The following is a 60,983-nucleotide window of genomic DNA, read 5'->3' as shown; positions in this document are numbered from 1 at the left end:
ATATAAATATATTTTTCCATATATATGTGTGTGTGTGTGTGTGAGAGAGTGTACCAAGTCAGATCACACCATACACTGTAAAACATTGATGGCTTTCTTACATTTTGTAGTTTGTTCCACATAAATAATCCTCTTTTCTTATCAGAATCCAACAAACTAATCAAAACAGGTGTAGCATGTGTACTTTGTGGTAGTGCAATCTGAAGCACAGGATGTACTTTACTGATAATATCACCTATACTGCACACTTTAGATTTTGTCCCTGTAATCCTCTAACGTCTATTTTACCTCATTGTTTTAATGTACAAAGCTTTGGAGAGGTTTTTTTCATGGATCTGCAAACGTTTTTGCAACATCAGTGATGTGAACAAATTCTTGCAACACCATGTCTGGCCTCACTCTGAATTGGTCTATCATCACTGTACAACATATATAAATCGAAATTACAAGTAGGATTTGGTTCGGTGAAATAGCTGAAATAGCTTGCATTGCGAAGCCTATGTACTGTATATCATTTAGAGTAAAGTATCTGAAATCTGCCAACTATACAGAACAGACAGTTCCTAAAATGTAGTCACTGAGGTTTTGCATATTTGCATAAAGGTTATCTGGAGTTCAGTGTTCATGCATGACATTAAATGTGAAATTGAATCATTACAAATGGATGAAATATACAAAACATTTCTTAAAGCTTCTTTTGTGTTTCTAACGAGATAAATTCAGACAGAGTGATCCGAATCGATGAAAAATTAAGTAGTCAGACGTACGTATATACTGTAAGCTTCAGGCTTTAAAAATGTATGAGGTTGCACAGTATGAAAGTGCTGACACAATCAGGATGTCTGGTACTTATACAGCAAAGTCTTTATTATCCAAACATATGCTGGCCTCTTATCATTAGTCGCAGTATGATATGTATCGTTGAGGAAAAAGCACATCATAAAGCTTTTTCAAACACAGTTGTGGCAGTGCAGATACCAGCTGGATAATACTTGTGCCTGTGGCTCAGGAATGGCAGTCACCTAAATAAGGTCAATATCTGTAAAGTGATTGAACAGTCTTGAACAACCTTATATTACTATATTACCCTGTTGCCAATTCAAAGATATTCATCCCACCCCCAGTATCAGATAGTAGGCTGTTCACAAAGGCACAAAGCATGTTAATAAATATGTTGTACATAATGGGACAAAAACTGAATAATATTCATTCAATTTGTACAGTGCCAATATAAAATGATATGAATATAGACATAATAACTGTATCAACCTTCATATAAGACTGAATGCTCATAGCTCTGTGAGCAACACCAGTAGGCTACATTCAGTGTAAACAAAACAAATAAAATCTTACAGTACATTACTTACAAAATATCTATACAGAGCATCAAATTATTTACACCCTACAGCAAGCAACATTTTATTTTCATTAATATTGCTACGTTAAAACATAGGCTGAAAACCTTCATAAGACCTTTTACACCACCAACCAGACTCAAACATATGAGATAGTGTTAGAACTAATATGCATATGAGTCATGAATGGTGATTCCGAAAAACATAACTCACAATAAAAATAAGAGTAAAGACAAGTGAGTTTAAAGGATTCGTTCAACATTTTAGGGATCACGCTTCTTTGATTTCTTTAGAGGAAAGGATCAATACCACTGACTACGGTAAATATGTGACTGCACTTAGCTTAGCTTTTACCACAGAAACACAGAACTGTACAGTCATGATGTACAGATTAGCTTAATGCTAAGATAACTGCATCTACATATTGTTTAGCTGAGCATAAAGACTGGAAACTTGTATCAAAATGAATCTACCAGCACGTGTAAAAGTGTAACAATGTCAATTTTCCATTTGATGGGTGTTTCTGGACCGGACTATTTCTTGACTCAAGTCTCCACAGTCGCTCCCATAACCCCTGTAAAATGGAGAATTGGCGACGCACTTCAGTTACCCTTCCGCACCAGCTTTAGGAAGTAGGACCGTCAGTTTTTTTCAAAAAGTCAAGTTTGAGCCACTTCGTGTATTCGTGTATCGTGTAATGCATCCCCACTATGTGTCTTGTGAGACTTGGAACTTCAGCTCTGTCATTATTCTGACAATCTTGACCCGAAACAATGCCATTGGGTTGCATATCCTTGTATGAAACCGTGCTTTCTTATCTGTCTTTTTACGAGCTTCTGACGAGGGTTCTGAGGATGTGTGGTGAAAAGTAGTGAAAAGTGAACAAGGTTGCACTGCAGATCCACTCATTCCTGATGCCTCCACGGCCACTTGGGTTGCAGCTAGCATGTGAGTTCTCAGATTTGTTGACATTGAAGAGCAGCAAGCTGCTTTTTATAATGTCACCAAACCCTTATCTTTCCAGACAAAACGGTTTAGGACCCAAAAATACGTCAACAAGCTGCTTCTTAGATGCTTCGATGCAATAGGTCAGACTGATAGTGAATTTCACTTTGTTACTTTTGAACAACACCTGCAGGCTAGCTCTTTCCTCCTGTTTTCAGTCTTTATGCTAAGCTAAGCTAACCAGCTGCTGGCTGTAGTTTTGCAGTTACATTCCAAAATGTTAGTGGTATCAGCCTTCTTATTCAACTCTTTGCAAGAAAGTGAATAATTTAATTTCCCAAAATGTCGAACTATTACTTCAAGATCACTCTATGTTTATCTTTTCCGTTATTTCCAGAAGTTTCATGAACGGTGTATCAACTTGAGGGGTTCTTGATCTTGGTCGAGAAGAGAGCAGAGAAGAAGAGGATTCCTCAGGACTTGGTCGTGTGTCTGTGTTTGTTTCTGCGTCGACCTCATCTCTGCCTGATTGGACTGGACTCACAGGAGGCTCAGACTCAGACGGACGGGTGTCGGGGAACATCCCACTCGATACTGAGGGGTTGTGCTGCAGGAAACGGCTGTACTGGCCAGGAGTGTACATCAGTAAACTGGACTCCAGCCTGCTTGGTGGAGGGTAATTAGCCGTGAACGTCCTTGGTCGGGTGGACGTTGTTAGGTAGTGGACTGGATATTGAAGGGGAGATGTAGGGGATGAAGGTTGTGTTGGGAACTGAGGTTGTACTGGGGATGGAGGTAGAGTGGGTGATAGAGGTTGTGTTGGGGATGAAGGTAGAGTGGGTAATACAGGTAGGGGTGATAGAGGTTGTGTTGGGGATGAAGGTAGAGTGGGTAATACAGGTAGGGGTGATAGAGGTTGTGTTGGGGGTGAAGGTAGAGTGGGTAATACAGGTAGGGGTGATAGAGGTTGTGTTTGGGATGAAGGTAGAGTGGGTAATACAGGTAGAGTGGGTGATAGAGGTTGTGTTGGGGATGAAGGTAGAGTGGGTATTACAGGTAGAGTAGGTGATAGAGGTTGAGTCGTTGATGAAGGTAGAGCAGGTGATGGAGGTTTCACTGTTGGTGGTGGTTGAACAGGTGGAGAGTGTTGAATGGGATGGAGATGAGTTGGTTCATATGAAACAGGAGGTTCAACATCATGCCTTTTTGCTTCACGTCTGCAGAAGTCAGAGATCAGAGTAATAAACCACCTCTAAATGAAGCACCAAATATGACCTGATACTACTGAATATGTTTCTCTGACTTTGCTTCTTACCTGGGGAGCAGATCGCAGCCTACTGCAATCTCCCTGGTTTCCAAAACCTCTCGTGGTCTATTCTGTGTGGACATAAAATACTTCAGCTTGTCTTCTAATTCATTATTCTAGGAAAGAAGAAACAGGAAACAACACTGTCAGGTCAGGTACATGCAAAGAACTGCAGTCACTTAACATGTGCAAGTGATTAGATAGGTGCAGTGACACGAGGAAACAGAAAAGTTCAGGTGATCGATTGCTCAGCAGCCCAGACAGATTACCACACCACACCAAAATAAAAAACACACAGTGAACACACGGATTTGTCTTACCTCACACTCCACTATTGCGATTCTGTCCAGAAGCTCTGAGATGAACATGTCCTTCTGAGCAACTTGACCTCGCAGTGTTTGAACCTTCACAAATTAAAGATTGAAAACAATTATCATGTGTTTTCAGTCAGACCTTTTCTCTGCTCTGCAATATAGATTGTTGGATTTCCTAATCATTTTCTTTCAGGAAATAACTATGTGATTTGGTTCTAATTATAGGGAAAATAGTAATGGAAAGGAAAGCTGCATTTAAACCACTTAGTATTCATTAATTATTCATTTATCAATGGAAACTTGTACGCTCGCCTGTAGACAAATTTGACATAGTTGTATGTCTGACTGACTTTCTAAGTTGCATTAGCAGTTCATTAGAATGTATTGAAAAATGTACTAATTGAACACTGTCTTTATTTTACTCAATATATATTAAAAACAAATCACAGTTATTTCCAGGAATGTTCTTGGAAATGATTCAGAAAATAAAGACCCATAAAATAAACCGTTACCGTTGAAAAAACAGTGCAACCCTTCAAGAATATTCCTGCTAGCTACAGTATAATGGATACTGAATACAAGGATGAACTTTTTGAAAAACCAAACTGTCTTATGAACTCATGAGGGGCCAGTAAAGACCTTTATCTTTAGATAATCTAAAACCAATAGGCCAGCACAACGCTCCACCCTTTATTGACTGTGGTTCAGATTATGTGTTATATTTCTTGTGTGCATTGACGTCATCCATACACTGGTTGGTAAACATACTTCCTCTACTTCAGTTGACGTTGCATCGCATCCACACCCATTACGAAAACACAAGAAGAACAGAGGTGCCGCGGATAAATAACCTCTCCTCACCTCCTCGATCATTCCTTTGACTTTTCTCTGCTGGCAGAACACCATGTCGTTCAAGTGTTTGATTCTTTCACGGAGATCCGCAGATTCAGATTGCAGCTCTTTGGACCTAAGTAGAACGAGAAACCAGGTAAACCCACATATAAATCTATCATGCTGGTGAAAATGGGTTTTATCTCTTCTAGAAATGTGCAGCCGCTTCAGCGATTCTCCGATCGAGGATAACAAACTTCAGAAGGAAAAAAAGGACTGCAGCATACTGATTGATTTGCAGTCTTTAAATGAACAATGTGTAACATTTAGGGGGATTAATTGGCAGAAATGCAATATAATAAGCAAAACTACGTTTTCATAAGTGTATAATGACCTGAAACTAAGAATCCGCCATGTTGCACCGCCATGTTTCTACAACATTACATTTGACATTATCTGGAGGAAGGCTACCGAAACTCAGTATTAAACTTCCCTGGATTATTAAAGATTGAAGTATTAATCAGCTCCAACGTTGCTGGTGTTTTTTTATTCGTTTTGGTGTCATTTAATATCACGCTGAAGCAGCATTTCCACAGCTCTCTCTGTCGGGCTGAGCTCCTCCAACAGGACTGTGTCATACAGTGTAAATTCTCAGAAAAAAGCTAGTAAGTTGACCTCGAGTTGGGATTCGTCATACTGGTTTATGTGGGAATTATTTTTGTACCTTTTGACAACAGTTGAATCAGTTGTGTCTGTCAGCTCCATCAAGCGGAGACGCTGTTCACATTCCTGCAGCTTCTTGCTGAGTTGACTCTTTTCCTGTGAAAATATGTTTTCATTGTCAATTTTGAATATCTGCAAGAAGTGTAGTATCTTTGTCATGTTAAAATTTTGCCTTACGTTTCCCATACAGTCCAGTAGGCGCTCCACTTCAAGGATCCTCTGGTCTCTCTCAGCAATCTTGGCCTCTGCAATTCTAATGTTTCTCTCTGCTTCCTCCAGTCGCCTGATGTACTCATCGAGTTGAGCCTGTGTGAGCAGACATACACTTGGGGATTAGATGTAAAACGGCTCATCATACGTCAGTGTTGTGGCATTGTAGTGTTGTGGCATTGTAGTGTTGTAGACTTCCTGAACCGAGACCAAGTTATGACCAAAACTAGACCAGTGCAAGTCCCTCAATGTATGACACACTTATGATGAAAAAAACAGACGCGCAAACCATATGGGTACTCTTCAAATTGATCCGAAAGATCCACATTCCCATAAAAACACCAACAGAATACAAATACTATTCCTCTTGAATTACCTCTTGTATCGCCACTTATACTCTATATGTGCGTATGTATAAGTGAACCATTAGAAATGTCTTGATAAAGCAGCTCTGCAGAGGTGAATTTTATGTGTGGGAATTTCCCTTCGTTTTTTTATGAGCAATCACAATAAATCTGCACAGGCAGTTTAGTGATGAAATAAAATGCAAGCGTCTTCTTTGTCTGAGACTGAATGAAGAGGTGGTTGATTTGAGGACAAGAACAAGGCCTTCAAAAAGTGGTCTTGAGACCAAGACCGATCTCCACTACTACAACACTGAATGTAGCATCTACATTTTTGTCAGTTAGAATACATTTTCTCTCGAGATAAATTTTCACTGTAATCCAAACTTTGTGAAACGTGTCAAGTAATCATCACACGTTCATCCTGTTCTTATGAAACATAAAGGCTGGTATTTATTGGCACTGAAACTTTATATGTTTAGTAAATGAATAAGGAGTAAAGAATGCAGACCTGTAGGCCTTCAACCTCCTCCCTGTGTTTCCGCTGCTCCTCCTGCAGCTTCTCCTCGTACTCCTGCTGTAGCTTTGCTGAGAGCTCCTGCAGCGCCTGACTGTTGGCCTCCCGTGCAGACTCCACCTGGAAAATTCACAGCACAGCAAAAATTGATTATTCCATACTGACAGTAGAATAGAAGATGCAGCTGATGTGTTAGTGTGCTGCAGTGAGCTGATCTGTTGTCAAATCTGCTGGATCAAAGCGTACTACTTTATCTGCTGATTCTCATACGTCTTAAATCTTTGAAATTGGGGTTGTTTGCTGTCTAATGCAAGCGAGCGCACATCTTGACCCTCTCTAATGTTACTAACTCATCAGACCATTTTGGAACAGGCCACTTGTAACACCTGCTGGGTGGATTACATCTCAATAAATGTGCCAGTGCAGGTTTTTTTTGTGTCATGTATTGAGTTGTGTGGATGCATCAGGGTATGTGTGAATGAGGATGAAGAGATGTAATTACCTGCAGTCTCAGAGTCTGGTTTTCAATCTGCGTGGCTGCCAGCTCTTTCTCCTTGTCTCTGAGTTTTTCTTTTGTTTTGTCACAGGTGCTCTGCAAACTTTTCACCTCGTCTCTCGTGTCTACTCTTTGCTGACAGTTCTCTAGAAGAGATTTCTGCAAAGGAAACTTATTTTAGTCATCAAGCGAGTCCTCTCCTTGACGGCATGCAGCTGTCATGGAGCAGGTCTTTACAGACTCAGTGACATTGATTTGTTACCTGCAGGCCGATGTTAGCAGTTATAAGGGAGCTGTTCATCTGATCGAAGCTCTCCATGGCTGTCGTCCGGACCCTCACCTCTGACTCCAGACTCCTCTGATGTGAATTGGCAGCCTGCATACACACATGGCACATTGCATTTTCACATTTATTCACAGCTTGAAAGACTGAAGTTCGATGAGGGAGTTCGGAGCACGGTGTTACATAATTAATTACCCTGATTTCCTGTGAAAGCTTTTGCATTGATTGCTGCATTCCTCCAAACTGCCCGTACATCCGCTCTCTCACCTTCTCCAACGAATCTCTCACCTGTATACACAAAACTTACAGATATTATCCACACTACATCCCACACAGCCTTGCATAGATGACGTAAAGGCCCGGCTGTTTGTTAGTTTCCACTCACCTCCCTGATGTACTTCATCTCATCCTGAAGGTGAGTGACCGTCCACTCTCGCGCCATCACCTGCTGCTGACTGTCCGAACCCGTCTGCACTACGCCGTACACTTTGGGCCCTTGATTCTCCTGCGCGGTCTCTGGAGCCCCATTGGCCATGTCTCTGAGGTGCTGAGGGAGACAGGATCGCACCGGTCAGGTTTCTGCAGCCACCCTGCACTGAGGCTGACTTCTACCGTCTACCGCGTGTTTGTGTGTTCGCTTATGTGCACAAATGCACACTTTCAAGTGCATCCCATGTTTGTGTGTTTGTGCGTGGAAGCACATGCCTGCGTATGTACACTTGATCAAGTATTTCCAGTACTACTGCTGCTGAGCACTGGAAACAGGCTGGGAACAACCAGCTAAAAAAAAGTGCAGGGTGTATTGAAGGTGTCATGTTTCTGCAACCCAGTAAATGAGCTGCTGCGTGTCTGCCTATTGTACCTCTGGCAGCCAGGCGACTGATGCACACCAGCCGAGAAGAAGTGCAGCATTTTAAACAATGCACTGACTAAATAACAAATGACAGTTATAGTCCTGGGCACCAATACATTACAGAACTGAAACCTAGAGATTACATTTCCATAAATATTTTAGTACCGTCGTGAAAGGGGTTTTGTTTGGAGATTAGAAAGAATTATCTCTATACAGCTACAAAGACAGACTTCAGACGTGGAATTTGTTACAGTCATCGACAAGCACATGCTCATGTTGAATATCCGTGAATACATTATTAATGACAGCCTTAAGGTGCATGCACAGAAAGGTGTTTTTACAGAATGTCAGTGACACACATGCTGAAGCAGTGGCAGTGTCATGCCTATTATTCATGTGTTGGATGCGGCTGTCTACCTGCTGAGGTGACTCCCTGCCAGCCGGCCTCTCTCTCTGGATCAGCCCATTCTTCTTCTTCCACGCCCAATTGACATCCTTCTCTTTCTCAGCCTACAGAAAGAAGGCACAAATAATAATACAATACTCACACAAATGTTCAAAATAAGTGTTATTATTTTGTGTACACATTCTGCGGCACTGAAAGACCTTGTAATTAGCAACGTTTATGTTGCAATAATTCACTCTAGTCTGTCATTGTGTTTGGTCACATCTAGGTGCCAAGAATGAAGGCAAACAAACTGTTTTGGAAATTTTTGCCATTTTATTATCTTTCATATTTAAATAATTTTGCCCTCATTCTGTCTTAATTTGTATATGTTGCATCGTTTTCTACTTGTATGTGTATATTACATTTTTTATAGTGCCTGGAGTCTCTATTATATTTTCGTTTTAGATCATTTCTCCAAATGTTTTTGTGTATGGGTGTGCATCAGAGTAGTGCTTTATGAGCTGAGCTTGTTTATGTGTCAGTGCGACAATGTTGACTTAGTTATCTGGAGATCATACTGTCTAGGAAGGGGACCTTTAGGGAACTGTATCTGTTCCACCAATTAAGGTCTGTTGCAGACTTTGAATTGAAAAGCTTTTTCCAGCCAAAATAGACAGACAGACAGACAGACAGACAGACAGACAGACAGACAGATAGATAGATAGATAGATAGATAGATAGATAGGCGTCAGTCTCCCCATCTCTCAGAGATAAGAGTGAGGAGGAGCTAGAACAAAGACGCCAGTGTTGTCGTGTGGACAGAGCCATGCCTCATATTTCTCTACCTCTTCATCTACAGAGGACATGCTGTTGAGGAATGTTGAAGGCATGCTAATAGGCTGATCCGAATTCCAGCAGATGGAAGATAAGGAAAGCCATGTTTATGTTTTAACAACACTGCAGCAGAATAACAATGCTCTATGTGCTGTCACTTCAGCTCTGACTTTTACAATGCAAATTCTTGACCCCACACTGTGGTGGACAATGTTAACCTGACTGTAACTGAAACTGCAGCCATGTAATATTGGTGGAAGGAAAACACAGGTTTTTGTTTTCTTTTGTTGCTCTGAGGACCATGACCTCCGCACAAGTCACTGACTCCCAGAATCATGTAAACATGTAAAGACGACTCAAAGATATCCCTTTGACATAACTATATGTCGTTGTCAAACATTTTACTATGTCAATTGTTAACTGACTGCTTTGTCTTACGGCAGCATTAAGAAGGACTCGACTGACTAGATTAGCTCTCATGTATCTCTTTGTGCTGAATTGTGTTCACGTTGAAGAGACTTTCATCCGTTGTGGAGATGAAATTCAATGTATGTGTAGAAACTTCTATATGTAGCAACTGTGTCTAAGTCCTCTGTGTGTGCGTCCTGGTGCAGATGTTTTGCATCTCATCTAGGCCATAGTCACTGCTTGGATTGTGTCCATGATGTTTCAGGTTGCAGGACACACCCTTTCTAATTTTATGGTGAATAACCACTTAACCCAGCGTTCCTACTGAAGCATAATATCTTTAGCAGAGGATGTTTCTGTCATATCCTTCCTCCTTGATTAAGTTCACGCCTTCTCTTTTTCCTTTCTCTTCACAAAGTCACAAAAATACACAATCAAAAAGATGCAACTGATCTGCATTTGACCTTCCCTCTCGATTACATCTAAAATTTAAGTTTGAGCAACTTCAGTGGAAATTTGTCAAAGCACATTGGCTAAAAAAGAAAAAAAAGGACGTAAATGCTTCATATGTAAATGAAGGAATTAAAAAAGTTGACTGTAAAATCATTCCTGCTGTGCCACTTTTGAACGTTGTGCTGGTACTCAAACTAAATGCTGTTGCAATAACGACAGCGTTACGTGTCACAGCAATTGCAGCAGCGACTGCACAGAGCCCTAAGCTCAGCGCTGAATACATAATGAGCACATGAAGAGGACACAGAGGTGAGTTTTTAACCTCTTGAACCCTGATTTTCTAGTTTCAGTTTCCCCTGAAGTGGCTTCAAAGTTATGTTTTTCCACACTGTTGTCCAGTTTTAAATGCACATTATAGTATATTAGATGGTGATACGACTTCAGTGAATTTACATTAGGTTATATTGAGTGAGTGGGCATCATCACAATTTTATGTTCGTGGAAACCTTTGGACCTTATACCAGTGGTTTAAATTGTCCTTTTGGGAAATACATTTATTCCCTTTCTTTCTGATTCTTAGAGATTGATATCGCCAGCAGCTGGTTAGCTAAGCTTAGACTGGAAACTGTTTCCTCCTGTTTCCAGTCTTTGTGACACCTCTTGACAGAATATAAGTACCTTTCCCAAGATGTTATTACCCCTCCAAGGCCATTTCTTACTATTGTGTTTTTACTCTCTACATTTATTACCACCAATTTCATTGCACCTCAGTGCCTCAGTTTATTGTCTTAAAAAAAAAGAAAAAAAGTAAAAGTGCCACACTGCTGTTAGAGCTGCAGGTCTGTGCAGAATGAGCTGCACAGTTGCAGTGGTGCAGAGTTTGTATCTTCACTAAACACACACTAAAGTACACATCATCATCGAGCACATGGCTGTTACTCCACTTCGTGCTCACTCTTGACCAGACTGTCCTCTGTCATCAGTTCCAATCGTCATGGTCACACCCTCCCAGAAGGAAGCACATTCAGAGATTGTGGTAGCGTGCTATCAGTGGAGGTGTGGTAACTAGACGAATACCATACTCCCTGCCCAAGGTTCATACAAAACACACCACTAGGGTTCTGTAAGGATTCAGCACGTTAAGGACCAGAAACCCTCTCAATGCCAACAATAAGCAAAGTATCACAATCAGGTCTCACACTCTCCCTGTCAATCTCTGGCCTCTGGGCCGCAAACAAAGGCAGGGGCAGAGCCACCTATAGCAAACACTCACACAGCCTGCAGCGTACTCACAATCAGACAAACAGACATGAAGACTGTGCAGAATGTACTCATGCACTTCAACGTGTTTGTTTAGTTACCAGCGTTTGTCTTCATACTGTGTCTAAGGTGTTTCATGTGGGATATCGAATATATTTTCTGTTCATTTTGAATATTTTTTATTGTATGGAATAGATTACAACACAGAGTTGGACTTTAGCTTTGAAGTAAATGTGAAACAGCTGTGTGTGCATTATCACACACACACACACATACACACACCCATCTGTCATGATTGTGTAACTGGTCCAGATGATGAAATACACATAAATCTCAGTGGCTCCACCATCTTTCTTTTATTTGTATTATATGACGAATTAATGTTGTATTTTCAGTGCTGATCATTCTCCTAGATCCCTATTTTTGAGAGTGCCTTGGTGAGAGTGGCTTAAGTTAACTCTGTTCATTAAACCTTTATCTAAATAGTGGTGTCAAGCAAGGCTTATAGGCAGGATGCAGCATGGTTAATTGTAGAATTTCAATGAGGGATTTACATACGACTTACTGTGTCTGAGTTTGTGGTTGTTGGCTCCTTGAGTCCATTATCTCCTGCTTGTAGAGTTAACCTGAGGATCCTCCTCTGAGAAAAACAAACAGACAAAAAGCAAATAAATGATGTTCTGCACACAAATTGATGTTGGCATTATGTCACCGTGAGAAAATACAGAAGAGTTGACATTGAAACATCACTGAAACTGAGGCAGAGAATGGTGTGTTTATTTATAGTCAATGGAAACAGAGCTGTAAACAAAGTTTATGTAAATGCTCCAAAACTGTGTTTACGGATGCATTTTAAAATTTACACCACAATGAGTCCTTTGTTTGGTTATTCCCCAAAAAACGTAAAAGCAGTGATGAACATATTCATACTCAGTTTACTGAATCAGAATAGGTTCTTTCTTCATTAGAAAACAATGGGAATAAGTTTAAAGGCCTGTTTAGTACAAAGGCCTGTTTTATCAGAGAGCTGTTCAAATAAACATGACAGCCGTGCCTCCTGCACACTCAGCTCACATTACATGCTCCTGCAAGTGAGCACATCCTATAACAAACTGTTAGATGATTAGGGAACAGAAAATGTTTGTTGGGACTGGGAGAATGTAACTCAGTGTATACAGACAAGAAACCAGTGGTTCAAGAGTTAAAAGGAAACGGGAGACAAACAGAAGAGGGAGGGGGGAAAACACTGGACTAGTTGTAAAACACAGAGGAGAAGGAAGAGAGAAAAGGGGGGAGACAGAAGGAGAGTTTCAGTGTCCTGACTCATCTAGGACTTCTTACCTCACTTGAAGGCTTTGGAGAGTCCTCTGTTCTGGTGGTGGTGGAAACAGTTCGTCCTGCACCGTAGCGAAGCATGTCTCCTCTTCTGTCCACTACTCGTTTGTCTTCCTCTCCCTCTCCGGACCTCCTCCCTCCCTTCCTCTCACTTCCTGAGTTCTGCTTAGACTCTCTGTGCGACCATCTGCCCCTGGCTCCAGCCAGGGAAGAGGAGGGAAATTCCACTCTGTCAAGTCTGGTGCTAGTGGGAGTCCACAGGGCAGAGGTTCCCTCTCCGTCTGTGAAATGATCAGGTGAAATCCAGTCCTACACTCAGCAACACAAATACAACTGTGTCATTGTCTTAATTCCAGCCTGACTGCTCCTAACTCCACCTGGTTGACAGGGTGGTCAGTCTATCAGCAACCTGCCTGCCTCTTTCGCTCTGTCTCTCTCTGTCTCTCTCTGTCTCTCTCTCTCTCTCTCTGTGTGTGTGTGCGTCTCTGCATTCCCATCAGACCTGTCGGGCCACATTTCAGTTGCCTCCCTGGTTTGTGCCTTTCTGCCCTGAGAGCATGACTTTCACAGGGAGGGGCCTCTTTCTTGGGCTGGAACAGGTGGAGCCCTTGTATCAACAGGAGTGGCTGATAGGAGGTGTTGGTACTTACTGTTCACGTCACAGTTTGACACCTGTCAGGGCTGTACATGCAAAATCGTATTAATCACACTACAAGTATTGTATTTAAGTACAAATTTAAGGAACTTTTACTTTACTTGAGCTTATACTTTACACATTCAGTCCATCACATTTCAGAGGTGAACTATTCTACAGCTTTAGTTATGGTCACTTTTCAGATTAGGATTTTACAAACAAAACAGATGATAATTGTATAACACATAATGTATTATAAAAGATTAAAGTACCCAACACTGCGTAGTTAAAGTAGTTCAAATGAGCTCCACCCTGACTAATTAAAAGTGTTTACACATTAATACATCAATAATTATGATCCAGTTATACAATAATGTAGAACTGATACTGCAGGGATCATGCCGCATTATGAATACTTTTACTTGTGATCATTTGAGTAAACTTTGCTGCTGCTACTAAGTAAAAATTTGAATACAGGACTTTTACTCATAATGGAGTATTTGTATAGTGTTGTATTGGTACTTTGAATAAGTCTTCCAGCACTGCCGCTGTGAGAATGAAAAGCTCTTCTTCCGATTAAATAGAGGCAGAAATAATAACCTTATACTAAAGGTACAGGAGGTGTCTTGTAATACAGGAGTTGCTTAAGCCAATACATTATTGATACTGTTGATGGTGGATGGTGATGAAAAGTATGACAACACAGCAAACATTATTGTTACCTTCTGCCTCAAAACTACAACTTCACTCAGTTTTACATGATGAATTTACGCTCATCAACATATACTCACTCATTCTGTCAAATATCTTTAAGGAACAGACAGATAATCATCTGAACAGACAGATCACATTCCTTGTATGAATGGACTGCAGTCACTCCCTTTTAATAGAAACTAGAGACGCACTGGAGTCACAGAGGAATGGAGAGTCAAGTTTAAAGGCTGAAAGTTGCCAAGCAAGTGCTTGTTCTTATTTTTCAACAAAGATCAGCTGTTAGCTGATGTCAAAATATATGTCAATAAATATAAAAAAGAAAAATTTCCAGAACAATATAAGAGGTATTTCTACAGGTCTGGCAGGTTAATGAGTAACCAGACGTCAAACAAATGGTATTTCTTTACTTCTGCAATCAGTGAGCCAGGCCTCTGGCCAAGTCCAATGTCATGTGGAAATCCTCTCCCATATACATGTCATGTTTACTTCCAGTTTTGATTGTGCTCTCACTGTTTTGTTTCTTACAACAAGACCAGATTCATGTGGAGAACACATGACTGAAACAGAACAATTATATGTCAGTTTAAATCATGCCAAAAAGTTATCAAGGGCATTTATGAATATTTTAGTAATGAATCGATTGTTGCAGCCCTAAAGAATTGATGAAAATTAGCTCTACCAACTACAATATTACAATTCAGCAAACACACAATGCATCAGTTTTAAAAATCTTATTATATTATAATAGTTCAACACTCACAGGGGACATTTGAGATACTTTAACTAGCAGTACATTTGCGAGTAGTGCTTTTGTGTCTTGTGTTATTTTACTTGTAGTGTTATAATAATGGTAATATTTTACTATTACTGTGGGGTATAGCCACTGAGTGCTTTCTCAACCACTGGAAGATAATGAGTGACAGTACGTAATAAGTGATTACGAGTAAGTTGCGTGTGTTGTTTGTTGCTGCATGCAGGTCAGGTGTTTGATCTTCTCTCCTGTGTGGGAACAGTTTTTCTGTTGAAACCAACGACAATAACTGTTGTCTGTTCTGTTGTCTGTTCAGATTTGTGTTGATTTGTGTCTTTGCTTGACAGAAAAGCACCATTACGGCTGCTGAGAGACAATGTGCTGTCTGTGTTGGAATGGCACAGCTTCACAATGCTGCATTGTTTTCTGGAATGTGTGGAAACCTTAAAAAGCATCTGACTGTAATTTACATTCATTGATTTTAGGGTTGTTCAAAAATAGCTACGTTCTGTTAGCCAGAGAGATGGAATTAGTACAATTTTAAAGGCTGAATATTGTTGCTTACTGCTGTACAGACAAATGCGTGCTCTTTAAAGGTTTATTTTTTTATTTTTTTTGTAATTTGTCTTAAAACAACAACACTAACATCCATGCTGGCTGCAAAGACATTCCTTCTGAAAACAATTCATCATGTTAAGTGATGAGGGACAAACTCCACAGTCCTCATTCTGTGTGAAAATGTCTTCTCAAGTTCAGCTGAAGCTAATATGAAACCTTAGCAAATGGGGATGTTCCAGAGTTACAGTCTTTCCCTCTTTGTCTTTCCACAAACAGACTTTCCTTGTTGAGGGAAAGTAACACAGAGGAATTTTGGTACCAAAAACAGGCACAAAATTAGAACTGTGGATTTTGTTGCCTGACAGTATTAAAATAGACCTGAACCAACCTTGAAAAAACCGCCTTGTGTCTCCAATGGAAAGGAAATGACAACAGCTTTAGATAAATCACTTGTTCAGTGATCTAAGTGACCAAAAGGGGAGGAGCCCATTGGACTGGCTGGTTGCTGATTGTACAGTAGTAGTGACCATAAAGGATAAATTATCTTCTTCTGTTATCTCTTTTATAGCTCAGGCCTGTGATGATTGATACTGCGACAATGTTGTGTGGAACCTTGCAATAACTACAAATATAATCTGACACTAATCTGATCATCTTTCACGTTTTCTAATCAAAATCTATATGTCAATTTGTCAAAATAATTCCTCCACATAATTGATTTAATTCTGAACAAGATCTTCCTCTGTTACTTTTTAAGAAATGGACTCAGCCATGTAAAACACAAAGAGTTGAGATGCATGAGAGTGACTCAAAACACACGAGGCCTGAAAGCAAGTTTGTCCTGCTGTACTGAAGTATTCACTGCCTGAGGTGTCGAGCGGATGTTTACCTTGGTGTCATTGTACAGAGCCTGAGCAGCATTACTTGTATTACTCGACACCAAAACTCAACGCAACTTTGTGGGTGGTGATCTTCAAATAAGATTTGAGAATATGAGGATATATTTAGGCCGGACCACAGCATGTAAAGTTGCTGACAAAGGTCTTATACCTCTTATGAGCACTACATTCTGTAAACGTCATAAATATCATAATAATCACTCACAAAAGTCTTATAGCGAGCTATTCATCATCAAGATGGAAGTATTGGGTGTTACATATTATTTGAGTGGGAGACAGACTCCCCCCTTTATGTCCCTCTGGGTCTGCAGAGGTCTGACAGCTCGGCTCTGTGATAATAACAAGCTTCCACTCCCACTTATGGACCATTTACTGTTCACCACGTCATTATTAATGCTGTATATACCTGTAGAAACATAATTGAACTCAGAGAACCAAAACTATGAAAGCCAGTACCATTGTTACAGCTAGGGGGCAGCATGGCACTGTGACATTTTAACAGGAATGATCACAAGCTGTTTTTAGTATTTCTGTCCACTACACTTAACGCCAGAGTTGTCTCTGGATCCCTGTAAGACTTGTTATACTTGTATGTTTCCTATTTAGAACTGTGAAATAGAGAGCTCCATGTGAAAACGAGAAGCCTCTCAAACCCTGTACATTAGAAAACTCCCACAGTTCCCTCTCTCTCAGCTGCTTACCTCTTTCTTTCTCAGCAGTCTCTCTGGTTGAAGTCACTCAAGCACATAAAGGAATCCCAAGAATGATCACCTTGTTAAGCATACACAACTTTCCCCTCTTAAGCCGTCCAGTCTGCAGCCCCTATTAGTTTACTGCTTGGCTTGACACGAGAGAGAGAGAGAGAGAGAGCGAGATAATACTGTGGCACTCGAAAGGTTGATTTGTTTGTTCCCCATGGAATAGCAACAAATGAAGGTCATGCCCTGCCAACAATAGCCAGTAGGCCAGTGCGAATAAGAAAGCCCCATCTGTTCACCTCCTTGTTCTGCTGTAATCAGCTGTAGGTTGTAAAGAGACTTTTTCGGACTTGGAAGTCTACGCCTCCAGCTTTATCATTTTAAAACACGACATCAAAGTAGATTAATGGGGCTTTTTTGTCACAGAAAAACACTCTTTAATATCAAGGTGTAAAAAGATCTCGACAATGTGACCCACATCAATTACTTTCAACCGCTTGCTCCGACTAGACACCAGGATTTTTTATTTTGTTTTACCCCAAAGCCTGAAGGAGGTCAAAGCTCTGCACTGAAAGGTGATCAGGCCCAAACACAGGATTCATATGCTTCATATGTTCCAGCAGGAAAAACATTGACACACCGAGTACAAAATTAAAGATAAAGAGCCGCTATTGACACAGCTGCTTTGACCCCGCGGAGATTTTATCGCAGGATGAATGAAGTCAGTGTGCAAACCTCACTAGGCTGAGCCAATCGTCTCAGTCGAAACCTACTTTACACCTTTTTTATTCCACTACATTTTCTCTGATTGCTTAAAAAGCTTTGTAGATTTCACATTTTGCAGTAATTGTGTCCAAAATTGAGTCCTAGAAGTTGTATTGTATTGTAAAAAAAAAGTGAATAATTCTAAATTAATTTCTGTCAGAAACAGATTAAAATAATCTACCCAAACAGTCAGATTTTAATCACGTATTTTAGGAATAAAACACAAAATTATCGTCATATAACAGTTAAAATCAGCTCCACATTGAAGTAACTGCACACATTTTAATACAGGTGATGATTATCTATTAAAACACTGAAAAAGGCCATTTAGAAGGAGCTCTTATTTACATTTTGCTGACAATATTTTACTTAAAATGCAGGAATTTTAGGCAGTGTTGATTTTCTTTTCTCAAGTAGGGGATCTGAAAACTGAAACTAATTATAGCCACATATCTTAATTTATTAATATTTTCATATTAATACATTTTTCAATGACGGAAAATAAGTAGATGTATTAAGAAATTGAAAATATGTATTTGGACCTTTTGTGGAAAAAAACCATAACACACACAAATGAGTTAAATTATTCTTCATTCTGTACTCAACACCTCTTAAAACATGTCTGGAAGGGATGTTTAAATGTTAAAATCAGCTGCCAGGAATTATTTAACAGGGAAAAGCATGTGAGTGTAACTGGAAGTAACTTTATTTTAGTCTCAGCAGGATTTATGAACATACAAATGTGTACAGAGAGGTAGTGGCAGCAATTTCTCTCAATCCACTCCACAGTTGTCACACTCGGGCGTATTCAGCACAGAGCCAACAGAGAGTGCAAATCATCAGTGTAGCAAAACATCAACTGTCAGTTTATCTCATCTGAAGAAATTCCCTTATTGACTTCAAGGAAAATTAGAGGTCTGCACATGTACAAGGAATTGCAAGCCTTTATGTGCAGTGTGGCACAATTCAAACACACATGTATGAGTTTAAACAAAAAGTTAAGCCATGTTCAGTATCAACACTGCCCCATTCAGGAGAGAAACCACCAAAGATAGAAGGTAAATCAAAGTGTTTCCAGTATAAAAATGTCTTCAGAGATTAAATGTTTGACATGTGTGGCTTGTTCAGCGCTGTAACAGCTAGAAGTCAGAATCAATAGTCATAGAAAAGACTCGAGAAAGTTAATTTAGGTCACATGATGTTAAATGAAATTAAAGCAATACTGTGATTTCACTAATATTTGGAGTAATGTGTTCGATAAAATTAAAAGAAATGCCTGCTGATAATATTTTCGTGGATCTATTATTTGTATCAAACCATATAAAACTGTATAAAACAGATGTGTACAAAGTCCCTCATTTACTGTTCCCTAAAACCCTCAATGAGCCAGGATATTGTGTATTAAGCCGTGAATAAATAAGAAAATCATCCTGGCACTCATCACTTCATATACTTGGATTTGATCTTAATTCATTAAAAAAAATAAAAAGGTAAATATATTTAATTTGACTGAATGATATAAAAATGAATATCCATATAATGTAGGTAAATTTAACATATTTGATAGGCATAAAAACTGAGGGTTAATAACCTCATATTGTTCACAAAGGCAGTACTGGTTGCGTTGCTTTACAGTGCATTACAAAGAAAAATCCACTCAGAATAAAACTGGCAAATTTACATAAGACTTCATTTGGGAATGTAAAAATACCACATTAAACAGTATATACATTTAAAATCTACGGGACAATCTAAAACATCAAACTTTTACGATTTCATACATTAATCTCAAAGCTGCTCAAATAATACTGAGGGAATTTATGGACATTGAGATTGTATACATAATTAATCACACAGATGTTTCGGTGTAATATCTACAGTTATTCAAAGAGCACATGGCACGAATCTCCAGCTGTTAAGACCAACAGTGACGCATATAAAGCAGCATTATCCTCCACCTCAGGGTTTGTTTACAAAGTGAAGGTGGACAAGATGTTGTCCTGACTCGAGGAGCGCTTGTACCCCAGTGATGAGCTGAAGTACGTCTCCCCGTCAGTGCTGATGTCATCGTCGTCGTCGTCGTCGTCGTCGTCGTCCAGAGTGTTGAGCAGCGGAGCAGATGTGCTCTTACGCCTGGATGACACAAAACAATATAATAACTAAGACACTGAGAATGTCTGTGTATTATATTTAAACCTTTTCCTATTTTAGTCTGTTACGGTTGACAAATTGCTTTTATGCGTTTACCTGATCTCACTTCGCAGAGCTTTGAGTTGGCTCTGGAGCTGCTCGTTGGCCTCCTGTTGCTCGTCCAGGTCTCTCTGCAGCTTTTTCTTGCTGTGATCCAGTCGGTCGATCTCTTCTTCAGCCTCATCCATCTGCCTTTTTAAGGCCTTTAGACGCAGATTCAACTTCAAGAAGAACCAAACACAGATCAACAAATATGTTCACTATGTTAATTTACTACAGACCTTGAATTAGATTGAGTTAAAATGAGTTGGTTACGTACTTGATCCTTTTGATCTTGCATTGAGTTGTTTTCTTCTTCACCTTGCATCATCATTTCTTTTACCTTCCTCTCTAGTCTGCGGTTCACCAGCTGCAGGTTGGCACGCTCCCTGAAACATATACGCCATGCATCAGCATACTGTACATGTAGTGCAGCAAATCATTCACCTAGATGTATTAAGAGCTGGTCAGATTCTCCACAAGGTTTGTTTACCCAGACTTGGACTATTTCTCTCAATAAGAAAATTATTTTAAAGTCACTGTCACAATTCCAATTGATCTACGTCATTGAAATCAATATTCTAGATGTGTTCTCCTATATAAGCTGAATCCATCAGTGTCTAACTTTTATCTGGAAGACACTACCTGGCTTGCATACCCAGCCTAATGAACCTCTTTACTTTTCAGTCAACTTTCCCTCTTCCATCACTTTGACCACAGCACACCTCATCTTTATTCCCCATCGGAGCCTTCATCTCACCTTTCCTCCCCCTCCAGCCTCGCCTCCAAATCCTGTATGTGGTCCTCCAGCTGGGAAAGCTGGCCCTCTTTGTTGGACTTGTGGGAGCTCTCTAAATTAACCACTCTACTCTTCAGGTCTTTGGTCTAGAGAGGTTACAAAGGGAGAAGTAGTGAGTGAGTGTGTTTGTACCATATTATCAATGTATCAAAAATATGAATTAGAAATTGACATGAGAATGGATACAATCAAATGAAAATGATGAAAAGACATGTGAATGAAATGGGTTGGTGCTTTGTTCTGAGTTTGCAGAGCAACACTGTGTGTAGTTGTTTTCCTCCAGACAGGAGAGTGTGTACCTGTTTCTCCAGAGCCATCTTGTCACACTCCAGGTCCTGTCTGCTAGCCCTCTCCTGCAGGAGTTCATTCCTCATCTGCTCCACCTGTCAAGCCGAGTCCAGACACTGTCATCGCTACACTTCCAAACAGTCTGATGACAATTATTATCAGACAATGTCTGTGTCTCAGTCACACCAAAAACCACAGCAGCGCTCAGTGACTCAAAAGGCTTAACAATAGAAGAGTTAATGCTCAAAGGGCTTTGGTTAATTGGTGATCTGGTTTTTCTTGTTTGGCACCATTCTATCATGTCTACTCAGTGACACAGCGTTGTAGTAAAAAAGAAAATATATAATAAATCATTGACCATCATTGTTTTCTGTGCAGAAAATATAGCTGTGGACTTGGCAACACTTTTGTGTCAACATTAAAAGGAATAGTGAAAGATTATGGTTAATGTGGTTATTCGATTTGTGGAAAATATGAAGCTTCCACCTGCAGGCAGTGATCTTAATTGACCAAATCCACCTATCAGCACCTCTGAAGCCCACCGACATGTTATATATTGTTCGTGCACAGTTGTGGTTTTACATGGGGTTATGTTAATACAGTATGATTTTGTCACCAGGCCAGCTGTTTCATCCTGTATCCAGTCTTTATGCTAAGCTGAGCTAAGTTACTGCTGGCCTTATATTTAACAAACAGATAAGAAAGAGGTATACGTAGATCTTCTCGTCCAATTCTCAGCAAGAATGTGAATGAGTGTATTTCCCAAAAAGTCGAAGTATTCCTTTAATACTAATCTGGTGTCATCATATATCCACTCTCTGAACACAACATCAACCCAGAGAGGCCTTGCTGCATGAACATGACTGCTCAGTGATAGCCTGGTTTAAAAGAACGAAGGATGAAAAGAAATCGATACAGCGGTGATGGTTCTTTCTTTGTGAGGGGAGCTTAGAATTGGTGATATTTTATGCCAATTAGTGGGTGACAGTGGGCTGCTCTGATGAACGATGGCCCCTATAACTGGTGCACCCAGCACAGTGCTTGAGGGAGCTGAATCAGCAGACTGGAACATACAGCGAAACTAATCTGCTTTGTGAAAGACGGCAGGAGAGGAGAGGGGAGATTACTCTCATTTAGACAGGAGAGGAGCACCTGGTGTCAGGAGAGACGCAGGTGTTCTTCCTGCTGCCTCTGCTGCAACCTCACCACCCCATAGCCATACATCCCCCCCCCCTCTCCTCCCCACAGACATTAAAGCACACACACCAGCACATACCCGCATGCATGTGTGTGTGTGCGCGCACTGACAAACACACACCACTAGCACTCAACCATACTCCACTCTGAGTGCACAAAGCTCAAGTGTTGCCTTGACAACCGACTTCAGCCTCATGCTGAACCAACGCCACTTTGTCCCGACGCCACTCTTTACTCACTGCCAGGAGTTTTTAAAACAGGGAAAGCATTTAACGAGATTTAAAACACTCTACTCGACCACACTGAGCTACACGACGCACATTAATTCATCTTTTTGGTCACAACTTTTGAATCTGTGTCAGTTCCAGACTGAGACGAACCTGTAGCCAAACCTTACAGGCCTGTGTTTGGATATTTTACATTTCATTTATTTTGCACAATTCAAACAATAAAATTAAAAATTAACAAACATAACAGAGATAAATGAATATCACAGTGCAGGAAGTGGCAGAAAGCCAACTGGGCTTATTTGAATATTAAGGAGATGCAAACTTTGACCACAAGACAAACATTTGCATAAACCGGTAGGGTTGCAAAGAAGCAGCGTTACTGTATTTCAAAAACTCCAGAACCACCAAGATTAGTGATTAGATTAGATTAGATTACTCTGATTAGTAAGCACTCTCCCACAATCAATGAACAATCCTAAAAGCACATGTACATTATATAAATCTTACTTCATAGTGCTTCTGTCAGCAGCTTTCTCAGGGAGAACGGATAAATGGAGCATTTGCTTGCTAGGATATAAAAACTGACTTCAAGCACAAGAACTGTATTTGTTCTCAAGATTACGCACAACCTGAAAACTTGAGACATTTGGCAACTCGCATATTTTGGCTCGAGCGGCGCATTAAGAGGGCTCTTTTGTGACTGATGCATGAAAATTGGATAGGCGCTCTCAGACCACACTGGCAGACCGCCAAACCTGAATGATTATGCAAGATCATCTTACAAAGCAATAACGAGTCCACTTTATCCAGACCAGAAATAAACTGGGAATTTTGCAGTGTGGCTATTATATGGAGAGACACAGACACCTGAGAGTGAGCACGTACACCAAAGCACTGATCGAACCCGCCAACCTGCATTTTAATCATGTAAATTGAATCTTTCGGGATCATTTTTGTTTTGTGGGGATCATATGTTCGTTTTGTTCAGAGGTTAGTGTTTGCGGTCATGATGTTAGCGGTGGAAGACAAAGCAACAGGAGATCTGGATATCATTTACATGTTGAGATGGAACAGAGACACGTCTGTGAGAACTAAAGTGGACATGGACAGCAGCAGCAGGTCACCGTGACAGGCGAGCACTGATAATGAGAATGAGTTTACCTGCTCTCTTCCTCGGTCTATCCTGTTCATCAGCTGGTCTCCAGTCTGACGCTCCTCATCCAGGTCCAACTCCAGCTGAGCGACCCTGTCCTGCAGAACGAAGCAGTTACATCCGTAAAGTCAGTGAGTGTTTCTATCTAATTCAGTTTTCTATTAATAGTCGTCAACAGGGGCTTTATTTGACATCATTATGCACCTCTAAGAGTTTGACGTGTCGAGCTTTTTCGTCTTTAGCTTGGGCCTTTTTGTCGGCCTCCAGCTCCAGATCATGAACCATTTTCTCCAGAGTCGTCTCCCTGAGCACGGCCTCGTCTCGTTCTCTCTGACACTGCCGCAGGTCCTCCTCCCGGAGTGACAACTAAAACGAAATCAATCGATATACTTCACACATACAAATTACTGAAACTTGCTTATTGCAAACACATTTCATTGCCCTGTATAAATACCAAAATCACATCTGTTTACAGAGAATATTTCATTTTGTCCCCGACGGTCAGTGAGTAGAAGGGGTTCAGTGTCTCATTAAAAGGACCCTCAGCATGGTGATAAATACATCTTGAAAGTCCATATCCCTGTTAAATATCTCATCTTGCTTCTTATCTTAGGTAGCCTAAGTATTTTAAGTATCACCACTGTAGCTATGACCAACAATTTAGTTGCTGCCTAGGGGAATTATTATATGGCTCCCTTGAGTGACTGATGAATCCAGTGCAGCTTGTTTCCCCCTGTGTTCATTCAGCAGCTGTGCCCCCCACACCTGGAAAATTGCCCCCATTGCTTAATGCTAAGACAATGAAAAATCATCATCTGCTCTTATGTCTAACCCAGAACAAATATTTGGCCATTAGTGCAGAATAGTTCCATATTTCATCATGTAAATACTTAGACATAATCTCAGCCATGGAGCTAAGCTAAGCATGCAATTACTTAGTAATAAGTGTAATGGGATAATTGTGCATCCTCACTCAGGTCCTGAATATCAATAATCAAGTTAAGAAATGAATCAATTACTGTAATGACCTGATCTAGGGACTGAAACTTGGCAACACAACATACTGCAGTTTTTATTCAGCCTTCCCTCTTGAAAAGAAAGACTTTTAAAGAAAAAGCATTAATGTGCCCTGCACTTGTAATTTTAGTGATAGTCTGCCAAGTTCACATGGGTGGAGACGGACGAGGTATTTGAGAGCAGCTGGAAAAGCGGACTCACTAGGCCCAGTCCAGAGCAATCTGTGTCTCAGGAGAGGTGGAGGAGGAGGATGAGGATTTGAATCCTGCCAGCACAGCTTTAACAACAATGATATCACAACACTGACATCCTCCTCTTCCTGTGCACCAGCTGGATGTAGACAGGAAAAAAGGATGCTGACCATGTCCTTACATACACACTTGCTTAAAGTCCATATCGGGAAGAATTAGATGAGTAAATCAGTCAAATCTAATGGCAGCATGTCAAATATAGGCTGAAAGCGATGACAACAGTTTCCAGTAGATAGTATCTTTCAGAAAAGGAAATGGCAATAATCTTTTTTCTTTGCGATAAAGCCTCATGAGCTTGAGAGCGGGGCATAGCCTGCCAAAACCTCGAATAAAAAGGTGCCCAGTGGAGTTTTCATCATAAACAGACATGACTTTGTTTACAGGGTTAGAGTTACGGTACATTGTGCAACAAACATGCTGAACGCATTTTCTACCTCATAAAACATTTGCAAACCCCTTTTTTTAATGTTTTGAAGTCTGCAGCGTTTGGATCGGCTTGTTTACAATTTTCTTCTCTTCCATTATTGGCACATTGCTTCCTTTTGGAGCACATTATCTCTAACAACTGTGCAATCAACAGAACTTTACTACATTACTGACTGCGCAGTCATGTAACATTACATTACTTTACAGAACCACTAGTGGTTGAAAACTCTTTTTACATGACCACATCCAATCTCAAACACAACTCACTTTGAACTCACTCAAACAGAAAGTGTCAGGCACTGAAACCAGTTTCCTTTGATGTACCTTAATGTGTAATGCTCCTTTGTGTCTATAGCCCTTCTTCTTCCTAAACAGCATTATATCTATTATACATGTCCTGAACAATTTCTGCTTTCACTAAACTATAATAATGTTTCTGTGTGGGTCTAGTTAGATAAATGTTCGATAAATACAACAACATAAGCCATCCTCTTTCCAACATAAATGATTCACCTTTATCTGTTCTTATCTTCAACAAAAACATTCTTCACATTCTTTAGTCCTGACAAGGATGAATTGCTTGAATGGAAACAATGCAGAGTGGTCACAGGTTAAGTTTCACCGTTATGGTGTTGTGGCCACAAATCAAAGGATTATAAAGGATTTCTCCACATTTCCCTTTTAATTCTAACTCTGAGTGTAAACATTAATTTAATAAAGAACAGAGATTTTCAACGGCTTTACTCGGCTCAACTGCTTCACTTTAATACTATGTTTTGGGTTTGAGAGGACAGCAGGGAGCAGAAATACCTAAGTGATGACATCAGGACAGGACGATGTTAGTGGGAGGGGTCAAACAAAACGATGGCTCATCATCTGATGTTCTGCATGGGAGGGCTCAGACAGGCTGACTAATGATGGCCTTGATGTGACCACTCTGACCATGAAAGCTGGGTCAGCATTCAAATCTATGAGTCCTCGCTGAGGGCCCATTACGTTAGATGAGGCTGACGTAGCCCACTGTACCTCTTCTTGCAGGGTTTTGGTAGTCAGTAGGCACTTGTCCAACTCCTGTCCTCGCTCCTTCAGAAGCATCTGCAGATCAGTCAGCTCCCGACGGTTGTTCTCTTTATAAATATCAATCTGTTCCTGGAGCTCCAGAGTGGACGACTGGGACGCCACCACAATATCATTCATCTGCAGGCACAGTGAGGGAGAGCACGGTGAGGGAGAGCACAGGGCGAGAGACAGAAAGAAATATGAGGAAAAAAGCAATGAGTCCACATATCCAAACCTGAATCCTTTAGAATCCCTTAATTAAAAAAAGGAAAGTTAAATACTTCAATGGTACAAGAAAAGAAAATGTTTTTCAGGCATTCTTCCTCCTTCCCCCTGAAAAAGACCCTGTGAGGTCAAAATCAGAGGGCATTTTAAACCAACATGCATGACTAAATTAAACTTTTAATATACTCCTCCTAGCTCTCGAAGAGTGCCCGAAGAACAGTTTATTGTCTTTGACCAGTTTTATTTTTCATCTTCAAGAGCAAAATAAGGTCCTGTGAACTGACTGCATGTGACACTCAAGGAGCACTTGGCCTCTGCATTGTTTTAAATAACTCTTTATTTAAGAGCTAGTCAACTCAACTCTTTGATAAGAGACTCATTAGACTCAAAGATTAATAAACACATTTGACCAAAATGGAGCTTGCCATCTGAGACCACCTCCACTAATGCATCGCCTGCTGGAATGGATGTCCCTGTACTATAGACTCAAGTACACTCACCTCCCTCTGAAGTTTCTCCACTGTGCGGTCCAGCAGCATCCTCTCATCCTCCATGTTGTTCTTCATGTGCTTGAACTGTTCCTTCTGAGTCCTCTCTTCTTGTAACCTCTCCTCCAAGTTCTTGTGTTCAGTGCTCACTTTGGAAAAGTTCCTCTGTAGGACACAATTTTAAAGATGTCAAACCGTCCTTGTGACATTTCTCTACATGCAGTGTAGCACAGTGTCGCTGATCTCACCTGCACATCCTCCAACCGAACGGTCAACGCTCGATTGGCACGCGACATCTCCTCTTCTTGCTCCTTAATTTCATCCAAAGATTCTTCCAATTGCTTTTTCTCTCTCTGTTAAGCAGACATTGTGGCATATAAGACTCTCATAGAGTGTAATATGATGTGTTGGCAGCAGCAGTTCTGTGACTGACCACTCTTTATGCACCTGGACCCCTTACCTCCAGTCGGCCAGCTCTGTCGCCCTGCTTGCTCTCCTGTAGCTTGGCCTCATCGATGATGCGGTTGAGTTTGGCCACCTCATTTTCCAGCTCCTGTGCACGCCTGCGCAGCCGATCGGCCTCTTGGGTCAGGCGTCCTGCTTGGCCCTCCACTGCACCCTTGGCTGCCTCCACTTCAGCCTTCTCACGGGCCACTGCTGCACTGCTCTGCAGATCACAGCAAGACACAAAGCTTCAGTACAAAGGAAGCAGGAGTCTGTGGCACTAAACAACGATGCATGACAGGACATTTGAAAATCTCTCAAACGCCTCATGCAACAAAAGCTATTTGAAGCCCTCAAGGTTCTCACTGAACCTTTGTTGCTATAACAGAGTAAAAATGTCCTCCTGTAATTCTCTCACACTACATAATAAAGCAGAGATGAAGGCAACTAAATCTGAGCATTCATTAGCCTCTGTTGATTGAGGGCCACATGAAGGAGATCTGCTAGTCTCCTGTGTCACTAGATTCATTTTACACCTGACATACTCCTGTGAGAAGTCTTGTGACCAGTGGCTGTACAGTGGCTGGGACAGAGTTAATGGGGAGTCCTGTGAGCTCTCCCCATGCCCAAATTTGTGAATGAAGACTGTGTTTTTGGGTTTGACATTTCGGGATGGAATGCTGTGCAGTAGAGAAAGAGCAGGAGACAGACGGAAACACATTTCTGCGTGACAGAAGACTGAGTCAAAGAGTACTGACGACAATCACACAACTCAATCAGTGCGACAGAGAACAGGTTTCAGTTGTGAAGACACCCTTCCAGTGAACAACAACCGAGATCCAGCACGTGTTTTGGAACGGAGGTGGAATGTTCGGAAAACTGGTTTGCCAATAGTGAGTCAGTACAGTGAGGTACAACACTACACAAGACTACAAAGTGTGTAGTTACTGTTTCACTTTATAACCGAGCTGAAACATTACATTGAATTAACACTGAAGGGGTTAAAATGTGTCAACGGGTAAATAAAGTTCAATGCTGTCTCTCTGCCCAGGCAGGTTACTCTCTCTGACATCCAAGTACGTCACGGCATGTGTGTGTGGCGCAAAAGCACACACACACATACACAGACACACACCATTCTGACTTGAAGTATCAACTAAATTGTAACCCAGCTGGTGAAACACTGATGAAAGGCGGCCCAAAAAAATGCATCAATACAAACAGTAGAACTGAAAACTGTTTTGTATTTCTCGAGCAGTACCTAAATTACATCACAATCAGCAGGTAGAGGAAATCATGAAATATGGGTTCTTTCATCTGACATTTATTTATCACAAAAAATCATCACGTGCCTCTTTTAAAAAGCACAAATAAACAAGTTATAATAGCAGATTATATATGTCATTAATTAATTGCAGCTGGCAAAAGTGTGTAGTTTTGTGAGTTAAAGCACTCTAGTTAGTCCCACTGGGCAGTTGAAGGAGGTTTTGAAGGCGGTTACTTATTTACAAATGCAGAATTGAGTTTCTGCTGAAATCCAAAGTCTACTACTCTTCGCCCCTTTATTCTCTTTGTGACTAAGTTGAAAGGCACTCGTTGATCAAGTCGTCCTGTCGTCACCATGCGTGAATACAGACACATCCTGTACTTGCAGGATGTGAGAGAGTTGACGGGTGCCTCCCTGCTTCAGTGGTAGCAGGCCAGTAAGACCTGTTTCCCCTGTCTCCACAGAGCCGCCCTCATCTCTGCCTGACTGGGTCACTTGTTCAAAGGAGCGAGGAGCCTTGAACAGACACAGTACTGCGAAATACAGAGTTTTTACCTCTCAAGACAAATAAGAGGTCATGTTAGAAAACAAACGATACATTTGTAGTTTTCTGGACTGGAGTATCTGCAGTTTGGGCCCAGACGATCCGGTCTCTTGTGTTATGTTGGGTTACAGCAGCTTCCTCGCGTTGCTTTGAAAACTCACATATCAAAGTGTTGGTTGCCAAATGGGATTTGGGGGGGGATGTCAGGCGAAACAAAGCTTTTACTACAATAACTAGATGAGCACTGCGCAGAACAAGGCCATGCTCTATCCCGCAATGGTAATGAAAGTGAAAAAGAATTCATGTATCTGCCCTGCGATTCTGATAAATTTAAAGGGTTCTCCCTTGATCCATTCTACACCCTTCTAACAAGTTTCATGAAAATCGGGCTAGTAGTTTTTTCATAACCCTGCTGACAAACAAACGAAGAAAACGAACCTCTTCAGTGGAGGTAATAAAGCATTGACAGTGTGTGTCAGTGCTCCGTTTTAACAACATATACAACATGTTCAGCCCTCATACTACCATGCCTGTCCCACTTCCCACACTGGGTCATACCAGTTAAACACATGGACAAAGCCACCCAGCCAGAAAGAGGGAGAACCCGCTACTGCCTACCTCTTTTTCAGTAGACTTTCCATTCTGCAACTCTCATTTATTTGGACTGATTTAAACAGACCTGCATCATGATCTGATATATTTATGCCAGAACATGAGCTTGTGGAAAGATCAACTTTCCTTAAATTGTAAGACATAACAACATAAATGTCAAATTATCATGTGCCTGAGAACCATTAATAATGCCTATTGCCTATTATATTGCCCATTTATATCTCATTAGGCTTCACTAACTTGTATGCTACTAAAAAAAGTAAATCATTCATTTAAAGTGTTAAAGCGTTATTAAAGATTACCTAACAACCACTAAAGGTTTAGTGCCAAGACAACAATCACTTTATCAGCTATTAGACAATGATTTGTTTAATTTGTCAATTTAATACAATTCCTTATCACCTCTTTAAATACAAATGTAACAAAGAGACTAGCAACACAAGCTGGTTCAGAGTATTAGTGCAATATCATAAAAGAATATGAGGTAATATCATACCGCTTGTCTTTTTTCCCTCCTCTACACTAACTCAAAGTTTGACTTGGTCTTGGTCTTGTGTACTCAAACTGTTTGCATAAAGTTGCACATTAACTAACTTTGTGCAGTCTTTGAAGCGCGCCACAAATGCTGAGGTGAATTATGTGTCCCAAGTCTGATGGTCTAAAGACAAACACAGCTGCAAGTAACCTACAGAACAGAAATCTACAACCGGACAGGGTACATCGTTTTCCTAGTTCATTCCATATTTATACAATCTGTATTTTCAATAAATGTCAGCAGGATTAACCCCTTTATCAGATATACAGGTAACACCATTACAACTCACAATACTGCACATAAACTCTCATAGAAACATTTCAATAACAAGTAACCAAAGGCAGAGTTCAAATGCAACTCTGAGAGCCTAAATATCAATCACAATCAGTGTAAACACACAGGTAGTTTGTCCAAATGAAGTCATTTTCCACAAAGCCAGCTGCTTACATGTTATCATTTCTCTCCCCTCCCCATTCCCAACGTTTCTCTGCCTGTGCTTTGTGTTTCTTTTTGAAGACCAACATGTTGGAGTTATTTTTTATCCCATATGACTTCGGCCAGAGCGCCATCTTTGAAAAACAAACTGTGAAAACATTTGTTCCACAAAACCCAACATTGTGGCGCAAAATATAACATGCAGTGCAGTAATACATTTAAAATGCTACAGCAGCTGCAAAAACATGCCAACTGTGATTTGCTTCTGTAAAAGTTTAAGCCTACTGCTATATTATTGAGCCTGCATGCTATGAAGATGTTACGCTGTCATGTTTTAAAAAGGAGTAATCACCAAAATGTGTTTTTTTCTTTTTCTAGTTGTTATCTAATTTAGTCCAAACAAAGAGATTAGAACTTTAAACAGATGACATATGTGTGGCAGGCTATAATGAGCCTTTTAACTCCAGACCAGCAGCACTGTACGTGTTGTAGACATGCATTATATGTTTATTGGCCACTCAGGCGTTTACTCTTTTGATAGCTGGAGATAAAACGTCACCAATCCTGTTTTTCCCTTATTGTGGGTTTGAGTTTTTTGACAGCTGAAGTGATGTAGCCTCGTTGTGTCAAATAAAAATGCCTTTGTTGCCTTTGACCGAAGAGGCTTCAAATCCAAACTTGACCTAATTAAATCAAACTGTCCAAAGTCATTTAGAGTACAGGTCATACCTGTGTGGTATATCACCTTATCTGAACTTAATCCTCTTATCAGGAGAAGAACTTTAAAAAAACATCTTTGGCAGTGTGGAAGCCCTGATTTCCTTTGCCAGCACAAAGTGTGTGTTACATATACAACATCATCCTTCATTAAAGAAGTTACCCAGACCCGAGGTTAACTGGAACAGAAGGCCTGTCACGGACTGACAGGAAGGATTGAAGTAGAAATTAAAATGTGACAGCTGAGAAGCACTGGCATCTCTTTGGTCAAAGGAGGGCCGTAATCAAATCTTGTCCTGTGAGAAATTTAAACAGAAACCAGCTTTTAAAGTCTCTGTGCAAAGCCAAACTGCAAGCTTGCAGGGGTGTTTGGATACAACATGGCATTATTGAGACTAGTGAGACTGTGACCATGCAGATGCTCTGAGTGACTTGATGATTTTGATATTAGATGTATTGAAAGAACAGCTGTTGACATCACACACACTATCGTCTGCAATTGTCAATGAAACAAGCATTGCTGTAAGACGTGGAAATGTTTTGATGTGCCTTCATCACAGTGCACCTAACTTGCAAGATGAAAACAACTAATTCTGAAAGAAAGGGTGAACGCACTATCTGAAGTGAGGTTTTCATGATCTCAGGGCTGCCCTGAAAAACATATTCTCGTCAATTTTACTAGTTTTTTACTCTCTGACCATCAGTACAGTCACTGACAGCTTTCATCCCAAATAATGTAGGGACACTTACTGTAGCCAGTGCAGAATTATATCTAAAATCAATCATATTTTGGGGGTTTACTGGGACCACATTTGATCAAACTGGGTTCTGTGATCTCATGCACACTAATTTGGGGTTTCTGAATATCAAACACTTTAGTATCATCTAATCTATAGCCTTTTTTTCCCTGTAAAATATTACGCATACATTCATTTCTCAAATGTAAAACTGGATCATGCAATGTAACAGCAGAAAATATGGGGTGGAGCACTGCACCAGATGTAGCAACTCATGAAACTAATTACATTAATAAAGAGTATTTATTTAAATCATGAATTTTATTGAAGTGAATGTGACTCAAGACTTTGACTGTTAGGCTCCACAGGGTCAATTATTAAATCATGCACCACCATCCTGGCTAAAATTCAAAGAAAGGCTTAGTCTCAGTAGAAAGACAAACAGGGGGGGGGGGGGGGGGGCCTAAGGCCAAAAAAGACTAGGTTTGAATAAACTTGTGAGCAAGAGAAGGGATGCCCAAAATCCACATCCCCCACAACACTCAAACATGGGAGATCTCAGCCCACACGTTACACAGTTACAGTGAAGTCCAACATTATGTTCTGAAAAGGTCAGCTGGCATAGTTACAAATACAAGATCAAAATGTAATCTAAAATGCCAAGAGGCTGGTTCTGATTCAATATGTCATGGTCATGTGGATCACAAGAAGGCAGAACATAGAACATAAAATGAACAATCCCTGACAAGTTTACAAGAAAACACACCACCTGCCTTTAAAAGCAATGCTTGATGAATGCTAACTCTCAGGTTCTAACCACTAGTCTCACATGTTATTGGTCATCTCTATGGGAGATGTATATTTAACTTGACACCTGCAAGTTGTTTTGGCAGATTAGGCTCCCACCACATCAGCGCTCACAGGCAGCGAGGTAAAGGAACAACAAACACTCAAATCCAGCAACTGCCTGACTTTGCACGGACGTGACCCTCATATGGCCGTGCAGCAACATTTTCTCAACCAAACCTTTTCTGACTGAACTGCTGCTGTATTTAATTCTTCTTTTTAATGTATAAAGTTATCATTAAAGCCATTTGAAGACCAACAAGGATAAATGGCTAATTCCTTGCAGTCTCTGTCAGGATCCAGAAACTCTCCATCATTTCCTTCCTCACTCACTGCCCTGCATCTCCTACCAGCTCCTCAAGCTATACGCTTGGAAATACAGTGCTATCATCAAACACACAGACATATGCGGGAGTGCTTCCTTTCAAAACAAGCCTGAGGGGCAACTCTTCTGTGGGCCACGTAAGTTTGATGATCAGACAGTAAGACTTCAGTTCACACACTGGCAGAGATTACTCAAAAGGCAGGCTGAGATACGAGCGAGAATGGCACAGGCCAGAAAATGAACTGTGGTGAGCGGGAGATCACTGCAGAGTCTTGTGTGGAAACCGTGGAGTTAGGAAATGAAAAAATACGGCATTTGGGATTGAGGTTACAGATGAGAGCGTGATAACAATGTGGCCGTGTTACACACTGTGCCTCGGGGCTGTAGGTTTAACTTAACAAGAGCTGGAAATGGTGTGATAAGCACAAGGCTCTGTCTTTACAGTTAGGAAGGAAGAGTACAGCTGAGAGCTATTAAAGCTTCCAACACTGAGAATCCGGTGTGCTGCGGAGATGGAGATGAAACTGCAGCACCCTGAAGAGGCATAAATGAAAAGGCCCAAGCCTCTCCCGCAGGTCAGAGCAGGTGCACTGTAACAGAGCTGGAGTTGAGTGAAAAAGGAGGTCCGCAGGGTGCACATTCTCCACTTCGACCCCGACATTCCTGGAAACAGACCCTTCTCTCTACTCGCCACACCTCATCTTTCCACGTTTTGCATACCAGCACACGCTGACACACAAGATCAAATCCACTTCCAAAATGTGCCTTTTGCTGCAGAGCATTGAGAACTCAGGTAAGTAAAACTAAAAATAAGCAAATTCATATCTTCTTAAGAAAGTATGACCAAGATTTATCAACCCCGATGAAATTCCACAGATTTCAGCTCATTGTAAACACAATGCAGCTTTCAATTTCAGACACAAAACAGGCCCCCCCGCTCCTTTCAGGGGGTCAGCCACGCATCCCTTTTTCTACAGCATACTGACCCACTTATTCAGCATGTCCCAACCCCCGCTGCTATTATTGTGTGAAACAAACTCATCATTCATCATCGACTGAGGTCCGCAATTACCCCCACTCTTTCGGGGCACAGAAAGTCGAGGGGACACGACGCAACTCGGGAACGGCCGCTCATTAGATTAGTGATGGCTTGCCACTGCAATTAACTAGTATACAGAACAACTCAGTGCTCCAGTTTCCAGCATTCTTCTTCGCATGGGCTGCTCTGGTCAACCCAAACGTTAGGGCCACTCAGAGGGGGTCGGTTTGAGATGGGGGCACAAAAATAAAAGATGCTCAGTTCACTGTGGCTCTCGTTCTCCTCTGTATGACGCCCTCATACAAAGTAGAAGCGTACATGAGATAATAAACAGCTTTCCCTTTTAATGCCAGGCTTTCTCAAAACCTGTAGCTCAGCCGTCTGGCCACAGGCTGTGTTTTGAGCTCCAAAAGGCTTTGGGTTTCATGGTGATGCATGCTTGCTATTTTTTTGGAATGTGCATATCACGCTGTATTCTCATTACACAGAAAACCATAATTTCTAGATTAACAGTATTTATTACCCACATGCTTTCAATATGCTTATTTTGTAGATATGACGACAAAATTATTTAATTGATGTGTCTTTTATGTCCTAACTTGTCCGATCTTATTACCTGTTTTCACATTGCCCCGACATAAACAGCATATATAAACAGCGAAATCATAAAAGTGCAACTGTATAGATGAATATGAGTTCATGGTTCTGCATAATGATTGATAGGCAGAGTTTTCTAATCTCTGAATGCCTCGGTGTAACCTGAGCACAGAACATTAATTCAAGGACATAAATGACTGAGAACTCTTTCATATCTTAAAAGGGAAACAAACAATGACTTCATCTTGTCAAGTGTTTACAAAGCACTGAGGGTAAACCCCTGATGACATACTCCATCAGGGGAGCAGTACCTCTGTTTCAACCAAAGGAAATGTTCTCATAGACTGTTGCTGCAGAGCGCTGCTGTGGACCCCCACTGGGCCTGCAGGAAGCCGAGAACAAGCACAACTTCCACTCTTTGAGACAAACAGGACACACGTGAGTCACACAGCGACCTACTGAAAACAATGTGTCTTCAGTCCTTTCAGTGTGCCGTCTCCTGCCATGCACTGCTGTTCCTCTTATCTTAACTCACCTGCTCTCCATTTTACAAAGGCTCTCTGCTCTACCAAAAATGTACTTCAATCATTCACTCTTAAATGATGGCTGGTTCATCACTAGTTCAAGGAGGTTTGTAGATCTTGATGTTCAGGTTTTCAGAAGTTTATTTCTTGTTAATATAGTAAAAACAGAACTGTGACTGAGTATAACAGGGCCTTTATTTATGACTTGCTACTAAGCTACAATAGTGACATGCCAGCAAGACAACTTGTAAATATGAATCTACAGATAAATGTCTCTAAATGTTATTATTAATCATCCTTCCTGTAAAATGTTCCTCCCTACAGTAACAAGCTGAGATAAGACAACACCTCCACACTCCCATGAACAATGATTACGAGCTACATTAACTGTTACATCGTGTTTCATTTTTATCAGTTTGCTCTGTTGATGCAGCTCAAGTGTGTGAACTCAAGCTGAACTGAATTTCCACTTGCGTCATCTGAAAAAAATCGCACAGCTTCAAACTGCTGTAGGTGAATATGTTATCCTATGCTGATCAGTGTTTAAACTACTTTGTTTATGCACTGCGATTACATCACCATTAAAAAGTAGGATGTTTTTCAGCTCTTTATCATAAACAAAAACAAATCACAGAATCATGATTTATGACTAACGCAGCAGCAGCACAAAGCCATGTGCTTATGAAATTATGAAACTATGCATTTATAAGTATTACTGGAATTTACGGGTCAACTGCAGGTACATGAGGCTACTTTGGTGCTACTGAGGCATGTTAGAAACTATTAGTCACCAAAGTATTATGCTGAGTGCGGGTTTGTGGAATTATGTTGTTGAATGACAATATTTCAGTTTTTGTTGTTTAATATAAAAAATATCTCATCTTACTCATGTTAAACATTTCTTAAATTGCAATAGAGACAAAAAAAAACAAGGCCTCTTTGCCTCCATTGCCTGCTATTTTTGCAAATCCTTTCCACAGAAATAAAGTGATACTGATTTAAAGTGCCATGTTTCTTGAAACAGTATATCCTGCCGCTTATAGAACCAGCGTCTCAGTATTTTGACACTCAGTGCTACAGATAAGCCCCAACCTCTGGTGATGAACATATGGCATAACTTGAAATGCAAAACACACACACACACAGTTACAGCTCCCCCGATGCGCTGCTTATCTTGACTCTCCTCTGTGACAGGGTGTGTTTCTGGAGTGGGGGTGGGCGAAAGCTTAGCGAAAGCTAAGGAAGTGAGGAGGAGGGAACACAAGAAGTCAAACTGGAGGAGAGGGGAGGGAGGAGAAAGAAACGGGAGGCTGATTACCTGCTTGGCCTCCACCAAAGATGTCTGCAGCCTGCTTATTTCCTTCTCATACTGATCCCTCATCTTGTCCACCTCCTGATCATGAGCGGCCACTTCCTCCTTCAAGGCTCCTTTCAGAGCAGTGAGCTCCCTCTCTCTCCTCCTCAGCACCTCCTCCTGCTCCTCCTTGGCTAGGAGAACTTCCTGCATCTCCACCTTCAGTTGCATCATGTCCTGCGGAAAAGGAAGATAGTTTGGAAACATTTTATCAATTCAGAATTTGAAGATTCAGACTGGAGTTCACCGTGGCCCTTAAGTTTGCTCTTGCCTTTGGTTACATAGACATTTCTCACTGAAACCGTTTATATTTAACTGTTCATAGATCAAAAATGTAGAGCTGAAGACAAGACAGAATGTGGGCCTTTTGGAAATATAAATAACAACAAATGAGATAGTTTAGTCTGTAGCGTTTCCAAAGAGAAATCTTTCAGATAAAGCCATCACCATACTGACTTGCTTAGGTATAACAGAAATGTTTTCAGCAAAACTAAAATACATTTGGTGTTATTTCAGTGTGATAATCGCTATCAGCATTGTAGTATAGGATGGTACAAATCATTAGGCCTCTTCCAGACAGGCTGGTCTCTACACTGGCTGCATTACAGTTTAAACTTTAAAATACAGTGTGAAACAGCACCTTAATGTTAACTCACTCCAACACTTCACTTTACATCATGGTTTATGTACATGGTTTTAATATTCAAGAGGCAGAGTACCTTTTATCTTTCACGGTTGTTTTAGTGAGGTAGCCACATGTTCTACAAGCTTAGAGCAGAAAAACTCAACAACGTCTTCTCTAGAACAATGAACAGTGCATTACCACCATAATGATGTCTCTCTCTTCATCGGCGGCTGACTTCTTGGCTGAGTCGAGCTCGTCATGCATCTCTGACAGCTGGTCCTGCAGGTCTCTGATCTCTGTCTGGTGTTGCTCCCTCTCCATCTTCACCTGGAACAGCCTGACAAACCATGTGACATGTCACAACACACAGTACAGGCACTCTACATACTGCGTATGTACATGCACAGACACACCCGCACACCTGCACCTTAATTCACACATAGAAATGGCAGCACCTGTGCTGGGTCTTAATGTGAGGCCTATAGAGCACAGGGGTTAAAACGAATACCTGAACGACGGCAAAGCAATAATGTGTAAACTGCCTCTACACGACGACACAGAGGAAGAGGGTGATAAGTGATGTGAGGAACCTCAAACAAATCACCACAGTAATGTAGACTGAAGCATATTCCTGCTGTAAAAATAAACTAATCGATGTTTGGTATTGGGTCATTCATCCTGAGAAAGAAGCACAGTAAAGCTGAAACTACAGATGATAATCACCTGAGACACAAAACTTCAATTAAAACTTGGATTCGAAAAAAAATAATTAAAAATGAAGGTACGACAGAGAAGGAGGTAGAAAAAAAAAAAAAAAAAAAAAGAGTGTAGCGTTCAATAGTTCAATAATGCTCAAACATATTTTGTTAAGATATTCCAACTATACCCATCCAAAACATTGACAACTGCAAACAAAACCAGCAAGCTATGGATAATGCCAACACTCTAGACATCCAACTGAGCACTCCAATAACATTTGTACAATATGTAAAGGAGCAGAAATGGAGCTGGACAGTTAGTGCTGTCAGAATGAATAGTAAATCAGTCACCAAGCATGCATTAATATGGAGGGTGAAAGATAAACCCAACAAACCAGAGGAGTCACAAAGGGCTGTATAATAAGACAGAGCAACTGACATGGTAACCACCAACTACCAACAGTGAGTGGTTTCATCAACAGACATGCTACACTGCTTTCGGAGTGACAGTACTCCAACAAGTCAAGCTAATTATTCATATTATTCTATATTATTATTATATGGCTTAAGGAAGGTGTTAACAGCAACATGGTTCTTCTGATACACCACTTCTTCATTTCACCTGTCAACAAGGAGCTTCCCAAGGAGGGCATAAAGTCCCTGTTCCCACCAGCCTGCGTGCAAATCCTCAACAAATCATTAGAGATCAGTAGCGCAGCGACAAGATCATGGTTCGTCACCAGCTTCCCACCACACCACACACTGCCAGTTGTGTTTGCTGGAGCATGCAACCAGGATGGAGATACCAGTGAAGGGAGCTTAACTCACTGAACCACCCTGAAGAGTTAAAAATACTGGCACACAACAGAGCTACGCTAGTTGATTAATACCGATCATTAGTGACCTGTCATTCTCCAGAATTGTCACGCTGCACTTACTCTTCCACTGTGGCCTGGAGCTCGAACTCTGTTTTGGCTAGCTTCTCCTTCAGACGCTTGCACTCCTCTACACTCCGCTCCAGCTCCTGCTGCAGCTTCTTCAAACCTGCTACTGTCCTCTTGTCAGCCTGATTCCTCTGTTGGTGAAACACACAAATATTACTGTTGACATTTCAGTTTCAGTACACATATCTAGTCTTTTACATCCACTGCAACAAGCTTTCGGCCTTTGGATTGAATTGATCTGATCTGTTTGATAAAAACATAAAGTCATGGTCATTTTTTATCTGTTTGAGGGAATCTGAGAATGAACTGAAAAGTAAATGCAATACAAACAGTGTTTTGAATTTACATTTACTCTATTAAAGCACCCACTCACTACAATATTACAGGTTATCAAGATGCTGAGCAGGCTGTTTATTCTAAACGGGCCTTTGTGTTAAACTTAGCCAATTCTAGATTAAACTAGTAGCCCCAAAATGCTCTTTAGGATATTCTCAAAGAACAAGTTTAGCTATAAACCGATCGGCAACATAAACAGGCTGGTGTTGGAGGCACAGTTAGACTGTTGTCACCGTGGTTTGGTCCTCAAGTTGTCTCTTCAGTTCGGCCATTTCTTTTCCCAGTTCCTCATTCTGCTCCTGCAGAGCTTTGGTCTGTGCACCAAAGTCCAGAGACTGACAGAAGAAGACAGAAGTTTTAGGGTTGCTTAATTCTTATTAATCCATTATGAATCAAATTACAAGATGAATATTTGGACTCTGGCATTAGCACTCGGTTACTAAGTAAAGGGTAAATATTCAATAGCTGACAGTGTCTGCTCTGCCTCAGAGCATCAGAGATATAATATGTACACAGTCTTAAAAAGTCCCAAAAATCACAGTTTTCTTCACTGGTTTGAATCAAACAGGATGTTAAAGAAGAATTTACTGTCGAAATATATGTTAACACAAATAACTTGGTTGCATTTATCAACTTATCAACCAGTTCAGCTCCACTTTGGGAAGCTGAACCCCAAACACGCATCTCTCACCCATTTACTGGTAGATAACTAAATCACGAAGGTAAAACTGCACTTTTACAACCCCGAGTTTATGATTCGAATACAAACATGTGCAAAAAATTGCAGGGGAGAAGTGGCATACTTTAGTGGTTAGTGGTCCACAATTACGATGACATAACAATGTCTCACCTTGTTATCGATTTGTGCGCTCGCCGTGGCCCGAGACTTCAACGTCTGTATCTTCTCAAAGACAAGGTTGACCTTTCTCTTTGTCGTATCATCATTATCGGTGCTTCTGCAGACACACACGCACAGGTTATTAAAGGTATAAAAAAAACAACTTTTCTCAGTGTTTGGGAGCTCAAGAATTAATTGCAGACTGTTCTGGGAACAGAGTAAGTCATTCCCAGCTTAGAAAGGGTCAGGAAGGATCAAGCTGCTTTGATGTGTCACCTCACATCACAAACAGCTTCATTACACCCGTCCAATAAACTATGAGGCACATGAGGAGAAGAATGAAACGTATGGGCAGTTTAATGGAATTGCTGTATAGTCTCACTTCATCGCCAGGTGAACTAGTAGGAGCCAGAGCTAAAAATGTTTAAAAATGCAGTAATCAATGCATGGGTTAAGAAATAACACCACGTCTAAGGCATCTAATGCTTACTGTAATGTCAAATATATGATGTAGTAAACATTTACAGTCAAATAGTACCTTTGTTCATATTATTAGTTACTGAAACAAAAACAGATGTTTTTTAAGAAGCCTGAATTCACAACATTTGGTCCCAAAACCAGCCACACCCACATAGTTTCTGCCTCGCGCCCATTCTCTCTGGTGGTAACATATTTCCTGTCCTATATCTAAAAGATAACAAAGTGCCAAACATTTACAGTATTCTTTTGCTCAGTCAAAACCTTCCTAAACCTAAACAACAACATTTTCAGAGCTAAGAAAAGCAGCTTTGCCTTTGTCATTAAACACTAAGCATTTCTGAGTTCATCCCCAGCCGTGTGAAAGACCAAAGATCGCAGGATTTTCTCAACCCACAGAAGAACAATGATTCCTCCAGTTAAAGTGAAAACATCAGAATTCACAAAACTGGAGTTATACCACTTTCACATGGCAGCAGTGATTCATTATTTCAATAGATTACATGGCTGACACAGACAGCCAACCCCCCCCCCCCCCCCCCCCCCCCCAAAAAAAAACCCCTCTTTTCTCCTCATACAGATGATTTTCATTAAACCTTTATAACCCCTCTTGGTGAATGTTTGTCTTCTTAGGCCTTGGGAATGTAGCTCAGTTTCAGCCCCACTTCCATCTGTGTTTCCTTTCCTTTGTCCTGTGACTCCTGACCTGTGGCCCGGCACACCCAAGCAGTTTCCTGCTCTCTTTCTACATGATCACAAGTCTGTGGCACGTGTGCAAGAACTGTAAAAACTGGCAAACTCTTTTTAACTGTGAAATGGCGCACAACTGATTCAACTGCTGTAGAGTACAGTTTAACTGGCAACAAGACTTGACAGTGACTACCTACTACAAGTTAAAATACTGTAAAGAATGCATACACCATCATATCTGCCTGCTTTAAAACCTGAACCACATTTAACCTTTTAACCCAACATGCCTTTCCTTGACAGGCAGTGAGTGTCTGATTACAGACGCAAACAGGACGTTTTCGCACTGCAGCAAAGAGAAAGCAGAGAGAGAAAGTGGGGTTCTGTGAAAAAACAAACTCTAGACAGCTGGATGGGAGGGTAAGATGAGCACATTCCTTAACTTTTATCACAAACAGTCCAACTCTGATAAAAACACACAGAACAGTCTCTTCCTTCATGATGCATTACCTTATCGTGCCAACATGATACATTTAGGTATTAGAGTAAACAATATGCTCAGTTCATGATTCAACTAACAGCCAAGGAATTAAGACTAGAAAATGTTCACAACATTCAGTCTTTTTTTATCAATGAGCAAATAAAGCTGAAAAGTATATTTATAAGATACAGCAACAAAAATTCAAGATAACTCACCCATCCTTCAGGTAATTGAACAAAATTTGTTTTGCTGTCTCTTCGTGTGTTTGTTGTGAAAGCTCCTGTTGACCTTTCAAAAGATCAGGTGTCGCCTGGCAATGACAGGAAAGGAGATCTTAATGAAGTTTTTACAAGACAGAACAGACGATCATCTGTTGGAGAATATTCTTATAATTCAAGTAAACTAAGACACATGTTAAAAAAAAAAAAGACATTTCACATTGAATAGGTAAGATCCAATCATAATGCTTCAGCATACATTCCTTTTTACCTGAGCATCTGCCTCTGTATTGGGCTTTTTGTCGGCGGTGGAAGAAGGCTTGGATGGAGATGTTGACGACACCTTTCCAGCTGAGAAGGCGCTGTCCACGCTTTTGAATGGTAGTGAAGAGGTGCGAGTTTGTGGCTTGCTGTAACCCTGTATGGCGCTTACACCTTTAGAGGTGGTGCTCTGAGGGGAGCCAGGCGCACTGGCCACACAAGATGAAGCCCTTGAGTCACCCTTACCATCTACAGCCGTGAGCCAAGAGTCCTGACTGCCGCTTGTTTTCTGCAGCCGTAGCTGTGAGGGCCGCAGGACATGCTCCATTGATGTGCCTCGCTGGCGGCTAAATCCGTCCACGCAGCTAGAGCCATCTCTTAGGCCGAAGGCGCTATCCACACTGCGTGAGCGCTTCCTGTCGTCTGGATTGATCCTGTTCCTGCGGCCCGCCCGGCCCCTGCGGTGGTGGCTGCCATCTTTGCCGTCAAACTTCTCAATGAGTTCATCAACACCAGGAATGGAGCCTGTGTCAATGTCTCTGCCTGAACCTGGAAGGAAAGGGATGTAGCGGCGGTTCTCGTGGCGATTGATGGTGTCTGCGTATAGGGGGTCTATCTGTTCCTCCACCAGAGCTTTAGAGGTGGAAGATGAGGAGGAGTGGCGGGAACGGGATGAGGACTGAAGGACTGGACCGCTGGAGTCAGTCCTGCGTAGAGGAAGGACATCAGGCTCTCGGTGGGTGCGCTCGAGGCTGGAGTTGGTGCTGCTCATCGAAGTGGGGGATCGAGATGATGTCTTGCTCTGCTCACTTGTTCGACGTGACACGGTGGAGGGCTGAGGCTCGGCTGGAAGCACTGGTTGCTGCTGCGTTTTAGAGCCTGGCTTGGACTGAGGTGGATTCAGGTTGGCAAGATGAGGTTTGGACTGCGGCTGAGCTACTTGTGATTGTGGTCTGGTCTGAGACTGAGCCAGCTGGGTAGGAGGCAAAGACTGGGGCTGTGACTTCGGCTTAAAAAGGGCTGTCTCACTCAGGCTCTGGGATGGAAGTTGCCTTTTCTCTTGCTGCGCAGGAGCTTTGCTCCTGTCCAGGCTTGATGACATGGCATTGGACAGCGCAGGTACAGAAGATTTGGAGGAGGAACTCTGGTGTTGGTTCTCAGTCTCATCCAGAGGAAGAGGCCTTGAAGGCAGGCTGTGGAAAGCATCAAGGGTCAGGGAGTTGTTCTCTGGATCATACGGCTGCAGTATCTCAGGGTGCTTCTGAAAGTTCAGAAGAGAGGAGTGTTTCTTTCCCTGTGAATCTGCGATGCCATTTTGAGGACCAGTGTAATGGGTTATCTTCTGAGACCTGTACTCCATAAAGGGGCTGTCGGATCCAGCCTCCTTTCCTCCCCTGAAATCATACTCCTGGTAGTTCTCAATAAAAGAGCCCTCTGTGTCGATGTACCCATTACTGTTCGGGTCCATAAGGGATTGAGAACCCCTGTCCTGGTTGTTGAGAACTACATATGGGTGTCCATCTATACCCTGGACACGGATGCTGAGACCGTATGTACCAGCTCCATTGCTCTGTGGCCTGGAGGGGCGGGACGGCTGAGTGTGGCCCCGCTGTGGTCCACTGTTAGGAATGCCTGTAACTCTGTATGACTCCATCAGGAATGCAGAAGGAAAATAAATCCCACTCCCTGGATCAGGTGGTCCACCTCTACAAGCAAAGATTCAGACGGGTTCATTAGTCAGAGATGAGACACTACATAATTCAGTAATATCAACAAATGTTTCCCAGTTCCACACTCAGCCACTAATGAAACATTAAAGCCTCACTGCATTTAATTATGTTGTCCGCTTTAATTAGTTTTTCTTGTTTTGCATGAGTCTTAATGTTCTGTTTGCTCTCCACTGAGGTCCCTGTGTTGTTTATAACATCTCAGTCAGAACACATCGCATCTCTGGAAATATGAGTCAACATCAGCCACATTTTTTGCAAAAATGACCAGGTAGTGTTTAAAAAAGCATGACAGGTGTGTGACTAACAGGTATGGCATAACAAAATGACTGTTTGCCATGCATGACAAAGAATATAGGTTAAATAGTTAAGAGAAAGGTATTAACAGAAAGAAAATAATTGAATATGAGTCAGTCAGACCTGAGAGAAATGTAAGAGCTCTGCCATCTCTCCACAACTTTGACGGGTGTTAGATTTAGAGTGATTGTGCAGTGTGTGTGTGTGTGTGTGTGTGTGTGTGTGTGTGTGTGTGTGTGTGCATACACAGTGTAATGGATCCTTGTAAATGACAACGTAATTGCAGCCCAGGCTCGTGGGATATGCCATGAAAAGAGAGCAACAAAATCTTATTTGGCTCAATTTTGTCACATTTATAATAAATGCGGGGCTGTTTGACTGATTTGCGGCACGACCGTGAGAACACAGCTGGCAATAAATATTAAACTCTGTACAAACATTAAAACATTACAAGCTACCAAATGTTTTTAGACACATTTATGCCTGGAAAGCCAGTGAAGACAAAGCCATCAGCAGCAAACATGTGTTTCTTTGGACAATGGGCTTTGAACAGGTTCCTGTTTGCCTTGCTGATAGCGTCCCATTCCTCCTGATGTTACAATACAAAGACGGGCGAGATGGGGCTGGAAGAAGGACACTGATAAGACAGGCAACAAAGCCACAAGCAGGATATATCACATTAGCATGAAATAGGTAACGGCAGACAATACTGAGCCCTACTGAGCCTATTTAGTCAAAACATAGCACCATGTAAGGTTTGGAGATATGACAATACGTACTGCGAGAAGATGTACATTGGTTAACTGACGCAGGCTTGCCATGCTGGTCGTGTCGGGTTTCATTATGTCATTGTGGGAAAAGTAGCAAGTACAAATCAATGAGCAGGATGGCTTTACGTCAATATTGGAGTTTTTGTTTTGTTTTTGCTTCAATATGAAAAATATTTGTCATGTATTCAATTGGCTGGATTAGCCAAATGTTCTTCCTCCCATTGTATTTGTCACTGCAAAAGCAGGAATCCTTCACTGAGGCAGTGCTGCCTTCATGACCCTGTGTGCTGCCGAGCAGGGAGGTCAGCGTGAACCACAGGTTGGATGTCAAGGCCCTTGCTTTGATCTGTGCAAAAGGGGGAGACTCTGCAAAGATTTAACAAAAGCAGATTTTGTATCTCCTCGTGTGACCCGATTAGTTTTCTGTGTCAGAGTTCAGACACTGCGTCTTGCGTCTTGTGTCTTGCAGCTGCAGCGGCTCACATGACTACATGAAGAAAACACTTCGGTTAACAGCAGCCGACCTTGAAAGAGCGAATGTAAACGGTGAAGCTAGGATTTACACTGTGGGAAAATATTATTACGTAACAATGAATGGGAGTTCACTAATCTGAAGCGTCAGGTAGATGCAACGGGAGCGTACGGGATCAGCTTTTTAACAAATAAAATAAACTTACAATAACACTAATGTGTTAGTGACAGGCAGTGATTTAGAGGGAAGTCGTTAATTAGTTAGCGTTAGTTGACAGAAGTGAAGAAACGAGTGAGTTGACGCAGTTTCTGGACTCTTTCATCGCTGCTCAGAGCAACAGGTGGCATGAATCACAAGCCAGAGATTTACTTTAAAACTTCTTTCTTTTTTCGTGACTCACTTCAGTAAGTCAAGTTTGTAGCGCGTCAGTGGTCCTCATTGCTGTTAAATGTTCAATTCGTCATCTTTTTTGTTGAGTTGAACGGCTATTAGCGCTCTCACAGCAGACACGGAACCTTACAATGAATATTGTTAGCGGACGTAACGTATAGTTACTCACCAGCGTCGTTCTCTCTGGTGCAGTGATCGCAGGTCTTACGCGTTTGTTTTAAATGATTTTCGAAGAGATGAACGGTTGTGCAAAGTGCCCACGCCACTGCTTGCTAACTTATTAAGTTCTGTGTTGTTTTCTGGGAGAGAGGACAGGACAGTTTCTGCAGGACGTCCGACGCTCCGGGCCGCTCCGCCTCCTGAAACAAGCGCACAAACCCGCCCCCCCCCAAACACAAACAGTCGGCTGGTCCAAGAAAAGAACAGATTTCGAAACCGCAAGTTGTAGACGAGGCCTGACACCTACTTCGTTAATTATCTTCCTTATTAGCTCATTATAAAACATTTTAAAATGAATAAACCAAATCATAAACTTTAAGCTGACAGAGAAAGCAATGCAAAAGTATGCCTGTGCTATATTTGCTTGTACTTGGAAGAAGCTGGGCCAACATAATAATAAAAAAACGTATCACATATAACCAAAGGAGCCTAAATGACGGAGCTCATGCACTTTAAGGTACAAGCATTACAGTCTGTGAGTACAAGTCGCTTTTTGGCTATGTGGGAAAAAAGGACATGGGTGGACCCAGTAGACATAGCTTTGGCGGAAATACTGCACGAATAAGCCAAAGTCACCCTGCTGAAATATTTCAGAAATATTGGGAGATTAAAATTAACAAGTTACACACTTACATGGATATTAATTTATTGCACAAACACAAAGAAGGAGAATTATACACGTATGTGCTCCGCTCAAACTCGATGTTAGTTTAATTATTAGTTACACTCTGCATCAATGCAATTTGCAGCTGCATGTCTTTAAAAACCGAGAGCGTCATCTAGTGGATAGAAAGCTGTCCTGAATGTGGTTAGTTAGTGAGAACCTGTGGTGGTGTTGGTATACTGGTGCATGCATGTTACCCACACAGGGAGAGGGAAGTAAATGCATCACCATAGATATAAGTGAGCATATTGTGTGATGCACAAGGATGGTGGGAGTCCAGGAATACATCGTAAAAGCAAACAAGAGGCAGATATTATGCTGAGTGGGATGAAGAAATGTTGAAAAATGTCCTGCATATACTGGAGAATGGGTATTATTTTGGAAATAAAGTCCCTGCGCTGTGTGTGTGTGTACTTTAAGAGTAAGTGCAAGACTAAGCAAACAACACTGAGCAGTGATAAATGATGGCTTAAAATATGGTGGTAGCAGGAGGAGGGTTTACAGTCAGCTGCACTGAGAGATGTATACTCTATATAAATATCTTATAGAACAATAACAATATGTGATATTAGTTTTCACAGCATCTTAAAAGGACCATACCCCTATACTTTATATAACCTGTTTTATTAAATAAACCATTAAAACAACTTAATTGATAATAATAACCGAATTTGCTTCTGTCAGTATAGGTTTTACTCTTACAAGAAATAGATTACAGTTCAAGCTAAACACTGAGTTACCAGAAAGTCATTAACACCTGTATGACATGTCATGAAATCCCACAGTCCAGTAATACATACTGTATGGTAACATGTTTTATTTATGCTGACAATGTGTCAGAAAGATGTTCATTTAACTCCACAGGGATTTGGGAGGCTGTACTTTGTGGTGTTGTATCTGATTGCATGATATTGTACGGTGTTTCAAAACAAAATATTAGAAACACCTGTCAGGGTGTTGAATTTGAATACTTTTGTAATCCTGTTCCTGCACATTCTTGCATGGCTGCTTGTGTTCAGACAACAATACACTCAGAACATTTTGGCAACAAAATGGTTTTATTTTTTTCTGGCCATTCATGTTAATTTATATTGCATGAAATGACCCAATATAAATACCTTTAATTTCACAGACAACATTTCATACAATCACAGTTTTCCTACTTTCACGATCTCAGCCTGATATTTGTATACAAAGTCCAGTGAAAAGCACTCAGATTACTTGCTTACAAATAGCAGTGATACCACATACAGATAAATAAAAATAGCATGTTTATTCAAAATACTACTCTACACACTGTTGGATAGTTGAATCTGCAGTGATGCATTGTACAGTATTTTATACAGTAAATTAATCAAATGTTTCGAATGAAAAATCCTCAAAGGAACTTCTAACCATAGTTTACATGTAGCGCAATAAAAAGTAAAGTATTTCCCCATGAAGTATAAAGTAGCATAAAATGAAAATACACATGTAAAGTGCATTTACCTACAAATTGTACTGAAGTACAGTACTCTAGTAAAACTTAATTACTTTCAAGATCACAAAAGCAAAAAAAAAATTAATTTGTAATGCTCATTCTGACATTCAGATTTTGAAGCAATGATAAACTGAATGTTTTACAGTAATACACCTCGTCACTGCAGCATACACTTTGTAGCTTTGTTTATATTTGTGTCCGCAGAGAGGCCGCGCAGCACCGCAGCCTTTAATCTGAGCTCTTTGCTACTGTGTATTGTGCTGGGTTACAGCAGCACACAATGAGAGCTCTGTACACCGCTGAGGTGCCACGGCTGGGACCTCTGGGCATGCTCAGTACACAGCTCAGTCTTATCCTGATTATAAGAAGGACTGCAGGCTTTCCAGCGACATGCACCAGAGATGTCATAGAGGCACACGTTTAGCTCATTAGATTTCATCTTTTACGTTGTTGATTTATGACAGGAAAATGTTGGAAAGGTTTATCTAAACTGGCTCTGCACCAGTGTGACAGGCAAAAGCCACCACTGAAGACAATGTGGTGGAGAAACAACTGAATTTCCTTCCCTCAGTCTGTTAAATAGTTTAAGATAATATAAGATAGACTTTATTGTCCCGAAGGGAATTTGTCTTGGAAACATACATACAGTGTACAGTGTCTGCTGTTAAAAAACAATACAAGATTTAAGATTGCAGATGAAACCCATTAGAGGGTCTACATTTTTTTTTGAATGAGGCAGCTAAATAAGGCTTCATCCCTGGTGGACTGGTGTGCAGCCAACAACTTTCCAAAACAATGAACGTGGTCGTGGACCTCCATATGTTTAGGATCAATGGTCAGGAATTTCCTCTTTTTCTTCTTTTCAGCATAGACCTTTTCTTTTTAGGACATCTAGAGATTTTTCCATATTATGGTATAATGCAATTTCATTATGCTGGTACTAAGAGCATCCTCACCGTATATGTGTACAACACCTCAGAACAAAGTGGTGCAAACTGCATCAAAAATCATAGGCAAGGAGCTACTGTCCTACTTGTCCCTGGACAAAAAGGACAAACGAGTCTTAAAGACTCACCCCACTAACCATCGTTTTAACTTCCTCCTTTCTTTTAAAACACTGAAAAATATCAGAACTGGGTTCAGCAGCAGCACTTACCAAGAGGCTGTTTATGTCCTTAACTCCACAACGACCAATACTGTTACTATTCTTGTCCAAAAGACACTGTGATTGTATCATGAGATTATGAGACAATGGGCCCCTGGGTATTGTCATGTAGAAGGCCCCTCCACCAAGACATCAAGGCTGATAGAGACGCGTCTTTTTGTGCCTCGTTAAGTGGACATTTTGCAGGTGAACCAGAACTCTCAGATGCTGATGTTCATTCGGAAAACTGCATCTGATCTCGTATTTAGCTCACGCTGGAGATGGAGCGAGGCGGTGTGGCCAAAGATTCTTGCAACAACAAATCCACACTGACACTCCTCTGCACAGATATTATACAAAATGCAACAGCACAGTTAACAAAACATTAAAGGAAACCATCAGAGAAAGCCTGAGATGCAGGCTCTAAAAACAGAGCTTTACTAATACTTTGCTTTGCTAATTTGACTGTATTTGAATGAAATGTTACTGTAGCCTCTGTTTGCTATGCAGCTGTAAAATAAAGGAAACAGAAAACAAAAACAAAAGGGTAACACTTTCTTTTACCGGTCTGCAATATTCTTATCATTCTGTAGTAGTTTTCAGAAGTTCCCATGAAAAAATAACTTGTACAAAGAAATTTGGGACAAATTATAGAGAAAATAGGAATGTCCTTTGAAGAAAAGCTAATTTTTAACCCGTGTGATTATTCAATCAAGAAATCAAAACAACAAAGTGGAGAGAAGACAAAAAGCATGTTTAGTGCAGCATGCATCCTGAGATTAGCTGAGAGGCGGATGATCTTACTGTTGTGAGCAGGAGGAGCAGCAGGCTCTTTGGTCGAGCTTCAAGGATGTGAGCCAAGGACTCTCTGTCACCTGGCCCAGCAGCCATGACAGGAAGTCAGCCTTCAGACATGGTGGTCCCACTTCTACAGAAAACATGCCCACCCTCCACCACCAGCCCAACATGCTCACACGTTCTGTTTCTTCCTGCAGAGAATATTGAAAAATGACATGCATGATTTATGTTGCATCACTGAGCTCACCATAAGCAGAACAGCAGTCGGCAGAGTGTCACCTCTGTCAGAAAAATGGGCTGGAATCAGACCTCTCAGGATGTAATGAGTGCTCTCATGCTCACATCTGCATGCAAGGATAATTCTGTGCAGATGTAACGGGGGTCTGAGATTTACAGCACAATACTCCTCCAGGTTTAGAGCAGCATTTACACAACACTTTTGGGATTCATTAACTTCAGGCAAAGCACAAGTAGAAGATTGAGAACTGCAGTCGACTGAAAGCTTCTTCCACCAAAAACATACACAAGGCATTAGTTTGTTCTTTTCATAATGGCTGCATCACTGCCATACCTCCACTCTAGTTTCAGTTCATCAATTTGTTATTTATGTTTGTTTATTGCCTCTGTATTAACATGATGTACGTCAAAACAGATGTAAAAAATAAGCAAACTTAAAATTAACACTCTCTAAAAGAAACTTTACTAAACAAACGTATGACGTGTTGTAAACATTCATTTAATTTCCCCTTTTGAATATTGGTGCATTTTTGCTGGAGCTTTCATACAGGACCTGTCCATAGCTGTTCTTCAATCTGCATAAATCTAAATGTTATAAAAGTAGGACCACAGCACATGTACAGTAAGCTGCTGTCACACTTTATTAAAAATAGAAACATATATTCATAGTACTTGTCATACAGATGGTCCACTGATATTATTTTCAAAAATGAGTTACATACTAAAAAACACTAATTTGGCCTAGATCCACTGTAGAAATGTCTTAAAAAAAACAAAAACAATAAGGAAGTCTAAATGAACCCCCTACGTTTCTGAGCTCATTAACCTTCCTGTGCCTTTTAATAAAATAAAACTATGGAGAGGAAAAATGCAAAGATGGAGCAGAAACAGAAAAAAATGTGTTTTGTCAGTGAGAGAAATAAATGGACATACAACTTTAAAAAAGATGGCACATTTATTGCAACATAAATGTTATTTACATTGTTTTTCTGTTGAAAAAGACAGAAAATTCAAAATTTGAAACAAGAACAAATCTTTTATCAATCAACAACGAGAGACTGAACAATAAGATGACGGTCGCCGTTTTAGGAATCCGGAGCTCGTACGAAGCCTTTTGAAGGACTAGACTACGAGCAACAATTCAGCTATGTTCTTGAGATGCCATTTGTATATTTATTGTAATAATGGACAGGCTATTGTAAATAACCCTACGTTTTACTATCTAATATAGTAAAATAAAATAAGAAACTTTTTACTCAAAACTTTTGCTTTCAAAAATCTAGAAAGAGTAATATTTAGAATTCAAGAAATATTCTTACAGTATTATTGTATAAAAGACTAACTACAGTGAAAAATAGGCCAATTTTTTTTCTTTTGATTTTCATTTTTCTTATATGTTATACAAGGGAAAGCATCTTGGAATACAGCAAAGTCTAACTCGGCAAGCAGAGGACCAAAGAAACATCGCAAGAACAGGAAATTAAGAATAAGAGCAGGAAGTGACTATTCCCTCAATCAAAGTCTGCCAACATGAATACAAGCTCATGAATACTGAAATGAAGAACAAGGTCACATTCAGTCAGAAAATACATGAAAATGTTTTTTTTTTTCTTCTTCTCAAAAACGTTTTTAAATCATACATCTTTAGTGTAAACTCTTAATGTGGCATCCTTTATTCTAATTTAAGTCCCTTTTTTGTACAGAATATTAATTCTGAATGTGGCAACCTTGTTTATGGTGTAGATAATGATAGAAGACAATATACAAAGGAATAAATGGAATATAAAGCAAGTCTTAAGACCAAAGACAAACATAAAGCATGCACCCAGATAGGAAAACAAATTAAAGATATGAACGATGTTCATTATTGTGCTACGGTTCCATGATATTCAACAAAATGCATATAAATATCTAGTCTGGCTTATTGTATGTTTGATGAAAACATAAATGAAAACGTTCTCTCCACTGAAACTGGACATCATAATGCTGGAAGCCTTAAGACATAACTTGCAACAAGACAAATACGCATCAATACAATTTTACTGAATAACTGCATTTGAACTGTAGGGTCTTGAAATATTAACAGAAAGAAAAATAAGTGACGTGTTCATCAGGCCACGAGAAAGTGTGGTCGTCGTTGGTTTTTTCATTTTAAACTAATCTGATTAGCTGGCGGCAGGAAAATGACAAAAACAAGCCAAATCAGTGCTGACGTCAGGAGCATGTAAATGAGGCTGAACAAAGACAAGAATCTGCTAAAATATGTCACGGCTTACGTTTAACACTATATGGCAAAGCGACGGGGAAAGAAGTCCCCTTTCTTTTAGTTAAGACACTAACAATATGCAGGGAATGCTAAGGTTTGCAAATAGTTTGCTCACTTTATTTTCACTGTTCACTACCAAGGAAGAAGAACACGCCTACATCTGAGCTTTCAGTAAACCTTGAGTTTGCCATCCGCCATCCGTCACCTTTTAGACAATATTGTTTATGCTTACGTAGTCGGGCCAATTATTCTGCTGGTTAGCAGCACAGAAACAGATCTAAACTACACAGAAACAATCATAGGTAGTTTTGGTAACACATGTGGCCAGTGGCAGAATTAATAAAATATAAATATAAATAAAATCCTCCTTTTTTTTAAATGGGGCGCGTGCGTCTTCATTTCTAACTAATGATAATTTTCAGTTGGGTATAAATATCCCTCTCAACTGGCCAATAAATTAATCTTCTCAGTGCCTAAATATTTTCCCCTCATCTCGGACTCGCCAAATATTTACCAGGGTGGAGTGCTCAGTATTAATGGTGACCCTGGCAAACTGCAGATCAACTGAAAATCACCATACTTCTCTTCGAATTTGCTCAACTTTCCCTTTAGACGTACACTTTATAGCTCAATAACATAATAAATAGAAAAAAAAGAAACAGACAAACAAAAACAGTTGCTGTTACAATGCATTCGTCAATTCAGTTTAGGCACAAGGCAATTTCCACTAACGGTTGGAGGAGATCGCGAAGTCTCGGATTGTTCTTCTTGCAGACAGTGATATGTGCTGAGGATTTTTATCTTTGAGGTGGGGAGAAATTTGCAGATGGAAACTGGTCACAGGGAGCTGGACGCTTGGCTCTTCTTCAATCTTTTTGGATTCGATTGTGTCAGTCTCGTAGATTTGCTTCAAGTGGTCTGTCTCCTTCGATTGGTGTTACAAACTGTGAGTCCTGTCTGTCACTGGGAAGCAAGGTCACCGACTCAAAGCGGGACAGAAATGATGTGGATCGATTTGATCTGGAGAGACGAAGGGGGAAATACGCTGATCAGAGGTGAGGTGCACATCAATAATCAGACAAGGCACAAAACAACTTCTATATACCTTGGTTCAAAATGATGACGAATGGTTGATTCTAAAGTGCAGTTGGTGCTGTTTCACATATTTATAGAAGAGGTGAGTAGATCTGAAACAATTAGTCAATTAATCCATTTTATCGATGACCATGAAATTACCTGCAACTAATTGATTAATCACAAGTTGTTTATCATGCAGCAGTGCCAAATATTACCAAGTTCTAGCTTCTCCAAAACATGCTGCTTTTATTGGTTTATGTTTATTGTAAACAGGATATCTTCGGGTTTTGGACTGTTGGTTGAAAAAACAAGCAATTTGAAGACGACACTGTCCGGAAATTGTGATGGACAATTGTTTTTACCATTTGATGACGGAATCAAAACATTTTTATAAAATCCAATTTTTTTTTGCTAAAGACAAAATAATAATAAAAATTACAAGAAATTCCATCCGTTAACAGAAAGTATCAGGTAAAAATTACTGACGATTGATAATCAATTGTTTGAGACAACAATCCTCAAATGAATCAATATTGAGAACAACGGTTGGTTGCAGCTCTTGGGTTGAGAGTACCTGTCTGCTGCTCAGAGGTGGCCCATGGGGTTAGATGCGTCAGTCAGGCCTGGATGGAGCCCTGTGTTGGCTTGCTGGGCGTCACCGGAACCCCCGGACATTTTCTCCTGCTCCCTTCTCTTAAGGCAAGCTGCTTTGGGGTTCAGATTCCGCTCTGTGGGTTCAGAGAGACCGAAATCAAACTTTTCTGCCACTTTTCTTAAAATAGTGAGAGCTTTGATCCGTTTCTTTTTTTGTTTTTGATACCACATCATAAGTGTAAACAGTTACATGAACATCCAGCATTTCAGTGAATGAATGTAGCATTAACAGGCTTTATTGTGACACCGTTTTTAACATACCAATATTAATATCTACAAATATAATGCTACAGCAAAGCAGAATGTCATCAGCTTTCACTCTTGAACAGCTTCCCAGCAGTTTCTCTAGTGTTGTGATATCTTGGCTGATTATCCATATTTGGCAGCTATGTCAGTGAAATAGCTCCCTAGAAATCAGAGTGCAGCTGTTTACTGCAGTTCTCCTATTTATATCTCCATATTTACAGTATCCTCTTTGGATGCGACACTAAAATGAAATTACTGCCTGGAGGAATATTATGTGAAGCATTTTAAAGAATCAGTATTGAGTAAATGTGATGTAGCATGGACATTTCAGTTATTTGCAATATTGCTATGGAAAAGCTTTCATTAGCTGGACACTGACCTCTGACTTGGTGCTCCAGGTTAAGTATGACAGCCACAGCCTGATGAAGGATGAGCAGTTTAGTCTGGGGCTTCTCGCTTTTCAGGTGCAGCTGGCACATGCGGCCCAGCTCCTTGAAGGCCCCGTTGATGTCTCGCACCCTGAGGCGCTCACGGGCGTTGTTAGCCATCCTCCTCTCGCGCTCACGCTCGGCCTTCTGCTCCGGATTGAGGTCCTCGTCCTCAGTGATACTTTGGGAGAAAGAACTGTTTTACAGTTAAAATCACACAACAGCAAAAAACAAACATACGTACACTACAAACTAAGAATAATAGAAGTCTGAAGATAAAAATATCTAAATCTCCATAGTATGTAATGCCGTATCTGAACAGATTCATGTCACTGATTGTAGACAATGTCGAGGCTACTGCTCAGGCCTTATCCTCTCTTTGCATTTTTCATCTTTAGAAAACATCAAAGTAAATTGCTGGACAAAAAAACAAAATCCTCAAGATTTGTGCTGGTTTAAGCCATTTTTTAAGTCCTTTAATAAACCAAACATCAGTTATTTTACTTTTAGAAGTATTTTGTTTGTTTGTATCTCAACATGTTCTTACCTCGTACGTGTGCCTGCTCTGGGTGTCCTCATATCTCTTCTGTCACTCTCATCATCTGATTTGTCATCGATAGAGAGGTTATCATTCATGTCATCCTTGTCCTGTTTCTCCACCTTCAGCTCCAGAGCAGCAGGCAAGTGGCCAGCCAGGGCTGAAGCAAGACCTGCAGTAGACAATGTAAACGCAAAGGTAAGACATCACACACATAAACTGTCAGTCATATAATGAGTTGACAAGACTGAGGGGCGCATTGGACCTCTGAAGGTTTCCAATTGGTGTTCCAAAAGTTCTGTGCTGGATGTGGAGCCAGCGCTGGGAAGACCTCCATGGCTGTTGTTCAGACTGGCGGCATCGTCAGCGTGGGCACCACCCTGTTGCAACACAGACAGGAAGGACATTGTAAAGAAAGGAAGCAGACATTCTCTGGAGACGATGCATAAAACTATAATTTTGAGCAAGAGAATAGCGATTAGTAAGAGCCAAAGATGGAGCAATAAACCTTAGGTGCCATGGCAGATAATATTCTGATAGATATTCTGTAGTAAAGTAGATCCACACAGGTCAAGGATTTTAAGTGTTTTAACATTTAGATAGGATACTATTTGACAGCCTGTATATATTGGAATTTATTTTGCAAACAAAATGTTCAGTCTCTAATATTACATGCAAGCATGTTATTCCCAACACTGCTGCTTTGGTGACTTGCTTCACCACTTTGCTTCACATGTATGTTGTAGAAAACATAACCACGGGTTGCATTCTCAGGCTCAGCTCTCTGGAACCACAACTACAACCACGTCTGTTTCTCACGTTTAAAATAAGACAAATCCTTCTGTGTTGTGCTTCAACAGATGTCGAACTGAACCCACTCAGCAGTCTGAATATTTCACACTTATTTAGTCCACATTCATAACATAAAAATGGTCAACTCCCATCGAGTTGTACCACAAAGCCCCTCCTTCCTGAGGTTCAGCACATGTTCTTGAGCTATTTGATTTCCCCTCTGAGAACCAGAGAAAGGCGGGGAAATTGTCAATATGGGTGGAGGGTGTCCCCTCCTTTTCTTAAAGGAATGTGATCCCCAGTCACTGTTGGCCTCTGTTAACCCCACCACCCCGAGACCCTCCCCTTCCTCAGCACTAAGCTAATCTTTGCTGTGCTCTCAACAGGTGTCCAAACAACTCTTTGTCTGCAGGAGGAGGAGGAGGGAAGCCGGGCTCTGGCAAGAAAAGAACGCTGCCATTTTCATGGCTGGGCCTGATTACCATACAGCTGAGGACCTCTATTTGGGTGGAGGCTGCGGGTTCAGACACACGTTTCCAGCGATTCAGATTTCCTGGGTTGTTAAAAAGAAGTGATGAAAAGGAGTGGAAGGGGGTAGAGGGTAGGGTGTCAGCCGGAGTAAAAAGCCTGTGGCTGTGCCGTGCCGAGGCTGGTGAGCTCTGTCTGAGTGGACCTCTTCCCACACAAGAAGCGCTGTGTTAGTGCAGACACAGTATGTTCTATCTCACAGTCGCAGTCGGTCAACATCACTGCCACAACCGAGCTCTCTGTAACAAATACATCAAACTGAGCTCTTCTGACAACCACAGGGGAATTCTTGTTAGGGGACAAAATAAGTCACTCTGAAAGATCCAACAACTTTAGCACCAGAATGAAAACACAGAGCCTTACAACAAACAGGGAACATTCAACTCTGTTCAAAATAAACTGTATTCAAAATAAATTAAAGTTGACAAATGAGATTTGAGACCACAGACCAGAGAGGGCCATAAAAAATCCTGATTAAAAGTTGGACCAAAATACAGTGCAGCTTTGATGATCATGCCAACAAAACACAAAGAAATCTTTATGCCTCAATGAAAACACGATTCATTCTTCCTTTTTGTTGCACTAAATTTAAAATGGACATCAGAAGAAAATATTTATATTCATCAGCTGAATGCCTGGACTGGGTTAAAAAGGAAAATATAACAGTATTACAGCTGAAAGAAATTAATCTGCGTCATTTAATTCACTTTTTTTAAGCAAAAATGCTAAATATTCTCTGGTTACAGTTTCCTAGTCGAAGGAGTTGCTGCTTGTCTTTGTCTAAGAGCAAAACTAGAGGACATCGTTTTCACCAGAGGACTTAAAATGAGTGATATAAAAATGATTCCTCATGTTTATGATTCATTTTCTATGACCTCTTTCTTTCATCGTTTCCATCTTTCCAGATACGTTATCTGAACTCTTTAGAACAGATTCAGCATTGATTTTGTTTGTGTGTGAAAATGATTATTTCCAATCACCTCTGGATTACAGTTGGACGAGCCGCCACATTTTAATTTCCACAGCAGATGTTTTCAAATCTCTTGGCTCTTTAGAATGAAATACTTCAGATGAAGTCATGATTTATAATAAGACCTGCATTCTCCTGTTTCTCAAGAGATTTAGAGCAACATACACTTCCCACACGAAACTTTACTCGATTATGCCTGTTTTTCTCATTTCTATTTCCCCCTTGTATATACAGCTCCTCTCAAGAGCAGGGTGAGCCTCAGGCCGGCCATGACACTTATGGAAAATATGTCAGGGTAAATTCAGGGTTCAAGTGAGGAAAATGTCTCGTTTTTACACAGCGGACCTGTTTTGAACAGGTGGCGTTGTGAAGTTTGAAATAACATGAAGGATTACACCAATGTTTTCTCCCTCGCGTTTTGCAATATCTATATAAAAATAAAGATATAAACACTTGTAGGAAGTTCTCATACCATCGCTGCTGTCCGACTTGAAACCAATGCAGAAGCAGGGAAGTTTGCTCCGAGGGCTGCTATTGGCCCATTTTGTGGCTGTCCCAGCAGACTGTGTATGTCGCTGGGCAGACTGGCGGTGGAGCCCACTGCATGGTTCCTCAGAACAAGAATTGCATCGTCCAGTCTGTCCAGACGATCCTCCATTCGAGACTGGGAATACCAGAGGGATTGGAGAGCGAAGGGTTAGGGAGAGAGAGAAGAGAGGAAAAGAAGGACAGAGAAGCTTAGTATAAGCACATTAGGACAAAAATTGAAAACACTGATTGTATGGTGTGGACTTAAAAAGAAAAAAACCATCTGAAACACAAGATAAAGAAGGCAATTCAAATGCAAGATCAATTGAGCTGTTTCAGCTTGAGTTGTAAAAGTCAAACAAATGCCTTCATTTCTGTTAAACTGAATAATTGACAGATGCACATCAGGGGTGCTTCAACAATTAATTTAGTATTTAACTTTTAAGAATAACTTAAGCTGATTACTGCAAGCTGGAACCGCTACCATGACAATACGGCAACAAAGGCAATAAAGATGAAACTGCATTACACAGTGAGGTAAGTGGACTGCAAGTCAAAAACAAAATGAGGAATGCAAAGACGCATGGGACACGTAATGAGTAAAGACTCTATTGGAGGAGTACCTCGCAGACATCCTTTAAGAAAGACATGGCATCCTGGAGATGCTCATGTAACTGCTGATGAACTCTGTTTTTCTGGCAAAGTCAAATAAGAATAAGACAGGATTATGAAAAAAAGATCAGTTTCTATAAACACTAGAAACACACTGTGGATAGAGATTGTTTTTGTAAAGACACACAGACAAGAAGAGCAGGATTTGGAAGGAAGCAAACAGATGCTGACCAGTCACTTTGAAAGGATGTTTGCATATTTAATAACCACGTCTACAGTATTGGTCTAGTCCCCTTTTTGGGGGGTTTGTAGGAGGTGTTACACAAAGTTCACATCCTCCACATTATATTAATACAAATCACAAAAATGTACAGCAGTGGCTCCCAAGTGTCACATTGTATTTCTCTATTGAAATAAATGTCATTGTTGGTAAAGGCTGCCTTCACCATTGTCCAGTATCACCCTTAGGTGATAGAAATATCATACATAATATTACTATGCATTGTTATATTCATTATATAAAGCTGTGCCTTTCACTATACTCAAGTGAAATGAAGCAACGAGGCAACTTTAAACAAATGTTTTGTGGATTATCAAAGCCGGATACTTTACAGAAATGATCACAAATAAGTCTCAAACTAATGACAACATATTCCCTCACAAGATTACAAATTTCGACTATAATCTAATCCTCAAACCACATGTTTAGACAGTGGAATAATTTATTCATTAAAAACTGTAATGGAATCTTTTTAAATTATATTTGGCCACTTATGAGCCTAAATGGCTCGGGAGTCATTGGGCATAAAGATTAGGCATTCCCAAAGCTCAATGTTTTCCATTTTTACAGCTTAGACTTGAAAAATATAAAGTGATTTTCACACAGATTTTAGGGTCACCTATCCAAAAGTTGTTGTTTTTCAACAAGCAAGAAGTTGATGCTTACCGCAGTTTATATCTAACAAATAACAAGCAGTAAACTGTCTCAAACAATGAGCGTGGATTCTGCAGCAGCATGTCCCCGAAAACTCTTTTAATTGATTGTACAAAACAAAACACCTGTCTGGGTTTTAATATGTTTACTGTAGTAAACACATGGCTAAATAAGTTAAATGATCAATGAGAACATTTAGAAAATAACCTTGAATCTTGCTTTGACTTGGACCATGGTGGTGGTTTTGGGCAAACACAGTTTTGTTTTATTTGTCTGTATTGCTACATTTATAGCATATTGTATGTTTAGCAATAATAAACCTCCCAGCAGAAAATGTAAATGCCTGACATTTGCATCAGGTAGTAGGCTGGATGAAAGGTGATCTGCAGTTCTGGTCGCATGGCAGCGAAGGAATCCCGGAGAAATTGTTCAGCA

At 40.7% G+C, this 60,983-nt stretch overlaps 3 protein-coding genes across 12 annotated transcripts in view; all 3 read right to left on the bottom strand.

The window, feature by feature from the left end:
- Positions 1-505: 505 nt before the first annotated feature.
- LOC116383202 (myocardial zonula adherens protein-like) lies at positions 506-13,319 on the bottom strand. 3 transcript variants are annotated; one of them, XM_031846845.1, is made up of 14 exons: positions 12,862-13,319; positions 12,086-12,160; positions 8,595-8,687; positions 7,710-7,871; positions 7,520-7,612; positions 7,304-7,417; positions 7,048-7,200; positions 6,540-6,665; positions 5,652-5,780; positions 5,476-5,570; positions 4,782-4,887; positions 3,927-4,010; positions 3,616-3,722; positions 506-3,517 (listed from the first exon to the last, which is right to left on the bottom strand). In XM_031846845.1, the coding sequence occupies exons 1-14, from the start codon at positions 12,934-12,936 to the stop codon at positions 2,665-2,667; spliced, it is 2,265 nt and encodes a 754-aa protein (XP_031702705.1). In that variant the 5' UTR covers positions 12,937-13,319; the 3' UTR covers positions 506-2,664. The 3 variants fall into 3 exon arrangements, with proteins under 3 accessions (XP_031702705.1, XP_031702702.1, XP_031702703.1); XM_031846842.1 differs by having other exon boundaries at positions 5,476-5,780; XM_031846843.1 differs by having other exon boundaries at positions 3,616-3,677; positions 5,476-5,780.
- Positions 13,320-18,558: 5,239 nt separating this feature from the next.
- On the bottom strand, positions 18,559-46,778 carry cgnl1 (cingulin-like 1). Its single transcript, XM_031846292.1, has 19 exons — positions 46,603-46,778; positions 42,788-44,483; positions 42,514-42,608; positions 40,666-40,771; positions 40,049-40,150; positions 39,474-39,610; positions 38,036-38,174; positions 37,177-37,389; positions 27,697-27,903; positions 27,485-27,589; positions 27,249-27,401; positions 26,491-26,661; positions 23,975-24,136; positions 23,779-23,868; positions 21,202-21,285; positions 20,864-20,988; positions 20,384-20,492; positions 20,122-20,285; positions 18,559-20,007 (listed from the first exon to the last, which is right to left on the bottom strand). Exons 2-19 carry the CDS (start codon positions 44,429-44,431, stop codon positions 19,845-19,847), a joined length of 3,969 nt encoding a protein of 1,322 aa, XP_031702152.1. The 5' UTR covers positions 44,432-44,483; positions 46,603-46,778; the 3' UTR covers positions 18,559-19,844.
- A 5,888-nt stretch (positions 46,779-52,666) lies between these two features.
- Positions 52,667-60,983, bottom strand: part of tcf12 (transcription factor 12) — a 73,596-nt gene continuing 65,279 nt past the window's right edge. For 3 of the 8 annotated variants that reach the window (XM_031846021.1, XM_031846022.1, XM_031846023.1), the window contains exons 15-21: positions 59,626-59,697; positions 58,947-59,138; positions 56,450-56,564; positions 56,194-56,356; positions 55,598-55,842; positions 54,893-55,046; positions 52,667-54,261 (exon numbers count right to left, since the gene is read on the bottom strand). In XM_031846021.1, the coding sequence (XP_031701881.1) occupies positions 54,904-55,046; positions 55,598-55,842; positions 56,194-56,356; positions 56,450-56,564; positions 58,947-59,138; positions 59,626-59,697 (930 nt within the window). In that variant the 3' untranslated portion in view covers positions 52,667-54,261; positions 54,893-54,903. The remainder of the gene's footprint in view (positions 54,262-54,892; positions 55,047-55,597; positions 55,843-56,193; positions 56,357-56,449; positions 56,565-58,946; positions 59,139-59,625; positions 59,698-60,983) is intronic. The other 5 variants (XM_031846024.1, XM_031846027.1, XM_031846026.1 and 2 more) reach the window with 3 other exon arrangements.

The sequence above is a fragment of the Anarrhichthys ocellatus genome, unplaced genomic scaffold (genome assembly GCF_004355925.1).
Source record: "Anarrhichthys ocellatus isolate YVR2014 unplaced genomic scaffold, GSC_Weel_1.0 scaffold6, whole genome shotgun sequence".
Taxonomy (NCBI): Eukaryota; Metazoa; Chordata; class Actinopteri; order Perciformes; family Anarhichadidae; genus Anarrhichthys; species Anarrhichthys ocellatus.
Note: the sequence above shows the minus strand (reverse complement) of the source record. Positions and strands in the feature narration are given on the sequence as shown.

What these genes read in the sequence shown, in the direction of transcription:
- cgnl1 (XM_031846292.1), bottom strand. Translation starts at nt 44,431, where the DNA reads ATGGAGTCATACAGAGTTACAGGCATTCCTAACAGTGGACCACAGCGG. An exon ending in ATACAGAGGCAGATGCTCAG is followed by an intron (nt 42,609 to 42,787) that starts GTAAAAAGGAAT and finishes TGTCATTGCCAG; the next exon opens with GCGACACCTGATCTTTTGAA. An exon ending in CTTTGGTGGAGGCCAAGCAG is followed by an intron (nt 27,904 to 37,176) that starts GTAATCAGCCTC and finishes TGTGATCTGCAG; the next exon opens with AGCAGTGCAGCAGTGGCCCG.
- LOC116383202 (XM_031846842.1), bottom strand. Translation starts at nt 12,936, where the DNA reads ATGCTTCGCTACGGTGCAGGACGAACTGTTTCCACCACCACCAGAACA. An exon ending in AGGAGGTTGAAGGCCTACAG is followed by an intron (nt 5,781 to 6,539) that starts GTCTGCATTCTT and finishes CTGCTCACACAG; the next exon opens with GCTCAACTCGATGAGTACAT. An exon ending in TCAAAGGAATGATCGAGGAG is followed by an intron (nt 4,011 to 4,781) that starts GTGAGGAGAGGT and finishes TAATTTGTGAAG; the next exon opens with GTTCAAACACTGCGAGGTCA.